Below are 62,116 nucleotides of genomic sequence, written 5' to 3'. Positions count from 1 at the left end.
TGTGTGTTAGGATTGAGACCTAACTCTAAGTTTCCAGGGCCGAAAGATTGCAGTGTGCACTGGAACAAACTCTTCTATCCCTGCTTCACACACGCAGGGACAAGTCCAACCAGAGCTTAAAAGGAGATGAGGGTGGCTGTTGGTAAGTGGGAATCTAATCCCAGAACAGTGTGGTAAGAGCCGTAACAGGAGGGGTACAGGGTGCTCTGAGGGCAGAGAGCAGGGGCATCTAACCTGGCCTTGCAGGATCTGGGAGTGGCAGGTTTCGATGGGAGATCAACTGTGTTCTTTACTCTGGTCGTGTCCTCATGGCTACTTTGGGCCTTCGACCAAAGTAGGCCCATTTCAGCGTAAGATGGGAGGCAAGCGTGGCCAGAGTGGAAAGAGAAATGTTAGATCATGGGGACTGGCAGACTAGGCACGACTCTGTGTCACGTGAGATACTGTGGCTTGAAGCACCTCCTTGGGAACACGGCAATATCTGAGACACTCTGTGGGTGGGTACTGACACCCGATTCCAGGCAGCAACCACATGGGAATGACTGTTGCTTGCTAAGGAGAGGTGCAGGCCACAGTGAGATGCCACTGTGCAGGGGCAGCTGCTATGAATAGGCTCTGGGCACTCCATTGGTAAATACTGCCTGCTTCTGGAAAGGAATCTTCCATGGGGTATGGACCGAGGGGTCTAGGCACTGGTCCTGCTCTTTTTTTTTTTTAATCCTCGTCTGAGGATATTTTTGCATGTATCTTCAGATCAAGCTGGAGGGAGAGAGGGAGGAAGAGAGAGAGAGAAACATCAATGTGAGAGAGAGACATCGAGTGGTTGCCACCCACACGACCCCAACTGGGGCCAGGGACAAACTGCAACTGAGGTACATGCCCTTAGCGGGAACCGACCCCGGGACTTTCCTGTCCATGGGCTGACGCTCTAATCTCTGAGCCAAACCAGCCAGGGCGGTCCTGCTGTTCTTTATTCTAGCCCTTCTTTTGAGCCCCTTTTGCAAGGGTTCCGGGTCCTTCGTAACCCTTCCTTGTCATGTGCCTGTCAAATTCCTGGGGTCCTGTTTCCTGGTCAACAACAGCTGTTGGTGGGGAGTTCCTGGGGTTTTCTGTTGATCTTTTCCCGTGGCCTCTGGCTCAGTGCCTCCTGGGATTCCAGTGGTCCTGCCATGTAGGAGGCATTTGGCCATAGTCTGTGGTCTAGAAATCATTTCAGCCAAAATGTGATGCTGCTTTTTGTTTTAAGACTTGAGGTTAGCACAGAATTATCAAAGCTTCGATTGGGCCCTGGCCAGTTTGGCTCAGCGGTTAGAGCGTCGGCCTGCGGTCCTGAGAGACCCGGGTTCGGTTCCCGCTAAGGGCACGTACTTCGTTTGCAGTTTGTCCCCGGCCCTGGTTGGTCATGCGGGTGGCAGCCACTTGATGTGTCCCTTCACGTCGATGTTTCTCTCTCTCTCTCTCCCTTCCTCTCTCTCCCTCCCACTCTATCTGTACAAAAAATGGAAAAATATCCTCTGGTGAGGATAAAAAAAAAAAGAAGCTTCGATTGGGGTATGCCCATTCTCACCTTAAGGATATTAAGATGCTTACCTCTTCTGTCTTTCAGCCCTTCACATATTTAAAGAAAGGTGAATACTACCCTGGCTTTGGTGCAGGAAAACAATCCACTCTTTTCAACTATAAAGCCCTAAATTGTTGATTACTCACAAGAGCCTTGTATGGCCTTTGACCATTCAGAAAACACCAAGCATTGTGCCAGGCTCTAGGGATAATGACTGCAGCACAGTTCCTGCTTCTTGAGGTATATGGTCCCATTCTCAGGTGAAAAACGTGCCCTTTCAGTGTGCTTCCCTTCTCTTCCCTCATCTCATCAGTGTATCTCCATCGTGGCTGTGCTGGACCCAAGCACCGCGTGGCCCCAAGGTCGACCGCCCCTGTACTGCCCTCCCCTTTGCCCTTGCCGTCTCGATAGTCTTCTCGGGCAGCCGTGCCAGCCACACCCCTAAGCCCCTTAGGGCTGCCACTACCTATGGCTGTGTCTCAGTGCCACCTGGGGTTCCAGGGTCTCCCTGTGGCCCTGTTAGTGGGAGGCACCTGGTGATGTGTGGACTTAAGATCGTTTTGTTTCAACTGAGCTAGGTTTTTTTTTTAATGAGAGGTTAGCATAGGATTATGACAGCTGCTGGGTAGTTACGCGTGTCACGCCATTCTCAGTGAGACTACGCACTCCCTTTGCTGTCTGAAGTCATGCCTCCTTGAATACTGTAATCTTGGGGGACTTGTGGTTCACCTTGGTTCTTGGAACCTCTTGACTCTGGCTTTCATCTGGTCCATACCAGCATGTGAACCCCTCCCCCTCAGTCCCTCCTCCTCACATTTTACACTGGCAGCCACTACAAGTCAGGCTAGTCAGGCAGGGACATCTATTTCCTGTGTCCCTGAGGTGGCAGATTGGAGGGTGTTCTGGAAACTTGAGAGCCTTCAGAGGGGAAAGACAGTGAAGTTGAACTTGGAGAAGAAGGAGACCTGGTGAGCTTGGCTACCCTACAGCCCAGGACTCCTAGCAGGTCAGGGTGATTCCATGGTGCCTGATCTTGGCCTTTGTGTCCTCTTCAGACCAATCCCACAAGTCTCCTGGCCTCGGGGCATCGTGTAGCCTGGAGATGACAGGCCTGAAGGGGCCTCAGAAATGTTCTCAAATTGGTGTGGGGTGAAGTTGGAAGTGGAATGTGGCAGCTTGGTGTCACCTGAAAGGTCGATTATGGTTCACCTTAAATTCTTACCTTTACCTGGCTTCCTGGAAGTCACCAGAAGGAAGAGTGAGTCATCTCTGCACCCACCCTTTATCACCCCAGCACGGCAAGTGGGTGGACAATGTCACACCTGAGTGTCCTCCATCAGCCTTCAGGCAGAATGGAGATGATGTAAATGAGTTAGTCCTACCTTTGCCCACTCTGAGTTGGTGGAGAGCCCAGGGGAGTAGGAGGAAGCAAAGGGCTTTACGTGGCGGACATACATGTATAGGAGGGTCTCCGTGGAGCATGCACTTGAAGAAGTCTTTTCACAGCCCTTCCCCCACATATGTTTACACCACTTAGAAACATCAGACAAGAAGCTTTGTGTTGAGAATCAGGACAGTTTATTGTTTGATCAACATGCTGAGTCTTCCACATTTTACACAGTTTTATGTAAAGTCAGTGTGGCCATTTATGCCTGCTGAGCCAGTAAGAGATGGAAATGCCACCCTCCGTGTTTCTCATGGCTAGTCACTTCCTGGGGGTGGCTGAGGGGAAGTGAGGGGAGAAGTTGATGCACACCGCATGATAGGCACTGGCCTTCCATGTTGGAGGCTTCCCGCCGGAAGGACCAACCATGCCCTGCCGGAGCTGGCGTTCAGGGAGCCCAAGGTTTCAGAACACCTAAATAGTCCATTTCAAACACAAATTGAAAGGGTGCCCTGATCTCTGGATGCCCACGACAATCAGAGTAGACCCTAGTGAGTGGCCCTTCTTTGCAGTGGAGGATTCTGAAATGTACGTGGATTCTTTCCTGGCTCGTTCAGATACACTGGCCACTCTCACACCCTAACCAGAGCAGAGCCCGTCTGAGGAGCGCCCGTGCACAGCAGCCCTTCATGTGCAGGTGCACGGTCACATCTTTACACACAGGTGGGTGATGGAAGAAGATGGAAACCTCTTGGTTCTGACCGCATCCGACTTGCTGGGTGACCGTAAGCAAGTCACCATTCTGTCTGGGCTTTCCTGCCTGTGAAACAGGAAGGGTTATGAGATCTCAGCCTCACACTGCTGCCAGGTACAATGCCTCACATTCTTGGGGAAGAGGTAGTTTGGAGACTAGTGAGCATACAACCCTGCTTGATTGATGCAGACAGACAGACTTCTGTTTAGCTGCCCATCACGTGGCTCAGACATGTCTCAGCCCTGGGCCACCTGTTCTCACGTCCTGACATCCTCACCTGCCTTCCGCTGTGTGAAGAAATGAGGCTGCTCTGCCTGCAGGACACCGAAGCCAGCGGTGCCATTGTTGTCAACCTGGTAGTTGATGGCAGGGGCTCCAGCACTGGCTGGCCACCAGGAGGATGGAGACTTTGCACTCCAAGCTGTGTCTGCACCCTCAGCTACCACCACTGCCACCCTCGTTTCTGTTGCCTGAGACACTTTAACAGACCTGGCTGTTGCTCCTCAGACCTGGGAACATTGCAGAATGTTTAAAAACACTGACAGGGCTTGGCCGGTGTGGCTCAGTGGTTGAGCGTTGACCCCATGCACCAAGAGGTCTCCGGTTCGATTCCCGGTCAGGGCACATGCCCAGGTTGTGGGCCAAATCCTTAGTGGGGGGCATGCAGGAGGCAGCCAATCAATGTTCTCTCGCATCATTGTTTCTATCTCTCCCTCTCCCTTCCTCTCTCTAAAATCAATAAAGAAAAAAAATTAAAACAAAAAAATGCTGACAGGAAGAGAGTGGAGACAGGGCAGGGAGGCCTCTGGCAAAAGAAGCTTGCCAACCGGGCTCACCTTGGACTGCTCAACTGTACTCCTAGCACTCAAGATGCTTCCATCAACACTTTAATTCCGGCGTGTGCACATTTAAAATACGCCATCTGCCTTCTCCATCTTAGGCTCAATTTTTCAGTGCTTGTGAAACCACGAGCTTTACCAACCGCTTTTCTTTGACGTCCCCAAAGAAAAAAAGAGGGTCTAAAGAAGATGGCCCCACTCATCCCCCCTCCTGGGCTAGTCTTTGAGGCGAGGGACTGAACTACTGGCTACGTTCAGATCATTTCCTAAAAGCATTCCCCCACTTTGCCTTGTCCTAGCCCCTCTGGGTTTGGCCAAGATGTAATAGTCACTGTGCCGAAGCGATTTCAGGACATCTTCAAGGGAACCTGATCATTTCATCACTGAACCTGCACTCTGCATCCAGATCCGACCTATAAGAAAGGACAGTGATGGCACCTCCTCAGAACGAGAGCCCAAGGACATAGCACTTCTGTGCGAGAGGCCCGGCTGGCTGGATGCGCCAGGAAACCAGGGGTGGAAATCGGGCCTGAGGAGAGGTGGACCAGGAAATGGGAGGGCACCACCAAGATGAGAGGACGAGATGGCGCAATTGCCCTCACCGTCAGAGGCCCACAGGGCTGGGGAGAGCCTGGACTCAAAGGGAGATCTGTGTGCGCTAGGAAAGGCGGGGCTCACGGAGGCCAGGTCAAGCCAAACGGTATCTACTATCTCACTGCTCCTGTAGGCGGTGATGGAATAGCGTCCCTGGTGCCTAGGATACGTGTGCACATGAGAAGGGAACTGAGTTTCTACCTTTTTTTAAATAGGAATGTTTTAAGAAAAGCTACTCTTTAGTACCAAGAAAATAAAACCCCACCGTACATTCATTCACTGAGACCCAGTGCAGATCCCTGCAAATGAGGCTGCCCCAGAGGCCACCGCAATGGCCTCACTGCCGTCCCAGCCACGTGCTGTCACAGGGACGCCTATAAATTCTCACGAGGTAAGTAAGTACTCTTCCAACAAGCACCACTTGGGGGTGTGCCGTGGTGGGGGGGTGCTGGCCCGCGTGGCATGCACACCCGTGCATATAAGTACATAGAAGGAGAAATGGTGCACATATTCCCGTGGGCTATTTTTGCCTGTCGTTTAACACATCTATGTAGTTATTTTATTGATGGCAAGACAATCACAAGTTTTTTGACAATATTAAGTACTTCTTATTTCAACATGTTGCAGTACTTTTGAAATTTTCAAAACTGTTATCACAATGCAAGTTCCGACTCGAGAGCAGGAAAAACAAGAATATACGTTGAGCACATGTACCTCTGTGAGAACGTGAGTGGAAGGTGTATACACAAGTCTATCTCTATATATAATTATGTACACACATATAAAACTAAACACATGACACTGGAATTACGTTCGTACGTTGGTCTTTGCCTCTAGGAAGAGGAGCTCAGCGGGAATTCTGCTTCCTCTTTTCTTCACCTGAAGATACATTTCTCCGTAAAGATCAGCTCTGACACAGTCTCCTTAGCTGGAAGTGTGTCCCGCCCACCCCACCGGACAAGAGTGCTGCCGGGTTTCGCTGCACTCACTCGCTGCCATTTTAGATTAGTTTCTGAGAAGTTCCAGAATTCACTGCAATAACCTGTCTGAGCACTGCTTTGTGGAGGAATTCACCTCCCGTCACCCCCCAGATGGTCATTTGGCTCATCTGTGACGTGCCCAACAGCAGCCTGGAGGAAGAGTCAATGCCAGCTTAGAGGGCGGGGTTAATTGTTTTATGGCCCGAGTTGCTGTCCATGGCCTGGCTTGGTGCAGGCTCAGGGTTGGTGAGTCTGGGTCTACTTGGAATACAGGCCAAAGTGGGTTACATCACTTAGCGAGAAGAGAGCGTTCTCTTCAGAGATGTTAGGTCCTCAGACTTAGCCCTTCTCAGAAATGAGTCAAAAATGGCAAAGATGGTGGAGACCCCACCTCAGCCCTACTCTCAGGCAACCAGCGTGTGGGTACAACACCCACAATGGTATGTGCCCAAAGATTTCCACTGCACCGTGCTGGTGGGGCAAACACAGCCAGAGTCAGCTTTTCCAGAACAGCACTCACAATATTAGCAACCCGAGGACATGCATCTTCAAGGTGGTGGTTCTGCGGACAACCCTCTCTGAGGGCACACAAGGCATCTCTCTTAGCTCTTCCCCTGGATTGAATCCAGATATGTGTGCTGAATGCTGGGCCGGTTGGTTAAAACGTTTTCAGAAGTACACATGGTTCCCCAAGTCTGTGAACCAACCACCCATCGACACTGCCCACAGTTGCCAACACCACCCCGTCCTTCCTTCCAATGACCTCTCCCTCTGGGCAGACCACAGAGAACACAAGGTTGCCCGTGGCAAGTGCCCTGCACCGCCTTCAAGCTGTTCAGGTAGGGAAGGCAGAGGCAGAAGTAATTGCAGTGGGGCCTGCTGCTGGGCTCCCTGCAGTCCACAAGACCTGGTCAGCTCGGGGCCATACCTGATGTCCCCCCCTGGCCACAGAAGAAGGACAGAGGCAGGACTGCCTTCTCAGAGGCTGCTCTGTTCAATCAGTGTTTGGTTTAACCAGGGTGGACCTGGTTGGTGGGGCCTGGTTGGTCAGGGCCAGATGGTCCGGGATTGGAGCCTAATTAAATGGCCCAGTTAATGTTTTGGTTCATCGGGCTGCAGGGTGGGAGGAGGGCAGAGGTCATGAATAGTTCAAAGAGGACAGGAAGGAGGAGGTGTGTGGAAAAGGTTCTCTGTAAGTTTACAAATATACAAAAACAAAAAAAGCACATCTTTCAAATAAAAATGACTACATTTTTATCTGGCAAAAAGTTGTATACACATGATTTAAATTTTTTTTTTAAATTTCAACAGTTTTTGGCAATCTTAATAAAGTACAATATATTACAACCAAACCAAAAAATAGTTGTTTAAGTAACAGCTGTTAAGAGTGACGTGATCCCTGATGCCCAGCCTCCCTCCCCACCCCACCCGACTCCTAGAGACAGAGAGAAAAGAAAAATCCTCCCATCTTGATAAGCTCATTCCCCACCCCCCTTTAGGAAGCTAACCAATAGGAAGCAACACAACAAGCGAGTAGTGTCGGAGGAAGCCGTCAGGTCAGGCTGCATTAGCAGGAGCAGCCGCCTTCACTGGCTGGGGGCTCCTGGGGTTTGTCCAGCTTAATGTCGATCACTGCAGGGCGCTGGGCTAAGGAAGACGACTCTCACCGAGAAGTTGCCACCCTGTCTCACGCCCCTCCCTGTGCACCCCTACGCAGCCCTTGGCAGCCCTTCTGTCCCTCCACAAACACCCAGACTGCTTGGGCTGGGGAGGGAGGATGCAGTTCCCTCCCCTCCCAGCCCAGGCCTCAGCCCCACCCCAAAGAGCCCTGGAGGTGGAGAGCCTGAAGGCCAGGCAAGGATTCCACAGCTCAAAGCACAGGGCTACGTGGGCCTTGCCCTAGTTTGCTGCGGCAACATGGATCTCTCAAGCTCTAGTCATTTCGTTTCACTTAGACTCTGAGGATGCTACTGTGAGAAGCCACATCCCTGGGGAAGGGCCTCAGCCCAGCTCCCTCTCCAGCCTTTCCATTGGTGCCCAGGGGACTGTAGGCCGGAGAAGCACCAATCAGAATGTCCATTGGAATGGGTTCAGACTGCACAGGCAAGCTGTTCCCTCTGCCCTCAACAGGCTGAAACCTTAATGCCAGGCCTGATCCCAGCTGAGGACCAGGCCCTCCACACCACACAGAATAACTTCCTGGGCCAGGCTTGGGCCCTTGTGGGACTGCACTGGGGTCAGGGAGAGGGGGGGGTGGTATAAGGCCTGCTATGGGAGCTGTTGCTGGCATCCTAGGGATGTTTCTGTGGCCCCTATTTAAGGGCTATCGGAGAGATTCTTCTGACTTTAAGCACAGTTGGCCCTACCATGAATTCAACCAATCATGGATCAAAAACGTTTGGAAAAAAAAATGTTATGTTGTTACTGATGTGTGTAGTTAAGCCTACAACAGTGCCATCTGTACTGAACATATACATTATTTTTGTCATTGTTCCCTAAACAATACAGTTAACAACTATTTATACATTTACATTGTATTAGGTTTTATAAGTAATCTAGAGATTATTTAAAGTATATGGGAGGATGGATGTACATAGGTATATGCAAATACTATACCATTTTATTGAAGGGACTTGAGCATTGAGGGGTTTGGTATCCATAGGGGTGTGGGGGGTGGGGGGTGGTCCTAGAACCAATCCCCTGTAGATACAGAGGAACAACTGTACTATAGAAGAACCACGCTTTGCCTGGCTGGTGTGGCTCAGTGGTTGAGCATCAACCCAGGCACCAAGAGGTCACTGATTCCCCATGAGGGCACATGCCCAGGTTGTGGGCCAAATCCCCTGTGGGGGGCATGCAGGAGATGGCCAATTGATGCTCTCTCTCATTGATGTTTCTATCTCTTTCTCCTTCTCCCTTCCTTTCTCTCTAAAATCAATAAAAAAAAATTTTTTTTTAAATCATGCTTCTCCTAAAAATCACATTTTCCCTCCTTGCCACTTTTTGGCCATTCATCCATGGTATATGTTTTGAGTATGATGTTATCTCTTCCTTTTCCTTGTTTTCTTACCTTTATTTTCCCTATGCTCTGATTTTCTTATGTGTGTGTGTATACAAATAACATTTTTTTATAATTTTTTTTTGTTTATTGATTTTAGAGAGAGAGAGGAAGGGAGAGGGAGAGAGAGATGGAAACATCGATGAGAGAGAACATTGACTGGCTGCCTCCTGCATGCTTCCCCCGGGGATTTTGGCCCACAACCTGGGCATGTGCCCCAACTGGGAATTGAACCAGTGACCTCTTGGTGCATGGGTCGATGCTCAACCACTGAGCCACATCAGCGGGGCAAATAACTTTTTTTTTAATCCTCATCCGAGGATATTTTTCCATTGATTTTTAGAGAGTGGGAGGGAAGAAGAGAGAGAGAAACATCAATGTGAGAGAGACATCGATTGGTTACCTTCCTCACGACCCTGATGGGGACCAGGGATTGAACCTGCAACCGAGGTGCGTACCCTTGACCAGGAATCAAACCCAAGACTCTGCGGTCCGCAGGCCGATGCTCTAACCACTGAGCAAAACCAGTCAGGGCTACCATTGTATGTATGTGTGTGTGTATATATATATATATTTTTTTTTATCCTCACCTGAGGACATTTTTCTATTTTTTGTTCAGGTAGAGTGGGAGGGGGAGAGAGGAAGAGAGAGAGAAACATCGATGTGAAAGGGACACATCGAGTGGCTGCCACCCGCACGACCAACCAGGGCTGGGGACAAACTGCAACCGAGGTACATGCCCTTAGCGGGAACCGAACCCGGGTCTCTCAGGACCGCAGGCCGATGCTCTAACCACTGAGCAAAACCATCCAGGGCTACCATTATATTTTTATGTAGGTTTTTGTGTGTATCTACGTGTGCATATATATTATATACATAAACAAACATTTTTCATAACATGGCATAAACAACTGCCTTCTAATTGGGCAAACTAGACTACCTCTCTGAACCCCAATTTCAGCTTCTGGGTGTTGCCTGCGGTTTGGGATGGACCATGTGAGTGGCGTGCTGACCCCGCCCCATAAGTAGTGGGAGCTCCGGCCTGGGGCCCAGGAAGCAGGCAGGACGTGGGAGGAGGCATCTGCTGGGGGGCTGTCTCGTGCCGAGTAGGCTGAGAAAGAAACCGTCCCTGCAGTGGAGAGTCTGCTTGTACCCACGAAACACAGATCGATGTTCACTGTAAATAAGGGTAGCATCGCTATTTCATTCCCCACCCATACTATCACTCCTTACACAGCCCTCTGGCATCCCCACCCTGTTTGAGAAGTAAAAGTTTAGGAGGTTCGAGCTGGACGGGTCTGGAAGACCCTGGAGTCCAGCCTCCTCCCTACACGGAGTCCCCAACACCGTACCGGTTAGCCGGGAAGGCCAGTGTCCGTCCACTGCTCTGAAGCACTACGCGAATGCCTGGATGGGTACGTGGCTTCTCCAACACATCTCTCACTCACTCATCAGAGAAAAAGGATACTCCCTTCTTTGCTTTTCTCCTGGACATTCTCCATTCCAGGTAGAGCCGACGCCACACGTCGGAAGAGCTGCAAAGAGGGGGAGATGCCGCGTGAGCCCCCCGCACCCGTCTCCCCCTCCTGCCTCCACTCACCCTGACCTTGGGCTTTACTATCCTGTCTGTCCCACTGTGTCCTGGAGGGCAGGGACTGCACTGACCTCTCTCCCCCACCCCAGTGCCTGTGTTGGGCCTTGGCAGGCTTCGCGCCCAGCAGGCTGGCCGGGGTGTCACAAGGAGCTGAGCATGCATCATGTGACTGAAAGGGACCCACCCCGGTGCAGGCAATGATCTAGACCTGGGAGACAACCCTTAGGAGGGATTCTGTCCCACTGCCCATGTAGGGACCATGTATGGGGGACCAACTTTGAGACGAATGACTCTCTCTCTCCTCAGGGAGTCCTACAAGTTCACGGACACTGAGGCAGCTGGGTGCTGGGGGCCAGGGCCACACAGTCACAGCAGAGAGAGACTTCTCTGAGAGAACCACACAGGCGTGTGAGCGTGATATTGCGGGGTGTTTTGGATCTGGGTGTGGGGCGTCTGTGTGTGTGTGAATGTGTGTGTGGTGTGTATGTGCACATGTGGGGTTTCTGTGTGTGTGTGTAATGTGCGTGGGGAGAAATGTGTGTGTGGGGGGTGTGCTGGGGCAGGGTGGGCGGGATGTCAGGTGCTGGCAGACAGGGAACCTCGGAGCTGACAGAGCTCAGAGCAGAGTACAAGGCGCCAGAGACTGAACGCTGCCCCTCGCCATGAACACCTGCTGCAGGAGCCCGGTGGCTCTGGGCTCATAACTTCGCGTGAGATCTCTGAGGACAGGGTGAGTCTTCGTCGTGGTTCACCCAGAGCCCAGCCTTATTCAGCAGCCAGGCTCGGTGAGGGCCCTATGGGAGCGCCCAGGGCCAGAGGCAATGAGGGCCCCAATGGCAGTCACTGGTCTGCCTGGCAGGGGGTGGGGCCCTGTGGGAGGGCTGCGGACAGGGCTGGGCATGCAGAGCCCAGCGGGGGTGCAGAGGGCGGGGCCACTCCTCCTGGGCTCTCCATGGCCGGTCCCACGCAGGCCTGCTCTGCCTGTCTGAATGTCAAAATGGTCACAGCTCTGCCAGTGGCCAAACTGACAGAAGGCAGCTCTTGGGGGTCCCATGTGGGTCTCTGAGAGAAGATATGATCACGTTTAGGGTCCAGGTGTCTGAACTGCATGGAGATTCCTTTGAACCACAAGGTTTCAACTGACCACAGTGAACTCCTGCTCAGACCATTATGTGGCTTCCAGAGCATTCTGGGAGGGGGGCATCGGCATCTCCCTGACCCCTGACCCCTGACCCCTGACCCCTGACCTTGACCATTGGCACAGAGGCCACCTGCCCCCTGCTTCCCTCCTCATGACTTTCCATGAGGGTGCGAAGCCCAGCAGCCCAGCGTCTCCTGTGCCCCTGGGGACAGGCAGCTCCCTCCTCCAGGAGATGCCATGGCAGCCCCAGCCTTACACCCAACAAGACCAGAAGGGGATGGGAGTGAATGGAGCCATGTTGCCGTCACTCCAATTGGGGGGACGGTCCTGGAGCTTGGGGCTCCCACTCTGTCTCTTCCCTCTCCTCTGCCACCTTCCACACAGCCACTGGCACTGTCCACGTGGTGTGAATCTTCACCGCATCCAGGCCAAGTGCTCCATGGCCAGCTTGTCTAGTGTTCCCGGGCAGCTGTGGGGGCGGCAGGCAGAAGTGGCACCGAGCCAAGCCATGCTCCTCACTCAGTGTCCCCTCCCCAGGCCACAGGCACCCCTCCTGCCACACCTTTACTCATAGGGTCCCCCTTGCCTGGGACACCTTCCCTCCCCACCACCTCTCCAAGTCCTCTCCTTCCTGACGGCAGGGGCTCCTAACCTTGTGTGAACCACAGACCCCTCCCACCGTCTGGTGACACCTACATGCTCCTTCGAAGTGTGTGGCCTCAGCTACACAGGAGCATGAAGGAAACCATTTGGGACTGAGACACACTTCTAAAATCTTCCAAGGTACAAACTGGTGACAACGCATGAACCTACTCAACAGCAAGAGCTGGCGTGTGTCTAATAACCACCGTGATACTGAAGTAGTGGTGGGTGTCAAGTTCAAGGTACTGCAACACTGTGAGGTGACAAGAACCCAGCTGTGATGTCTATGTGATGAAGACTCAGGGCTGCTGCTCTGACGGTCTCGCTGCCTACGTTCAGCGCTGAAGGCACCACCACCACAGGGCAGTCAGATGTGAGTGCCGATAAAGCTGCAGCTTCTCCAGCCCAAGTCTGCAGACCTGCTGACTTGCATCCACGGACTCCTTGGGGTCTGTGGATCCCCTACGGCTCCTCTGATGATTCTGCTTCACCCAGCCTGTCCCCTCCTGGGAGCTCCGGGGCACCAAAGGTGGGCTCCTTTCTCCGAGCCTGCCTGGCCCTCCAACACCAAAGTTCTCGCCAAGCACAAGGCATGGTCCCCTGCGCCCCCATCCGCAGTCAGGTAAGATGCTAGGGAAACGATGCTTCTTTCAGCCACCTGGAAGTTGGCGACTGGACACTCACAACATGCTACAGGGACCATGGAGCTGGCTGCTGTATGGTGCCTAATGGTGACATTCTCCAGACACCCCCTGAGGGTCAGTGCCCCTTCCTTCTTGTATGTGTTACCACCTCTGGAGGTAAGCTTGTTCCCCTTCAGGTGGGGTGCTCTGGTTGGCTGCCCCAACCCAGTCACTGGCCCACTGGGGAGAGGTAGGGCAGCCTGAGGCTGACAATGCCGGAAGCCACACGGGGGCGCCATGGCCCAGCTGGGCCAGGGATCAGCACCGGGCACATCCTACCTGCTTCACGTTGTAGCCCGTCTTTGCGCTGGTCTCGATGAACATGACGCTCAGCTCTTTGGCGCGCTGCTCCCCCTCCTCGATGGTTATCTGCCTGCACAGGAGGGGAGGGGGACATCAGTTCAGGAGAGAAGCCAGCCTGAGAGAAGAGGGGCCCGCCCGGCAGGGCCGCGGGAGCCCACGGGGATGAAGGGCACAGCAGAACACACCAGCCCTTTCTCTACTCCTGTAGAATCTTCCCGTCGGTGGGTGGGGCTGTCCCATACCTGCCTTTCTCAATAGTCACCACTGCCAGAGACTACATTTGTAAAGCGCTTCAAGCCACATACGGCCTCTCTGGGTGGTGTCATCAGTCCCATTTCCCAAATGAGAACCCTGAGGTTAAAAGTGACTGCCCCAAGGTCACCTACTTAGCAAAGGAGCTAGGCTTTGGGTCCCATTTTCTTCACTTCCAGAACAGGATGCTAATAAAGTATGCTGTAATTCAGATGGTCAGAGTATATTTCAGGAAGCCCACAGTCCATGACCTGTCGCTTTATCTAACCAAGTTGGGTCCCCTGAAATAAGTGGACAAATGTATTAAGTGGCCTCTAAGTCAGCCCTGCACCCTGAAGCACCCTCTTCATACGAAGTGTCACATCTAGACACAGTGCCAGACCAGAAATTCTGAGGTTACCATGGGAGACCAGGACCTTCACAGTCACACCCACACTGGCGTGGGCCTTTCACAGGGGCAGAGACACAAAGCACAGGCAGAAGTCGGCGGGAGCCCGAGGGACCGCTGTGTCTGCAGCTGTGTTGTTGGTTGTGGCCAGTTCCCAGACCACACACTGCTGGGCGGGGCCAGGTGCCCGGGGCTCCCTGCAGACGATGCAGAGGAGCACCCCTGCCTTGCCCCTGCCAGCAGTACAGGTGGGGCCTCAGAGATGACATGGGCAGGGGTTTACCAGGGGCTTTCAAAGCCTCCAGCAACCTGACGGGGCCTTTCCCAGATGCCTGGGGCAGGACAGACAGGGTGCTTGCTACCCATGCATCCCAGAACTCCCTGTCCAGGAGGAGGCGCTGAGGTGTGGAGAGTGAGCTCAACCTGCATTTACCTCTTGTCAGCCAGGTCCGTCTTGTTGCCCACCAGCATGATGATGACATCACTGCCCCTCTCCGTCCTGACATCATCGATCCACTTAGAGGTCTGCTGGAAGGAGTTGAGGTCTGGAGGTGGAAAGTGGGGATAGAACAGGGCGTGAGATCCCGCTGCCCGGGGAGAGGGAAAAGGTGGAAGGGAGCAGGAGGGACAGGCAGCATGTACCCCAGACACCCGGGAGGGGCTGGGGCACAGGCCACACAGGCCAGGGGTCCAGGCCCACGTGTGTTTGTGGAGCTGTGCCCGAGGGTCCCAGAGAGGGCTTTGCATTGCTGAGCCACCCCTGGGGGAGAGAAGTCACCCAGTCTGGAAGGTCACAGTGTCATGATTTGCTATGTGGACTAGTGGTTCCAGGGGCCCATCTGAAGGTCACACCTGTCTCTGAAGGCTCAGAGCAGAGTGAAAAATGGGTGCAATGGACTTGGCTGTGCTTGGAAACCGTGGAGGGGCTTGGGGACACTGCAGCTTCTAGGAGAGGAGGGCCCTACAGAGTGGACTGGACTCTCACGGGGGGGCTCGGGAAGGCCACGGGGGATTCCGAAAAGAACCCTCAGGTCTCTAAGTAAGAGGAGGGGGAAGGAAGCCCCAGGAGCAGAAGATGCCAGGAGAGGCAAGGCCGTTTCAGGGCAGCTGTCCTCAGTCAGAGATGTGACAGACCTCGAAGAGGAGCAGTCATAGGGCGATGCCCCCACTCAGCAGCCGGCACACCCAAGGGGAGGGGAAGCAGCCTGTTTCCCACAGCCTGGTCCCTCCCCTGCTCCATGTCAGGCTGCACGAGCCCAGCTCCACTGCACTCAGATGAGCAGGGAGCCTATGGTCAGGGGGCGGGGGGTGGGCGGGCGGCAGGGACAGCAGGCTGGGGCAGTGCCCTGGGTGTCTTCCCACCTTAGGCATGGCCGCAGCCCAAGGGCTTCCCAGGTGGGCTCTATCACACCCGCCTGGGCGGTGGGGCCCTGCACCAGGCCCCACCCCGACCCCCAGCCCCACGAGCCTCCCTCAGGGCTGTGCAGGCACCCTCAAGGACAGCTGCTGGGCTAGGAGAGCCACCGTGTGGGAGAAGTGAAGCCACCCGCAGCTCTCCAGACCTGCTCAGCCTCCCCTCGAGGGGCCTGCGGAGCTGGGATGCAGCTGACAAAGCCACGGCTGCTGGGTCAAGCTGGCCCAGGGACCAGCGTCTTCTCCCACCTCGACAGGTACACAGAGAAGATGCTCTGTAGGGGTCTTTCCTGCAGCCAGGGCCAGTGAGGGAGCCGAGGGCTGGAAGCAGGGCCAGCCTTGCGGGCATCTCTGCTCACCTCCGCACACAGGCCCCTGTTCTGAGCAGGCCAACCTGTACACCCATGACTGTCGCAGGAGGGTGGGGGAAGGTGGAAAACACGCCGGTGTTCAGGTGTTCAAAGGCAACTGATCCTCGACCTGTGAGCACCTGCCTTCCTGCATTCAGAGGGTAGGAGTGCGTGCGCACACACTCACACACACACTCACACATACACACACACACTCACACACACACACACACTCACACACACACTCACACTCACACACACACACACACACACACACACTGCAGTCTGGCCCAGGCTCCACTTGGGCCCTGGAGCCCTTGTGAGCTACTCTCCCCTGGCACCCAGGCCCCACACTCACTTGTGATGTCGTACACCACTACGGCCACCGTGGAGTCCCGGATGTAGCTGGGGATCAGGCTGCGGAACCGCTCCTGGCCCGCTGTGTCCCAGAGCTGCAGTCGCACCTGTCGCAGGGAGGGCAGGGGATCAGCAGGGGCAGCGAGGCCCTCAGGGTGAGGGTGGGGGCTGCAGTGAGGTCCTGGTTCTGTGATGTTGGCGCTGCCAGCACTAGGGCAGGCGCGGGCTCTCAGTGGTGCCCAGCTAAGGGTCCAGGTGATAAGCCCAAAGGAGCCCTCCCCATCCTCCCAGCTCTGAGGCCAGGCACTCACCGTACGATCCTCCAAGTACATGGTTTTGGACAAGAAGTCAATTCCGATGGTTGCCTATTAGAGAAAAGCACAGAAAGATCAAAACTGAAACATCTCAGGCAACGGGGCAAAAGCTCAGTGATCCAGGCAGAAAAATGGGGCCACCCATGCCAAGTCCAGGATGGGTCCTGCTCTGTTGCCCCCTGGTCCCACCCTCTCAACAGTGAACCTTCTTGTCACTCTCACAGGAAGTGAGTTTGAGCTAAGTAAGCACGAGGACAGGGTTTCTAGGGAGTGATACAGAAGGGAGGGGGAGGAGAAAGCTGGGTGAGAAGGCTTCCCCAGGAACAAGACCCGAAGGGCCAGCTTTGGAAAAATGAAGTCATTTCAGATGACTAAGGGGAAAACCAGAGACCTACCTTAAAGTTTAAATATGGTAAGTAACCCTTCCAACAGAAGTCAGCTGCCCAGTCCTGGCCAGTTTGGCTCAGCAGTTAGAGTGCTGGCCCGCGGACCAGAGAGTCTGCTAAGGGCACATGCCTCGGCTGCAGTTTGTCCTTGGCCCTGGCTGGCGTTATGTGGGTGGCAACTAGTCAGTGTGTCTCTCTCACATCGGTGTTTTTCTCTCTCTCTTCCCCCCTCTCTCCCTCCCACTCTGCCTGAAGATAAAATGCAGAAATGTCCTCAGGTGAGGATTTGAAAAAGAAAAGTCAGTTGCCCATATTTATTTTATTTTATTTTATTTATTTATTTATTGTTAATCCTCACCGAAGGACACTTTTTCCCCCATTTATCATCAGATAGAGTGGGAGGGAGGGAGAGAGAGAGAAAGAAACATCGATGTGAGAGAGATACATTGACTGGTTGCCTCCTGCACAACCCGACCAGGGCCAGGAATAAACTGCAACCGACGTACGTGTCCTTGACTGGAATCGAACCCACAACTCATGGGTCCACGGCCCGATGCTCCAAACTGGCCAGGGCAGCTGCCCATATTTTAATTGCCTTTTAAAATAAAACTCAACATCCATCAGAGGAAGGTAAGAGAATCCAAGAAACTCTACAACTTATTATTCACAATATCCCCTACACAATAAAAAAAAAAAAAGCATTAGACAAGTGAAGAAGCAGGAAATTCAAGCTATAATCAAAAGAACAACTTAACAGAAACAGAACCCAGATGACCCAGGTATTGGATTAGCAGACAGGCCTTTACAATAACTGATATAAATGTTAAAATATAAAGGAAAAGATGGACATGGCGGGTGAATTTCAAGAGATATAAGAAAATGTTACAAGAAAAAATGAAAATCCTAACACTAAAAAATACAATACCTAAAATAAAAATACACGGAATTTAAATAATGGCAACTAGGACACCGTCGAGGAAAGGTCAGTGAACTTGACGAAATTTGACAAAAGGCCAAAAGAAATGTTCAAACTGACGCACAGAAAGAAAAAAGATGCAATAAAAGTGAACACAGGATCAAGCCACAGGAACAAGGACGATATCAAGCACTCTGATATACATGCAATTAGATTCTCATAAAAAGAATAGAAACAAAATCAACAAAAATTTTTTTGAAAAAATAACGATAAAAATGTGTCCCAATTTGAGTAGACACACCAACCCACAATTCCGAGAAGCTTAGTGAACCTAAAACAGGATAAATACAAAGCACACCACACCCAAGCATGTCATAGTCAAATTGTTAAAAACCAAAGAGAAGGAGAAAGCCTTACCAGCAGCAGGAAATAAAACACACATTAAACACAAGGAAACAATGACAAGAACGATCATTGATTTCTCATCAGAACAATGTGGGACAGAAGACAGTGGAACAAATCTTTAAAGTTCCAAAAGAAACAACCACCATCAGGTCAACCTAGAATTCTATAGCCAGTGAAAACTTCCTTTAACAATGAGGGCAAAACAAAAACATTTTCAGATAAGGGGAAGCTGTGATCATTTGTAACCAGTGGGCCCTCATTATAGGACATGCTTTAGACTGAAGGGGAATTTTACAGATGGAAATTTGAATCTTTTAAGAAGGAATATAAGAGTACCTGAAATCTAAATATAAAAGTATGTCTTGTCCTTGTTTACCTCCTGCTTCCATCCATATCAGCACTAGTTAATAACATTCTCCCCTTTGTTTTACCCCCGTTACATCCTCAGCATAAATACTCTCAGAAGATGACATAAAACTCTACAATAGGAGGTATAAACACTTCAATTCCTTGGTTTTACACTCTAATATAGCAACAATGATAACCACTGCAGCAATGACTAAAGCATCTGAGTACTTATCATTTGCCAGCTATTGTGCTAACTGCTTTACGTGCATTATTTAATCCTGATAACCTATGTCAGGGATTATGTTCATTGGTATTTGTATGTCACTGGTAAGAAACAGAGTATAAGAGGTGTTAAGTTACTTTCCTAGTATCAAGTGCTGGAAGTGGCAGAGCCAGATTTAAAGGGTATTTGCAAAGTTGTTTACATGTGTCCAGCCTTATCCCCGCATCCCTCCGGGCTCTGAGTATTTCCTCATTCTCCTGTGCAAAGCAAGCCTCTCCTCGGGGTCCTCTTGGTCCTGGTTCTCTTTCCCTGGCTGATGCTGTCTCAGCTGTCTCCTTGTCTTCTGTATCTTCCACCTCTCATCCTCTACTGATTCTTTCCTTTCGTCCAAGAAACATTCTCAAAATTCTCACATCCTTAAAAAAAATCCTCCCTGTCACTAAGTAGCTCTCTAGCTATCTGCTGATCTCTCACCTCTCTTCAAATGATATGCTTCTTGGAAAAGGACCCTAAATCCATAGTCTCCACTTCCTCCCCTCCCACGCATTGCTTAAGTTGAGTGGTCTGGTTTATACCATCTCTGCCCATTGAAGCTACTCTTGCTATAGTTGCCAGTAGGTATTTCATCTCCAAATTGTAAGGACACTATAGGCCAGACTCTACTTGATGTACTTGACCCTGCTGACCACTCCTCTTCCTTGACATTCTTTTTTCTTCCTTTGATTTTCAGGACACTACTTGTTTCTGGCTTCCTTGCCTCTTTAACTGCTGTTCCTTATTGGTCCCTTGTAGGATGCCCTTTCTTTCTCTGCCCCTAAAATGTTGGTGTTCCCTACTGTTTTGTGACAGGGGACCACATTTACTCTCACACCTTCAAAGAGGAGGTGGTGATGGCTTCCCAATCTACACCCAGGCCTACCTCAGTCCTGAGCTCTGGTTCCAGGTATCCAACTCCTTACTCGACACTTCCCTAAACACATACACCCCACACAGAGCCCAGTATGTCCCTCCAAACTTGCTGCTTCTACGTCTTCTATATCAATGAATGGCTCCAGCACCCTAGGTGCCCAAGTCCCTGGAAACCCTCCCAAGTCCCTCCTCTTCACTTGCTCTCTCGTCCACTCCCTCACATCGAATGAATCACTGAGCTGATGACTTTTCACCTGCCCACCTCTCCCCACCCCCAGCACCACTGCCCCATTCAGACCTCCAACCTCTCTTCCCTGGATAACCTAAACAGCCTCCTGACTGCCCTCTCTGCCCTCAGGCTCTCCTCTTAGAGTTAATCTTTCATGTCTGACCCCAGCGCTCCCTCCTGCCCCTAGGAAACAGTCCAAACACTCCAGCTCGGCCTCCAGAGCTGTTCAGGGCCTGCCCCTCGCTTCCTAGTGTCCCACATCCCCCTTGTCGAGCTTGTAGTTTATACATGAACAGTAATGCTCTGGTCAGGAATCCACCCACATGTCACTTCATGTATCTGTGCCTCTTCCAATGCTGTTCCCTCCCTGGATGCTCTTTCATATGCTTAATGCCCATTCAGAGTCCAAGATTCAGCTCCTCTGCAAGTAATTTTCTGAGCTCTCAGGTTCGCTTCAGGGCCCCTCTTTTTTTTTTTTTTAATGGTTTCTCTACTAAATTGTTAAGATCTGATACTGGCCAGTCTCTCCCACTGGCCAGTGATTTTCAGTATGTAGTGCATGGACCACTTGCTTCAGAATCACATCAGGAACTTATAAAAAAAATGCAAATTCCTGAGCCCCATCCAGACAGACAGAATCACAATCTCTCGGTGTCAGTCTGGGAATCAGAATTGTAGACAAACCCATAGAGAACTCATGTGTTCAGTCAAGTTTCCAACAGCTGCCTAGACATTGAGAAGGCCTTGGCATCCGGGAGGAAGGGCAGACTCCCTGCCCAGGGGGAGAGACAGAGGGAGATGCCCATGCATGCAGACGATGTTATTCATAGATGAAGAAACCAACGCTCACACAGGACCAAAGTCACACAGGTAGTGGTGGCAAAGGCAGGATTTGAACCCAGGTCTCCCTGATGGCAAAGCCCCTGCTCTTGACTCTTCAGCCTCCTCAAATCCTTTCATTTCTGAAGCTGTCACTGAGTTTGCATGGGGGTTACATCTTGTCTGGCTCCCTTGCGTCAGAATCTTAGGTCATTAGCCATAATAGCTCAACAGAGTCCACTTAACAGAGTTCATTTGCATTTTAACAACAACAACAAAAGAAATCAGCTCTCTATGGACAGAACAGAAACAAGAACTTTTATGACAGCCTTGGCTGGGCCTTGGTTACCAGAAAATGTCTAGCTCCGTGGCATCATCTATTTTTCCAGACACAAGGCACAAACAGTTGGCTCCACGCTGCTGCCAGCGGAAGCCACTTCTCCCAGACAGGCCAGGTCTGCAGGGAGAAGGTGGTCACGGTTTTCCCTGGGCAGCTCCTTTCCAGCAAACTGTAATACCCATTAGACACAGAACAGAACAAGCCCAGGTCCCTGCCCATAAGGAGATGTTCTCTCCCCTGGAATGCTCTTCCTAGTGGTTGATACCATTCAGAGTTCAAGGATTCCGCCTAGTATAGTACAGGCTCTGAGAGGAGCAGGGCCTTGCTTCTGCTTAGTCTCTTGAGGAAAGACTGGGCACCTGTGCAAATCCTTGGGTGAATAGTAACTTTCCAGCAAGTGAGGGTGGGGGAGTAGAGGAAGATGCGAAGCATGGGGAATGAATCCCAGATAGGGGGATTTGGGTAATGGCAGAATTCCTATCAGGCCAACCCTCTTGCAGACTATTACTAGTATAAACTCTGAACAAAATATAACAAACAACTATTTGACGGCTACTGGAAGTGACCAAAAGTGGGTAGAGTCTTGAGGGGAGTCAACACTTAAAAGAAGATAACAGCCCTGGGTGAGGTTCCTGTTTTCATGACTGTTCACTTGCCTGAGGGCAGCTCCCGCTGGAGCTGGGGGTGGCTAGAACTTGGCAGGTAATCCACAGTCTCACTGGCTGAGAACTGAGAGGGCAGATTGCAAAGATACCGCAGAAGCCAGAAAGTGTGGAAAATCCTGCAAATAAGAAAGCCATGCCGAGGGCACCCCAAACTCTGCATCTAAATGCTGCCCAAATCTCTGATTGACCCAAACGGCCTACATAAGACTGAAAACAAAACAGACAAAAGAATAAGTCTGAACAGAACTTTAGGTTGCTCCTACTGCAGCGGAAGAGAATTGAGAACTGGGGCCAACCAATACTCTTCCAAAGGAACAAACAGAAATCCACAGTCTTAATCACAATGTGTAGGATATAACTCAAAATTACTAGACATAGGAAGTAAAAGCCATATTCAAGAAAAAAGAATAATTGGAGACCAACCCTGAGGTAGCCCAGATGTTGAAAGTAGCAAACAAGTATTTTTAAACAGCTAATATAATTATGATCAAATATATAAAGAAAAATGAAAAGAAAGTAGAAAGAAACAAATACAAATTTAAAACTAAAAAATACAATATCTGAAATTTTAAAATTAATGATGGGCTCAACAGCAGATAGGTGATGATAAATAGATCAATAGACATTATCCAAAGAGGCAATATGGGAACACCAGACAAAAAACAACTAGGTACTCAGGTAGGCCACACACTCCTGTAAAAGGCCCTAGAAACCTTGGTGATTCTCTGTGACCTGCCATGACCGACACTCTCTCTCACAGGTCAGCACAGGTCACCTAGGTATGTGAGTGTGTATTGATGGGAAGGTACGTATGAGTGTGTTGAGTAGATACAGGGATGAGTGGAGATACACCCATGTGCATGCAACTATGTATTTATTTGCATGTTGAAGTATGTGTATGTGGATAGGACTGGGTGCATTATGCTTACGTGGGTATGAGTGTGGGGTGGGTAGGGAGTCACTTCGGCTTTGAAGGTCAGACCCGGATCAATGATATTCATAAAGCCTTGGTGATGCCAGGAGCCTGAGCGCCTGAGGTGACTAGGAGCCTTCATAGGCCTTGGGGGGAAAAGAGGAACAGATTTCTGCCAGCAGCAAACCTAGGCTCCCTGTCAATGCCTCCCAGTGCAGACCACAGCCACCCCAGAGGATATGGCTGCAGTCAGCTGAGTGCTCCACCCAAAGGGACCAGGGTGGGGTCCTGAGCCCAGAGGGCCCCAGGTATGTTTACAGGGATCTCTACCAGTACTTGGCAGGGTCTGAATGCTGTGTGGTGAGCTCAGAACAGTAGATTGGGAGTGTTCTTGGCAGCCTCTCTGCCCTAAGCCTCTCATCTCTAAAATTAGGATAATCATAGCTTCCTTCAAGGACTGGTGGATCACATGAATTAGACAACCTGAAGGTATTCTGTATAAAAATATACAGAACCCTGGCCGGTTTGGCTCAGCAGTTAGAGTGTTGGCCCACAGACCAAAGAGTTGTGGGTTCGATTCCGGTCAAGGGCACGTACCTGGGTTGCAGTTCAGTCCCCAATCCTGCTCGGGTCGTGCAGGAGGCAACCAGTCGGTGTGTCTCTCTCACGTTGATGTTTCTCTCTCCTTCTCTCTCCCTACCACTCTGTCTGAAGATAAATGGGGAAAAATATATATATAAGAACTGACTGAAGGATTTCCTAGAGAAGTTGTAGAAACCCACCCTCTAACAGTGTTTTCTCAGCCTCGTTAAGTGAAACACTGCCCAGCCCCACGAGGTGATCTACATGATAAAAATGAACTGTGATCAAGTGTTTCTGGGGAAAGTTGCATATTCTAGCCCATAGTGGAGAGCCATAAAATGTACTAGCATAGTAAAGGCTCTGAGAAGTCCTGCACTGAAGAAACATGAACAATTTCATGTAACCCAATGTTTCCCAAGTTTTGTCCTGAAAATCTTTGTGCTTATAATTCCTGTTAACATCCTAATGTTCCCAGAGCTTCAGGAAAGGCCAACCCTCAAAGAGATGAGTTCTAAAGGAGACAACATCCCTCCTCTCGCTTGCCTTGGAGCCTTGGTCAAGCATTCATTCTTTGTACCTCATTTCCACTTAGGAGGTATGGAGTACATTTTTCTTGCTGGTAACTATGCCACAGGGATGTAAAAGAGGCTATCAAGATAAATGAGCAGCAGGCTTGACTTTGGGGACTCTCCTGCCAGTCCATGATCCCCACGACCCTCCCCTCCCTGCCTCGGCGGCTCTGCACGAGCCTCCTGTATTGCTGGATACCCCCTGGGAGGAGGCTGGGCTGCAAATGCTGTGATTAGATGGCCCCAAACCTGGCAGTGCTTATTTATTCCTTTAATATCATCTTGCTTGTAAACTGTACTGCTTATGAAAAATGGAAGGCACTTTATTTTATACAAAACACGAGGAACTTAAGAAGCACAGATTTCATAGCCACATCCACATTTATCTTCTGAAGGTGGTATTAAACAGTGTCAACAGGGGCTCAGACACAGTGCAGACAGTACATTACACGCCTTCCTCTGCACAAAAGCTTCCATTGGCCTAGCAGATCCCTGCGGAAAGATGTTCCCCGAGGCACTTGTTGAAATCTTCTTTGCTACGTGCATTTATTATGATATACTTTGCATCCGCGTTCTGACAAGACACAGTAATAAAGTCTGCAGTGGAAATTTGCATGGTAATTTGCATAAATTGACTCAAGACTCTCTTCTCAGGGAGACACATCTTGAAAAGGAGTGTGTGTCTTTTTGTAGCTTTGGCTAGCCCTTGGCCCATGGCTGGGGAAGCATCCCTGACTGGGCCTGACAAGCTGCTGTTTGGGCTCCATACCACCAACCATCAGATGAGAGTGTCAGGGTAAAGTCATGCAAATTAGCATGCAAATGAGGTTGGCAAAACTTAAGGATTTGGGATTGGCAAGTGGGTGCTGTGGGGATGGAGACAGCGGCCTCTGAAAAGCATGCTGGGTAGGGTCTGTCCCTGCCAGCAGCTAGTGCTCTGGGGGAGAGGAGGGACGAGGCCACAGCGCAGGTACCTAGGTTCTTTCAGATACCTCAGCTTCAAAGTCTACACAATCCCGGTGGCCACCTTCTTAGAGGAGAGTGGCGTGTGCTAGTCAACATCCAATGAAATATTTATTGATTGCTCTTTTATCTCCTGACTGTGGTCTGAAGCACCAACCAAACAATGCACACCTTCTGACTTTTTTGTTTGTTTTTATTTTTTGAACTATGTTTTTATTAACTTTTTAGGGAGAAAGAGATAGACACACTGATGTGAGAAAGAAACATCAAGATCGGCTGCCTCCTGCATGCCCTCTACTGGGGATCAAGCCACAACCAGGGCACATGCCCTGACTGGGAATCGAACCTGTGGCCTCTTGGTACCTGGGACGATGCTCAATCCACTGAGCCACACCAGCTGGGCGCACCTTCCGACTTTAAATAAGGGGTTGAATTTCATCAAAATCAGTCAATCCCTTCAAAAGCCACAGATACCCACGGATGTGTGGCCTGAAGCTCCCTGAGAGGTCTCCTGAAGGGTCACATGTGGATCCAAGGGCACAAGCCCTGTCCTTAATAATTAGGGCAAAAGGTGCTCCAGGTGGTAGACTTTTGAGGTTGTTTAAACTACGAAGTGAATTAGGAATAAATTGTATCATGGGTCCATTTAACTTATGAAATGCAGCACGTGCTACGGGGGGATGCACCCATTATCCATTGGCAACCTCTTACTCCCTTGCTTGCCTAGAGACCGTAAAAGCAAAACTCTCTCTAGAGGCTAAGGGTGATGGTGTGACCCGATTCTGGTCAATAAGACATAAGCTGCAGTCTGCTGGAGGGAGAGGGCATTCTCGGGAAGCTCTTGCTGTCTTTTCCTGCCTTGAATGCAGAGGTGATGTCTGGAGCAGCAGCAGCCAGCCTGCATGAAGACGAGAACCCACACAGCAAGAAGGCGGAACAGGATGAGAGCAAGGGCCTGGGGTCTGACGGCGTCACCGCACAGCTGTGCCACCTCAGGTCTCACTGCAGCTTCTCGCACCTGGGAAACCCAGACCTGTCTTTGTTTAAGCCACTGTCCGTCAGCTTTCTGTACGAGGCGACCATATTCCTAATTTGTATCCGCTCATCAAAAGAGAGGGAGAAAGGGCAAAGGAGAGGAGGAAAAGAAAAGATGTCAGAGCAAGGGCAAGTCTGCCCTCCATCCCGGACCAGGTAAATGTCTGGAGGGAGCCCCTGGATGACTGGGAGTGCCCCAGTGGATCTGAGGGTGGGGGATCTTGCCACGTTGACCAGCATTCAGTGGCATTCCACCCTGGACCTTGTACACTGACCCGTTGCCTCTAGTCTAACTGCGCCTGTTCTTCAAGGTGAAGCACTAGGCACCTCCCTGCACCCATCAGAGGGACCCCTCTCTCCTGGCTGTCTCCCCACTGCTGTGAGCTCTGTGGAGGCTCATGCATCTCCTCACAGTGGCCTGCCAACAGAAAGATGCTCAGCATCTTGTCTCCGGAGGCCCCACGCCTCTCCTGCTCCCTGGCACCAGCAGGGGAGGGGACCAGAGGCCAGGGGGGCATGAGTGGGTGTGTGTGTGATCAAGAAGGATGTTCAGGCTTGACCCATACCCAGTCCCTTTTCCTCACTGAACCCCTCTTCAGGCCCACCAGCAAAGGTGATGTGGGAGCATTTTAAGTGTGGGGCTTGGCTGTCCAATCCTGGCAACCCCTAGACTAGCTGCCTGAGTCTGGCTGGACAAGTATTAGAATTTGCTGCCCCAGAAAGAGTTTAGAGCATCAAACCCCACACAAGACAAAGCACCGCTCTCCACACACCATGACCCTCACAAGTGGGGGTGCTGCTGTGGCCCAGCGGGGCCCAGCTCCTCCGAAAGGCAACTCCCACTGCAGGGCTGAATCGTCAGGGTGGAGACAGACCCGGGTCTGAGGCCTGCAGAGCAGAGGGAGAGGCTGCAGAGTCAATGACCAGGCCTCAGTAAACCTATTTACTTTATTAAATCAACTTACAGTGTTACACAAAGAAACACCTGATCATTCTATAAAACCCTGTGAAAACAAAAAGTCATGCTGCTGAGATACGGTCCGTGGGCAATGGCTTCCCCAGGTCAGAGCCAGCAAGTGAAGGGCCGCAGGGCCTGGGAGCCTGGAGGGGTCCGTGCTGGGAGCTGAGGTGGGAGCAGGCCATTCTGAGGCCTCGGCCAGAGAGTCTGGTCCTCAGTGGGATCAACCTGGGTGGTGCCAGGGCCCGGTAGTGGGTTGCAGAGTGTCCCCCAAAAGTCTGTCCATCTGGAACCTCAGAATGTGACTTTTCTGGAAAAAGGATCTTTGTGGATGTAACTAGTTAAGGGTCTTACGATGAAAAATCATCCTGGATTTAGGATGGGCCCCGAAATCCAATGACTAGTGTCCTCACGAACGGCGAAGAGGACGCACGGACGCGAAGGGAAGGCCGTGTGAAGGGGAGGCCGGCGCTGGAGCTGGGCAGCCCCACACCGAGGACACCTGCAGCCCCGGGAGCGGCAGGAAGACTCTCCTGGAGCCTTCACACAGAACGTGGCTCCTGACTGCACTTCTGGTCTCCAGAATCACTTCTGGGTTTTTTGTTATTGTTTTTTTGGTCCTTACCCGAGGACATTTCTATCTTCAGATAGAGTGGGAGGGAGAGAGGGAGGAAGAGAGAGAGAGAGAGAGAAACATTGATGCAAGAGAGACACATTGACTGGTTGCTACCCACAGGACCCCAACCAGGGCCGGGGGACAAACTGCAACCGAGGTACGTGCCCTTAGCGGGAACCGAACCCGGGTCTCTCCGGACCGCAGGCCGATGCTCTAACCGCTGAGCCAAACCGGCCAGGGCAGTTTTATGCCACCTGGTGTGTGGTCATTTGTTACGGCAGCCCCAGGAAACTCACACAGCCCCGGGTTAGCGAGGGAAGCCTCGGGGCAGAGCAGGCAGACTGCCAGGGGGAGGCTCAAGGGACTTCCATTCTGTTCCTTCCCAAAGACTCCAGGGGACCCTGTAAGTGCAGGCAAAGCTCCATGGTCCCCCAGAACCGCTCCTCCACTCTGGGGAACAGGTGGGTAAGTTCTAACAGGCCGGGACCCACTCTGGGGGGCAGCCCATTACAGGCTGGTTTCCTGACTTGTGCCGGCCTTCAGCCTTGGCTAGAAGTTCATCTCAATCGCCTCTGATATTTTTAAAATGCTTATGCTTGAGCTGGCCTGGGAGTCTCCAGGCCACACCTCCAGTAGGTAATAGTAACATGCAGCCAAGATAGAGGACCCATGAGGGACCCCAGAAGTGTGCTGCTTCCAAGACCTCCCTTCCACTCCCAGCAGCCACCTGCAGAGGCCTGAGACCACCCCTTATGGCTCCGGTGCAGGTTTCAAGCAGGTGGCCCAAGAGCCAGGCCTGCAGGTGTTTCACTGGCCTATGGGAGGGGAGGGGCCTGGCCCACACAGAGGGTCAAGTCTCATCACAGTGCCCACACCAGGTTTCTACTGGAGAAAATTTTGAAAGCAACTTCTTAGCTGAGGGTTTATACAAGAGAATTGTGGAGACATAACTCTCACCAGGATGTTGGTCAATCTTAATGTTTGACTCTTCTAGTGAGTGGATTTAGATGGGGTGATGGGCAGTGTGGCAGAGTCTGGGAAATGCATGTGTCAAGAGGAGAACAGGTGCATATGTGTCGAAGGGAGAGCCAGGCAGGAGGCAGTAGAAGACCTGCTCCCAGCCACCCCTACGAGCATTCTGGGGCCCACGGGCTGACAAGGTGGCCTCTCCCCAAGGTCTGTCAGGTGGACAGGAGCCCCGAGACACCCAACAGGGAAACCCGGCTCTGCGTGGCCAGGTCACCCTCGGTCCTCATGCCAGCCCCTCAGGGCCTCAGGCAAGTTCAGCCCCAGGCAGAGGGAGGACTCACTGACTGCCACCCAGATGAAGCTGAACCCCCTCTGCCATCCACGCAAGAGTGAGGGTGGGGCCAGATTCTGTGGCAGGTCATTTTCTCCGACTATCTCTCAAAACCAGTAAGCTCTTGACCAACATCTGTGGTCAGAACGAGTGAAGGGGGGAGGGGGCAGGGGGCAGAGCCAGAGGCGCACAGAAAGGAGGGCGGGAGGGAGGGGTGACCATCCTGGGAACTGTCTGGGCACCTCGGCTCATTGAGACAGGGTGGCAGTGGACTCTGCAGGGCTGTGCTGGCTAATGGGCAGGATGCTCGGAGGGGTGGCTGGGAGTAGTCACCATGCTGGGGGGCAACTAGGGACATCCCCTAGAGCCCTTGGGGATCTTGTCTACTTCCCAAATGTCTCTGCCGCCATGTTAAGAAAAACAAACAAAATAACACTTCCCCCTTTCCATCTCCAGAGGATTCATTAAGATGAGCCTGTGTATGTACAGAATTGGAGCCGGGCCTCCCAGCCTATTTACCATTTTAAAGGGCACTGGGAAAGAAACGCTACCTGCTGTTTAAAAAAAAAAAAGTCAGCAAAGCCCGCAGTGGGGAGGGCACCTGCTTCCCTCTGGGCTTTCTCTGGTTCTCAGCACACTGACTCAGGGCCTCTGTGGCCTCAGTCTGGTGGGGTCTAAAACCAAGGCAGACAGCGCCTCTCCGAGCCACTCGGGGACCAACACGCACTTGGCAGCAGCTGTGGCCAGGCCCTGCGCTGGGCCCACGAAGGCAGGGGTGGATCCGAGGGGTCATGGCCTCGGCCAAGCCCAGAGCCCAGCCTGGAGCCAGAGCACACAGGGGTTCCTGTGGAGTCAGGAGGCTAAATGAGCCCCTAGGACAGCGTGCTAGGGGAGAGGAAGCCACGCAGGGGGCGGAACACAGGCAAACATGTGCTCTGAGCCCTGACGAGGCAGAAGGACATTTCACCGCAGAGAAGGAAGGGCATTCCAGCAGAGGCGACACCGGGAGCCAAGGTGTGGCGCTGTGAGGCGTCACTGTGTGGGGAGCAGCAAGCAGGCAGGGGACCAGGGGATAAGGGACCCAGCAGTGGGCAATGGGAGATGACTGGAGATGGAGGTGGGCTAAGATTTTGAGGGACTCAAACAACATGGAGAGCAGCTGATTCACACCAATGAGGACACTGCAAAACCTTAAGGTCACCGTTACCATCCACCACTGGGAAGAACACTGATCAGCCAAGAGTCTCACTGTTCAATGGGACACCAACTAGAGGCATTCTAAGTATTTTGATATTTGAAAACATCAAATAATTGGAATAATATCTGTGAGATATCTCTTTCTCTCTCTTACACACACACACACACACACACACACACACGAATACTAAGTCAGAGTCCAGAACTGAAGTCTGTTAGGCTGGAGTCCCAAATGCAGACGAATGCGGTAGAACTCCCCTTTTGGGGAGGCGAGGCCTCTGGTATGGCTGTCGCAGTTCAAAGCCCCGGCCTGGAGAGCACACCACGAAGACAGTGTGGCTGAGATCAGCACCCCAAAGCCGGTGCCCAGGGCTGTGCACCTCACCCAGGCCCCTCTCACAGAGCCTCATGTTCTGACTCTTCCATCAATTCTATCAAGTCCACTAGTTACCTGACATTTCAGGCGACTGCAGAGGAAAAGCAGAAAATTAGAGAGAGGCGGAGAGAGGGGCTGTCTATGGGGCAAAGACGATGCTGACTGGTCCGGAGGAAGACACAGACTGAAGAGAAGACGCGGAACTGAAATCGGCAGTAGCTGTGCTCCAGGTCCTTGGTCAGTCCGGGAAGGCAGAGGGACCCCTTAGCACAGCTGTCCCCAGTGTGTTCTATAAATACTTCTCCTCTGAGGACTCAGTGACAAAAAGATTCCATGACCAGATACATCTGAGAGATCCTGCACACTACACCCCTCTTTCAGCACAAACCATACATTGATGCAGTAAAGGCCCTGAGAAGTCCTGCAGTAGAAAAGTTGATTTAATCTTGTTCACCAGTGGTCCTTAAATCTATACAAGTAAACCTTCCTGCTTGCCTTTTTTTTCTCAAGTAACACCTACTACATTCCTTGGAATGTAGTACCCAGTGGCTTAGAAAAATGCATTATTATTTGTCTCTGTTTTAAGGAAGAATATATCTTTTTTCTCAAACATAGCTAAAATGATTACATTTGGTGCCTTTTGCAAAAAGCTATAGTTGCAGGGAAAAATCACTTCATTTGCACAAACCTCCCACTCACCAATGGTGCCAGGAAAGTGAAATGTTACTGACCCTCAAGAGCTCAGTCTTTGGGACACCTTTGGGCCACTTGTTGACCCCAGACCACACCGAGAGCAAGGAGCCAGAGGTCACTCCATCCAGCCTCCTGCCCGTCACATCAACCTCTCCAGGGAAGAAAGTGCCTCAGCAACCGTGTGTGTGTGCGCGCGTGTGTGTACGTGCACATGCATGAGGTCCAGAAAATGTAACCATGCCCAAGGAGCAAGTTCTCCTACGGCTCTTTCATCTTCGTTATTTTGCATCTTGTCCATCTTCCTCCCTGTGATCACCCAGCCACTGCAATGGTTAGACTGCCCATGGGCAGCAAGACGGCACAGACTGAAAAGTGTCCTTTCTCTCCTTTGCCCAGGTTTGGATCTCCAGAAGGGCTCAGGGTCATTACTGGGCTGGGGCCAGTGTACAGATGGGAAGCTCCTTCAAGGCAAAACAAAGGGCCCGTCCCCAGGAACATCCTATTCTCATCGCAGGATTAGCAAGCCTCAGAGAGAGCAGCACAGTCTCCAGGCAACTATCATGGCTGCAGACACCATGGGTGGGGGTGGGGGGGACAGGGCACCGAAGACCTCACCTGGTACGTGTTGTCGAAGCTGTCATACATGAACCTCGTGATCAGAGACGTCTTCCCGACTGTAAAAGAACAAGAAGACAGGGGTTTAGCCATGGCGTCCGAGCGAGTTTCTCCTAAACACATTTCACATGAAGAAAACAGGTAACAAAATGCCCAAAGGAAAAGATGAGATGCGGAGACAGAAGTGAAAGGCAGACCCGGAGAGAGAGACCCAGAGCGAGGCAGCTGAGTCTGCAGGGGCTGGGCTGCAGAGGAATTCTTTGCAGGCACCAAGGAGGAGGCTCTTCCTGCCCCGTGAACGCTCTCCACCCAGTTCCAGGTCTTTCTTGACCCACAAGAGTCTAACTGACCTCTGCAAGAGCCATTTACGAAGAAGCAGAGCAAGTGGGTGCAAGACAGGTGCTCCTCTCATCCTGGCCCATGTTCACCTGGACCCACGGCCTTGTCGCGGGTCACAGGCTGGGACGGAGACATGCTGTTTTGTTCCCATTTACTCAGTCCGGAGGCTGCTGAGGAAGATGGCTTTCTAAGGAACCAGAGGGCAGGAGAAGTAAATGGGACACTCCCCAGTGTCTCTCATGGGCAGGACTGTCCAGCTCCTCTCGGGACATTTAGCATCCCTGGACCTCGCCGGGTAAGTTCCAGCAGGATCCTGTCATTGGACCTGCCCCTCACCCACCCCCCATATTTGCAAATGGTTTCCAAGTGGCAGTAACACCCCAACTGAAAACCACTGCTATGGCTAAGGGAACGAGGAAGTCTCTTGGGAATCCCACAAATGCTGCTAATTTCCCTAACTGCAGGGTTTGGCTTGTTTGGCTTCTGACCTAACCCTGCGCAGGCCCCGTGGGGCCTGACAGTGGCAGAAATGCCTACTGGAGCATTTCTATCACCAGGGAGGGGAGGAAGGGTAATAAAGGAACATCTGTTAGGTCAGGCCCAGCACGGAGAGCTTCCCTAAACTGAGTCTGCCACGGCCCTAGGAGACTCAGAAAGCCAGCTGAGTTTGGCTCACAGTCACTTCTGCTCCGGGCTGCCAGAAACAGACACCCCTGGTGGGAACGTAGGAGAGCCAGCGCCTGAGAGTTCTCCATTCCGCTTCTGCCCGAGGCCCGGACGGGACGGCCACAGGCTCGGCCTGGCTGATCGCTGTGACCAGCTGGGGCTCCTCTGGGAAAGATGCTTCTCCAGTGCTGAGGCCTCAGTAGGGCAACATTTAACAGACAAGTGCAGCCATCTCCTGACAGCCAACATTTGTAACTGTATTCCAGCCTGTGTTTGGGGCAAACTGAGGTGGCTTCATCTTTGACCCAGAATTGGTTAGCTGAATTCAGATCCTAGCTGGGGTACTGCTTAGCTGCGTCATTCTGTGGTCCCTGCCCCTCTGGACTTCAATGCCTCATTTAAAAAATGGATGAAGCATCGAAGACGTCAAGGGCAGCAGGAAGACTGAAGCATGATGATAAAAGTGCCAGGGACACGGGAAATGCTTCAAACTGGCGGAGGGAGGCGGCAGGTAACAGAGAGCTGAGACCACCACCACCACCGCCACCACCGCATCACCTTGCCCATCATGCTGTAGCCTTCATCATAAAACTGGAATTTTAAGCAGAGCACTTTCCTGAGTTTTGTGAGTTGTTGTGGTGAATTATGGGACCTGAAGAGGGTCATGGGAACCTTCAGACTTGTAGCCAATTGGTCAGAAGTGTGTTGTCGTTGGAGACCCCACTGTGGCTGGCATCAGAGGTGGGGGGCAGTCTTGTGGGGGGCTGTGCCCTTAAACCTGGGGAGTCTCACGCCAACTCTGGGTGGGCAGTGCCGGGAAGGACTGCAGTGCACCAGACGGTGTCAGAACAGCCACATTTCTAGAACTTCTCTGGGGTGAGCACTCATGCACCCAAGGCCTCTTCTCATTTTACCTGAAAACTGTCCTTAGCGCTCTTGATGGGCATTTAATCTGTAAAGTGCTTTCCAACGGCTTTACATCTTCCCTTAAATTTCATACGAAGGTGGGAGGTGGGAGCTTCCCACACAGAAAAGCCTGACTAGAAATCGCGAAGGGGACCCCAGAGTGAAAAAGTGGAGCAACGCTGAGCCAGCAAGAGGCAGAAGAAATCGAAGGGAACACAGCTTCTTCCTTGTCCAAGAGGCAGTGGAAAGTTACAGCCTCCTCCTTGGGAAGGAGGCACGACAGGGCCCCCGGGTAACTTCCCTGGGTAGTGACACTCCCATCTCACTCCTGGGGGGCAGGCACACACATCAGGGAGCAGGGTGAGAACAAGGAGGGGAGACACCGGGTTCTTCCCCGGGGCAGCAGACAGGCAGGAGAGACGGTGGAAGCACAAAGAGGAGGTTCGTGGAGTAGCTGAGAACTTAGAAATCCCTACAGGGGTTTCCAATGCCGAGTCACCCCTCTGGGGACACCAGCCACTGGCAGTGGATTGGTACTGGCTCGAAGAGTAGAAGGAGAAAATCCCAAGAAAACAAGTTGCTTATTGGGACTGTGCAGGAGGAACAGGGGGCCTGGCCATCGCCCACATTTTCTGAACATTCCCACAACAACCATCACAGGCATCGCGTGTGTGTACAGCGCGTGTTCCAGGCGCACGCCAGGGGCTGTGCCAGGCAGACGTCCATGGCAGGAGTGAACGGGACGGGACTCCTGCTGCCTGAAGCCGGCAGGATTCCATGCTCACGGCAACGCTGTGCTGAGCCCTAGGCACCAACCCGTCTGGGCCTCGACTCTGACGCGGATATTCATGTCACCCCCATTTTGTACAAGGGGGAACGAGCTGACAGCTATCTGTCCAGGGCCAGGGCTGAGTGGGGCCAGGATGAGGCGGCCTGACCAGGAATTGAGCTCCTATTCCTGACCCTTCTTGGCATCTCTGAGTCAAACTGGGTTTCAGGATCCTGCCAGGTCATTATTGTCATCACTGTGGAGTTATGGAGTTCCCGGGAACAGCCTCTGCCAAGACAAGGCCCTTCTCCTTGGGTCCGGCTGCAGGTGAGGGCCTCGGCCCACTCGGGTGGTGCCTGAGCCAATCTGGAAGGTGAGAACCTGGAACCTGAGGTGCCCTGTGGGGCACAAGGAGGACTTGCAAAGCGAGGGTGGCAGGTTTGAACGCCTGGGGCCCAGCACCCCAGCATCCTGGACTGGATCATCATTGATTGGCTGCAAAAGGGCAATTCTTACTATTCCTCCTGGCCAGTTTTTCTCATTTCTCAGAGAAATCCTCCTCTCCCCTGCCTCAGAGCCTCCCCAAGACTACCCGATCCTCCCCCCAAGGCTGCCAGGATAACGTGGCTCAGACCCTTTCTGAACTTGTCAGCTCAGCCTCCCTGTTTAGACCCCTCGATGGCTGTCCCTCCGGTGGCAGACAGCTGCACTCTTCACTGCAGGCAACAGGCTGTGTCCTGCTCCAGCCCCCAACTGGACAAGCCGAATGCGGGCCGCCACCCTGGCCCTCGACCCAGGGCTCCAGGCCAGAGCGCACGAGTATGCAGGGACCAGCCAGCTCTCGGAGGAAAGCCTGGCAGCACCCTGACATGACTGCAGAAAAGGCGTCCTCCACACTGTCTCTGAGGCTTCCTAAGGCCCTGAGACGGAACTGATGCAAAGGAGCCCCTTCCACACGGCTGCCCAGGCTCTACCCCGGCATCACAGAAAGGAACTGAGCTGGTAAAAGGGCTGCCCTGTGCCAACCTCCTGTCCCCTTCTGCCCCTTCTTCACCCCACACCTGAACAGGAGGTACCGGAAATGGTGAGTATGCACAGCCCATCTACAGGCCGCTTCCAGTCTCACCTGACAGGGCACTACCACTGACCCGGAGCCACGGGGAGACCCAGCGGGGCAGAGGCGTCAAACCAGTGCAGACAGGGGTAGCACATCGGAGGAGCAGGAGACACTCCTGAGGTCCCTCCTGCCCTCCCACCAGCCCCTGCAGCCTCTGAGAGAGTGGTCATTCCACCCAGCTTCTTCTCAAGGTCACACTGTCCTTAATCCTGTCTAACAACAGTCTGAGACACCAGTACGGCAAAGTGGAGCTTTTTTATGAAGCAGTCAAATCATTATTGAGCCTTTTGTTGTTGTTGTTGTTGTTAATCCTCACAAGAGGATTTTTTTTCCATTGAATTTTAGAGTGAAAGAGAGGGAGGGGGAGAGAGAGAGAGAGAGAGAAACATCAATATGAGAGAGACACATCCATTGATTACCCCCTGAACCCAGGTAGGTGCCCTTGACTGGGATTTGAACCCTCGACCCTTCGGTGCTTGGGCCAACGCTCTAACCACTGAACTATACCGGCCAGGGCTCATTATTGAACCTTTTCATCTCAGCTCATGGCTCAGCAATATTCCTGTAATCTTTTGGTGGTTTAGTCCCACATAATTAAGCAGAGAGATGTATTTTCCTTTCAACTGAACAAGAGTGAGAATATTCATTACTGAGTATTTACCAGGAAGCTCCAGAAAGCAGGAATGGAAACTCTAACTCTCTCGGGGCTGCTTCTTCGTGCCAGACAAGAATTCAGTGCTTTACTTAGGGTACCTATTTGATCCTCGTCACGATCCAATGAGTGAGTTATCCTCCCCTCTGTCCCAGAGCTGGTAAGCACTGGAGCTGGCGTACAAACCCAGATCTGACGCCAAAATCGTGCCTCATGCATGACTGTGCGGGAAGCCAAACCCACCAGGGCTCCTGGGCTTGGCCTGGGCCCAGGCCATGGGGTGACAGCTGAGTGGTCTGTGAACCTCCAGATTCCCACACTGACACTGTCTCTCTCCATGAATGACCCCTCTCCACCCTGTCATCTCCATGTGCGTGTGGGTGTGGGTGGAGACATGGCCATGACGGCCAGAAATGGAGAAGAATGTGAGGCTGAGCACAGGAAATCAGCTGGAGACTTCGTGGAGGGTCTGCCAAGGCCTGGCAGAGCATGCACCACGCACGAGGTGGCCCCCTTGCCAAGCCCACCCAGAACTGGGCCCATAACCTGCTCTCAGCCACACGTTCCCATTTACCACCCACACAGCTCTGGGGCACTGCTGGACAGACAGTGGGGTCCCACCTGGTCCTCCTCGGGGTCACAGAACTGGCTCAGAGTGAGAGGCAGACAAGACCTGGCAGAACTCACTGCCGTTTCCAGGCCACGCTGGTGGGCTGCCCCTCTCTTAGATGCCTGGGAAAGGGTCTCTGAATCCTTGGCCGACAACCCTTAAGCCAGAAAGTGTCTGCAGTTGTCAGAAGGTGGCCTAAGACTTGAAAAGGCAAATCTGCTCTCTCAGGCCAGCAACCCGTTCCTAGGATGGGCCTTACCAAGGGGTGCACAGCCCCAGGCTCTGCGGTAACAAGAACAGGTGGAGACACCAGCTACACCTACCTGATCCCTGTTTTCTTTTGTTCTGTTTTCACAAAACAGATAATTCAGCCTCAACCTTCCTGCAGGGTGAACAGCCTGGGGGCTGGGAGCCGGGCCCCCCCAACACACCCACCCTGCCTCCCAGTGTGCAGAAAGGCAGCTCCAGACTGGGGCTCTGCCAGCTCCTACCTGAGTCCTGAGGGGCCGACTGGCTCACCGTAGGCTAAATGAGGAAACATGAAAAATCCCATTTCAAACTGTTCCCCGAAAGACTCAGACGGTAATTAAGAAGTATGCAAAGCTCTTCATCGGACACTTTAATTAAGTGTGTTAATTCCCTCTGCCAGAGGATGCTCAGCCACCTGGGCCTCACGGAGAGACTCAGAGAAACAGAACAGAGGAGGGAGGATGGGAGGAGGGAGCAGCAGGGGTGGAGAGGACAGCATGGGCTGGGCTAACTCAGGCCCTTTCTCCTACTCCGGTTGGAAGGTTGACACATTGCTGACCCTCACACTTCCCCATTGTTCTCCACCTGTCCCACTTCCTCTTTCCAAGCCCAGTGACCCCCGAAAACCCTGCCCTGAGTCAAGGCTGTGGGGTATCATCTAATACCCACCCTCCACCTGCTGGAAAAGAGAAAGCCTGGGGTGCAGGAGGAAGTACGGGCCTTATATGTGCCCCTGGCTGGCTGTGGGCCTTGGACCTGTCACAGACCCCCATCAGGGGCTCAGCTTCCCATCAGAATAAGAAGGAGCAGGAAGCATGACCCTGAAGAATCCCATCAGCATAACAGTCCATGCTTCAGCCGTGTAGAAAGGAGGAGGACAGAAAAAGTAAAGGCAAAATAAAGCAAAGGTCCCTAGTGACCCAGGAAAGCTAGGACTCCAGGTGGATTTTCCTAGTGTCTGCCAATCCGCAGGGTACTCCCAGGATTGTCAGACCTCCACTCCATTCATTTCTCCCGAACACCTTAACTCAGCTCTGTGGTTTCCATGGACACGATGCCTGCCAGGGCTCCACGTGGTAACTGGGACTGGGGCCTTCGAGGCTCAGCCTCAGTCTCTCTTCCTGCACTGATGCCCTGACCCCACTCCTGCTTCTTTCCCCAGAGGTTTCACCTTTGGCAGGAAGAGGTGAATTCCAAGGAAACAGGTGGCCAGAGGGGCTGAGCTGACAGGGGCCCAGCCTCAGATGGCCACACTAGCACCTCTGGTTGCCACAGGGGAGGTCCGGTTATGTCTCCTTCTGCCTGATGAAGGGCTCCCATCTGTGCTTCCCCCTTCACTTTCCAAAGCTGCCAGGCCCAGCTTGTCATCTGGTCTTAGCCTCAGCCCCTCCTTCCCCCAGAACCCCATCCTAACCAGGAGCTTCTAACTAAGAGAGTCTACACCTGACCTGAGGTTTCCTCTTCACCTCCAGCCCAGAGCAGACCCTCCCTAATCATTACTTTATATATTAATTATCTATACAAATCAGCTGGACAGAGAGTCGATTTCCCTTTTACAATTAAGAATTTTGAGATAGTCTGGCCCGTGTGGCTCAGAGGACTGAATATCATCCCGTGGTCAGGGCACATGCCCAGGTTGCAGGCTAGATTCCCAGTAGGGAGCGTGCAGGAGGCAGCTGATCTATGTTTCTCTCTTGCTTCCTCACTCTCTCAAATAGCAATAAAAGCATATTAAAAAAAAATGTTTTGAGGTAGATATAAGGCAAAGGAGAAGTAAGCTAAAAAGAGAAGGCTAGAGCAAAAACTTTATTTACAGAAATACATCTTGTAACACCTTACTCAAGTCACTGAAGTCAGGCCTAAGAAACTGCCTGATTCCCCTGGCAGTCAAAACAAAAAATAAAATTAAAAGTACAAATACAAATACAGCCCTGGCCGGTTTGGTTGCAGTGTCAGCCCACAGACCAAAGGGTCGAGGGTTCCATTCCTGGTTAAGGGCACATACCTGAGCTGCAGGTTCGATCCCTGGCCCCAGCCTGGGTCGTGTGGGAGGCAACCAATCAATGTGTCTCTCTCACATCAATGTCTCTCTCCCTCTCTCTCTCTCTCTCTCTCTCTCTCTCTCTCTCTCTCTCTCTCTCTCTCCCTCCCCCCCCTCCCTTCCTAACCCTCTCTCCCCTTCACTAAAAAAAGAGAAAGAGAAAAGGGCACATCTGCATGTTTATAAAATCAACTGGATGAATATCACTGATGAAAATCAAGGATGCTCTTAAGAAACCAACACTGATGACATCTTGATCTTGGAATTCCAGCCTCCAGAACTGTGAGAAAAAAAATTCCTGTTGTCACCCAGTCTGGGGTCCTTTCCTGTGACACTCTAGCAAATCAATCCATTCCATAAGAAGCACACAATTTAAGACTAACCCTAAATGACAAGAACAGTGAATTTAGGAGCTCACTGTGACTAGTTTGTTATGTTACACGTGTGTCCCTGACGTGTTTCCTGGGTGCAAACACCCTCTCCCACATCCAGTGGACATGGGCATCTCACGACATGACTGCCTTTGCTTTGCTGTCAGTGCGGCAGGTCGTGTGGCAGCTGGTTTTGTTAACCCTTCCACTCACTCCGGACATGATCTAGAAAAGGACATTTACCGCATCTGATATTTAGCCTGCCATTATTAGAGATGTCCAGCTCAAGGACTGCATTTCAGAAGAGAAACATGCTGACCACAACACAAAATTAATGTTTCTCAGGTAAAATGAAAAACCACATGCATGAGAATGAGCAGAATTGCTCTGAGGAGAAACCATGGGTCACAACAACTTGATATGCAAATCTAAACTTCTGCTAGTTTTTCTGAGAGTCATGGCTATTTCTAATGGGGGAGTCTGGGTTCCCAAAGCATTCGCCTCAGGCTTCCCTCAAAACTAAGTTGTTATAACTATGTATAGTGCCAGATGGGTATTAGACTATGGTGGTGATTACTTCGTAAGGTATATAAATGTTTAATCACTATATTGTACAAAGTAATATAATATTGTGTATCACCTGTAATTGAAATAAATTTTGAAAAAAATCAAGAATGCAAACATCCCCTGCCTAAGTCAATGTCCACAGTCATGGGCCCAGACCCATGTGTCCTACAAATTAATGATTAGATGAAAAAAACCAAGGGCCCAAGATTTCAGCTTCTGATCAAGATGGAATAATAAGGGCCAGATTTATCCTCTCATCCAAAAGAACCAAAAGACAGACAAAGTACAAGAAATAATTATTTTTAAGACACTGGACAACAGGCATTAAAGGATAATGACCCCTTGAGAGGCATAAAACAAATGAGATGAGCCCTATGACTGCACACAAATTATCACCTTGAGAAACTGTCAGATCACAGTACAGGGAGGGGGAGGCAGGTAGAACCTGGTGGACTCCCTGAACTGAGGAGATAGAGTTGAGAGTCTGAGCTCACAAGACAAAGTACCAGAGAGGAGGGGAGATGCACTGAGAGAGAGCTCCAGAGGTCTGTCTGCAAAGGGGCTCCTTCAAGTTTTCAGCTGAGGACTGATTAGTAAATGTTTGTAATGAAACTATTCAAGACTGGGAAAAGAACCACTCAAATGGGTTAAAGGAAACAGTGCCTGGCATCCACAAAGGGCCTGGGAGAGTACCTGTTCCCACCTGCTTCTAAAGTGAAAAGCCTCATCAATCTCAAGACACTGGGGAGAGGAGTCAAAAGGGCTATGCCTCCATAGTGAGTAATAATTAGTCCCAGACTGATCACCACCCTGGTCTCAGCTAATAAATCTTAAGAATATTTATAAGAATACAAAGACTATCCAGTATACAACATGGCAAAAGTCACAATGTCTAGCATCCAGTAAGAAAATTACCAGGTATATCAAGAAACAATAAAATATACCCCCAGAAAAGGGAAAAACAAAATCAATCGAAACCAACCCAAAACTGACATAAATGTTAGAATTAGCAATGACATTAAAAAAAACACCACACAGTTAATTGGGGGGTGGTAACAAAAAATATATATATTTGAAGAAATAATTACTGAAAATATTCTAAATTTGAGAAAAACTGTATACCCGTAGACCCAAAAAGTTCAATGATCCCCAAGCAAAGGAAACATAAAAGAAACCAAACCAAGGCACATCATAAACAAATTGTACAGAATCAACAATAAGGACAAAAATCACAAAATAGCCAGGGGAAAAAAGATACCTTATGTACAGGGAAACAAAGATAAAGAGGACAGTAATTTCTCCTCAGAAACAATGCAAGCAAGAAGACAATGGAACACATCTACAAGGTACTGAAAGAAAAACCTATTAATTTAGAATCCAATGACTTTCAAATATATAACATATAACATCTTTCTAAAAAAAAAAAAAAAGCTTTTCAAACACACAATGCTGACAGTATTTTCACAAGAAATGTTACAAGATGTCCTTTAGGAAACTGAAATCACACCAGATGAAAATGCGGATCTATACAAAGGAATAAGGAACACAGGAAATGGTAACTACATGGGTAAATATGTAAGACTTATTTCATATTATTAAATCTCTTTATAACTGACTATTTAAACAAAAATTACTACAATATATTGGATCACAGACCTAAGAAAACATAGGAGAAAAATCCTGTTACTTGGCAGAAATTATACAAACCAGATGAAAATGAAGTGACATCTTTGAAGGAGTAAAAGAAAAATACTGTCAACATGGAATTCAATACCCAGCAAAAATCTTTCAAAATGAGGGTAAAATAAAGGAAAACAAATGCCAAGAAAATTCATTCTAGCAGACCTACCACACGAGGAAGGAAGTTGTTTGGGCAGAAGGAGCAGGACACTTGCACACTCACCCACATCCGATACAGTCAGGACACACACGTACAGTCTGACAGACCTGGATTTTAATCCTGCCTCTGCCACTTATGTCCTGAATGATCTTGGATTAGTTACTATCCTCTAAGGCTCAGCTTCCTCATATTTACAACGGGGACAGAAATGCCTACCTCACAGAAGTGTTATGAATCCTCTGAAAATAGTAAAAAGTTAACATTCTGGGTGAAAATCATATGGAAAGTCTTGGTATTGTTCTTGTAATTTTTATAAGCCTAAAGTTATGTCAAAATAATGCTGATTTTAAAAATTATGCCACATACATGCACACATGCACACATCCACTTCTCTCAGATTTCTGGCAAATGCAGGAAATATTGTGCTGATTAGTTAAACATTCTGGTCAACATGACATTTTCCTAAGGAACTAGAATACAACTGTACTTGGCATTAACTTAGTCTTCACAGTGAGCCAGAACCTAGCTGAAGAACCTACTGAGGAACTGCTGTGAGCTCTTCTAACCACAGGCCAGGAGATGAAGCAAGTCTGGATAGATAGCTCAGTGGGCAGAACACATGTGTAACCACCATGTGTGCATGTGCACTGAGATGCATAAACACACACACACACACACACACACACACACACACACTCAATGAAGCAGGCCCCAGAGACCTTGGTGTGTGGGAACTCTCTAGTTCTGTGGGAACTCTCTAGTTCCCCTGGTGCCTTAGCTGTGAAACTGAGAACCTTACAAAGACAACATCTTCAGGGCTTCTTGAAAACCACGTGAGATCTGACCGCGCAGCTTGTGTGGGCTGCAGATCTCCTCCCAGTCAATCCATTCACTGTCTGGACTCTCTCTGTTTCCCTGAGTCACCTCAAACACTCCTGTCAGCTTCAAGTAGGTGCAGGGCCTCTCCTTCAGGTTCCACAGCAGCACCATCACCGGCACCCACTAACTTTGAGGGCCAGCAACCTTTCAACACCAGCTCAGAAAAGGAGCTCCTGCCCACAGCACTCAGCTACCCTCCAGCCTGACTCTCCCGGATACTCGGATAGGTGGGCAAAATACAATAAATTTCTATTATTTTGGAGCTCAGCCCAGCTCTAGCCAGACCCTACATATGTCAATCATGTCCATGAGTCTGAGTAGCTGCCTGCGTGCTGTGAAGAATTAATTGATAGTGAATCTATGTATGTTTGAGAGAAGTGAATGTATGCTTAATTCCCACCACCAGCTGATCTTTTGATAAGACTAGTATTAATGCAATTTGATATTTATCTAACTGATAGGAACTCTTGGCTCATCCATAGCACAGAGTCTGGTAAAGTAATATACATGCTCACGTTTATCCTTTTCTTGCCAAGCAAACTGCTGGTGGCACTGATGTTAAAAGCCTCACTTACAGGGAGCGAAGAGATGGGCGGTGAGAAAGAGGAGAATGTGGAGAGGCGTGGCTTGTATTTCCTAGATTGTCAATTGAGGCCTTGTAACAATGGACCCACGGCTTCCAACCATGGGGCACAGCTGTGGCCTGGCCATTAGACCAAGTTCACTCGCAGGTGGACGGTGGCCTCCGCACTGTAGTGTAGGCAGGGTGTCTTCCCAGAGGAGCCCCTCGGCGGGACAGTAATGGGTGCTGTCTTTGAGGTCTCCATGAGTCTAGGGAGCTGTTCCTGCCACTTTTGCTGGCCCAGCTTCTCTTTCTGTCTTCACACAGCCTGCTTGTCCTGCTTGCTGTGTTGACAAGGAGGAAGTGGGTGCAATCCCAGGCCCTGCACCTCCAGAGCTAGCTGATGAGCGAAGAATGGACGTGCAGACCTCCCCATTCAGTCAACAGAAAGAAGCCTCCTCCTCAGGACAGACTCCAAGTCACCTGCTGAGGATTCACTCAGAGTAGGGACAGTCTTCCAGGTGATGTTTAGTGTTCTGGGATAGAAAAGGCACTTAGATCCCAAGGACCCTGGGCCTAGAAGTGTGCACAGGACCACCCAGCAGGCAGGGAGGAGCACTGTGTCTCTACTCCTGTTGGATGAGAAATGACTGCAGGTTGGGCCAGAGGGCTGGGCTAGGGGAAGGGACAAAGGGGAACTGGGTCAATACCCAAGTCTGCCCCCTGGGTTTGAATGCCTGGGTAACCAGGACAAGGAGATGATAGCCAGGCCCACCTATTCCTAGCCCACGCTCCGGGTCCCTAGGGAGCCCGTCTCAAAAGCAGCACCACAGTTGGCATGAGCCATCAAGAACTCTGGAGCTGATCTGGTTCAAGCTGCTCACTGAGCTGAGGAGTTGGGAAGGCAGAGAAGAGGAGCCACTTGCCCAAGATCACACAGCAGCTGGGTCACGGCCAGACCGTATCTCTCCCAGTGCATACCCAAGAGGGCCACCTCAGAGGTTTCTCTGAGTCCAAGTGCCCCCAGGACAGGAAGATCCTGTCTCTTGAGGTCCCAGTGGAAACACACAACATGGGAGGGGCCAAGGAGCAGCAAAGATTAAACCGTATCAAGTGCAGAAGCCTGGCTTCTAGAAAGATCACAGATCAGAGTGGCTTCAGAATACCAAGTCATGGCAAGAAGGCACCGAGAGAATGTCTGATCAGGTGACAGGAAAGAACAGAGGAACAGGGAGCAGGAGGGTTTGCTCAAGGCCACATGAAGGAAGAGCAGGAGCAGAGTGAGAACCAGGATCCAGCTCCCAGGGGCCTCCCTCGTGCCTGCTGTGGGTGGCCCGAGCCAGCTGCTTAACTGGAAGCAGGTCACAGCCCCTCCTGAATGCTCCAACTCCTTGTCTGCAAAATGAGGGCATCTCTAAGGCATCTCCTCCCTCGAAAACAAACACCACGAATTTAGTAACTTAAAACAACATACATGATTATGTCACAGTTTCTAGGGGGCAGGAGTCTGAGCGCAGCTTATCTGGGTCCTCTGCTCAGGGTCCCACGAGGCTGCAACCATGCTATTAGCTGGGCTAGGTTTCTTCCTGGAGCTCAGGGTCCACTTCTAAACTCCTGCGGTTGCTGACAGAATTCAGTTCCTTGTGGCTGGAGGACTGAGGTCCCCCTTTTCTTGGGGGCTGTGGGCCAGGGGCTGTTCTTATTTCCTAGAGGCCATCCACAGTTCCTTGCCACACGACCCCTCCCAGACCCTCTCACAATATGGCAGCTCACTTCTTCAAGGCCATCAAGAGAAGTCTTCTAAAGAAACAATCATGGCAGAAACATCCCATCAACTTTGCCATTGCATATTGCCTAGAAGCATGTCTCAGGTTCCATGTGCATTCCAGGGGAAGGGACCATGCAAAGGAGTGACGCATTGAGGGTCACCTTAGGTCATGTCCACCACACCATCACACATTCACAGGTTCCTAAGTAATGCTGCCTCTACTCTTCACTCAACCTCCGCCTCCTTTCCTACCATGGCAAAGTAGCTAATCACCTGCAAGAGAACCTCACGGGCCTCTCTGCCTTAAGGCTGAAGCTACCAGCTGGCCTGGATGAAGCATGTGGGTGGGCAGGGGCTGACCCCTGTTGTGCCTACTTCGCCATGCATTTTTGCACACTGCCAGCCAGTTCTCACACATCATACCTAGTCCTCTACCAAGCTGAGGAGGATGGATGAGCCAATACTGCTGTCCACACCAGGACCCTGGCTTAGAGTGGTCCTTTGCTGCATGATGGAGACAGGAGAGGAGCCAAGTTCTTCTAGCCCAACATCTGGGGTTCTGCCCTCTTCTGATGTAGGCGGGAGAGAAGCAGGATGGGTAGGCTAGCTGGGTACCTTTTCAGACCTGCATTTCATATTCTGATCTGGACAGAAGCCTGCAGTGTTTGGGTTGGATGTGGGGGAGTGGAAGAGGGGACTTAATGAGTTAGAGTCAGGGGAGAATTTCTGGATCTTGGTGGTACAAGTAGGATCTGCTCATATCCTAAAAATATGTGGCTAATTTGGGAGAAGTGTTTATTCTCCCTAAAAAGAAACCCTTCCCAGAGGTGCTCTCTACCCAGAGAACAGAAGCAAACAAAGGTCTCCTAGCCCCAACATCAGACTGTACTCACAGCAGCCCATCCTGGTAACGCTGGGTCCCAGTAGGGCAGAGCCAACTGGTCTTGGGGAGGGAGAGACAAAGGGCGGTCTGCTCACGGAGGCCCAGCGTTGGCAGCACTGGGGCAGTGAAGCTGATGAACATCTCCCTTCACCCCCAGGACAAGGTAAGGGCCCTTCTCTCCACTCTTCCTGCTCTGCCTGGCTGCAGGCTAGTCGTTATAACAGCAGCTCCGCTCCTCCGCACAAACACAGAGCTGGTCCTGTGCTCCAACACGCAGTAATGCCTCCGTGGGAAACTTCAGCCTTCAGTTCTATTTGGTCAGAACCCCGTGATGGACAGCGCCACTGCCTAGAGAGGCAAACCACCCAGGCTTTTTCAAAGACCCGGCGCATGGCCAGTCACGCCCTGTGACTATGGCTCCCCTAGGTCTGTCTGTGTGGGGTGGCAGTGCCTCCCTCCTCCGGCTCAGTACCTCCACAGCTCTCTTCCCCGTTTTTCTCTCCTAGCCCACTCCCTTCAATGGAGGGGGAAATCAACAAGAAACGTATTCTAAGTGCTTCTTTGCCCTCTCAGTCTGTGTGGTGTTTACTCCCTGCTCAGCAACAGGGTCAAAACATAGCATTTTCTCCACCGCTCTCAGAATTAGCCACCTCCAGAGGGACCTGTCTCTGGTGCAGAGGCCACAAGTGCAGCTCTCCAGTCCTGAGCCGGGAATGGCTCTTTGGGTCCTGCCTCTGCCCCAGGGGTGGGGGCAATGGGAGACCAGAAGGGATTCACACAGGTGAAAGCTGAACTGAGCTGCCTGTGGCCAGCTCCTGGGCCGGTTCTCCTCCAGGCCAGCAGTCCTGGCCGGGGAGACACCCCTGCCGAGCACCGAGCCAGTGGGACACATCTCCTTACCCGCCCTGACCTCAAGACAATTAACCTGGCACTGCTCAAAGGGGCGGTGGGTGCTGTGATCACTGATGATGCATGATTGGCTCTTCTCCACCCACAGCCACTGTCAAAGGACAGGTGCTGCTCAGCACTGCCTGGACAGAAGACAGGAGGAGCAAGGAGCGGAAGCCACCGTGGCTTTGGAGGCTGGGGTTTCAGGCCTTGAGAACAGACCGTGAGCTGGGCTGTGAGCAGGGAACTGTACCGACGGACCTGAACAGGCTGCCTGCTCTGGACCAGGGCTGGGTTCAGGATGGCAGCCCCTGCCTCCACGTTGGCTCCCTGGTTCTTGCCCTTCATTTTTTATGCAGCCAGCTTAAGATTGGGTTTCTGTCACCAAGGCAGGGGGGAGGCTCTCCCCTTCACATAACTGCCTCCTTCAAGTCTTGAGGGATCCCTGAGCTTGTTGGGGAGCTGGAGTCTGGCAGAGACGAGCAAGGAAATCCAAGGGAGAAAGCAAATCAAACGTCCGTGGACGAGGAGCCCAACAAGGGAGGGAGTGATAGGAAGCTGTACAGAGGGCCAAGGGAACTCACACCTGATGACCAGAGGGCGAAGGGAATTCTCACACTCAATAGCCAGAGGGAGCTCCCGCACCCGGTGAGCATGGGGCAGAGGGAGCTCCCGCACCCGGTGAGCATGGGGCAGAGGGAGCTCCCGCACCCGGTGAGCATGGGGCAGAGGGAGCTCACACACCCAATGACCAGAGGGTCGGGGTGCTCACATACCTAATAACCAGCTCCTCACCAGGTAGTTAGTATATTCTGCCCTGAGCAGGTGGCAGAGGAGAAGAGTCTGGAAAGGCTGCCAGCAGTCCTAGAGCACCCCCTTAGCACCCCCTTGGCAGAAATCTGAGAAGCAGTCAGGGAACCCAAGGCATTGTGGAAACAGGACAGACAGAGAAGCTCACGGTAGCCAACTCTGGTACATCTGAGTATGATGTGACCGTGTAGAGAAGAATAAAAGCTCCTCCTCTGCAGCCCCTCGTTGTTCCTGAGTTCTCACTCTACATAGAAGAATCATGAAAATACACATCCCCAGTGGGGCTGAACTTCAGAGCCCGAGGAAACTCTGGCTCACCCTTCTCACAACCTCTCCTCTGATTTTATCCTCAGAATGTTCCCAGCCTTGTCTGGTTCTGCTGCAAGGTGGCTGGACTGTGGCCTAGGATCTCCTGCCTCCAATCAGACCATACGCCACCTTCACCTTCTAATCCGTGAGCATGGCCCTCCTTAATCAAAACCCCCAGTGGGTCCCACTGCCTGGAGGGAAGACCCAGACTCCTACATGTGAACGCGAGTCCCTCTGGGGCTTCTCGCTGCCTATCTGTCCAGGTTCAACTGCTCCTGCCATCAGGCTACACCCGCCTAGGCCACGGTCCAGCCGCCTTGCAGCACGCCCGAGTCCCTGGAAGCCCCAAGCCCTTCACAACCTTGGGCCTTGACACAGCCCGGCACTCTGCTTACCATGTGCCCCCTTGTCGGCCAGTGAATTCCTGCTCACTGTGCACAACCTCCTCTGGGAAGCCTTCCCTGACACCCCTAGCGGACCACGCCCGCAGACTTGCTCTGTTCTGCATTCACACTGGCTGAGAAGTATTACCTGCTTACCTCGCCAAGTCCTGTTCTCATCACAATGCCTCAAGGCCTTGCAGTCCCTGGGCTGTGCTCCTGGGGGAAGTACCAGAGCTGTGAGAATGAGGTGCTCTTCCGTGAATAGCTGTGGGGGTCCCACCATACAGGGCAGGGTGAGTCTGTCCCACTTCCTGCCTGATGGGCAGCAGGGAGAACATGCACCAGGGAGTCGGAGACCTGGGTGCTCCTCTCAGCTCTGCAGTAACCTCTCAGAATCCCGCACTCCACATGAAAACCTTTGCTCAGAGCCTCGCACTCTTCGTTTATAAAGAGGGGTACGCAGCTCTCGCTGTCAGATCACACAGATGTGTGCCTTGCAGCTCACGACACAAAACTGACAGATCAATGATCCTCAGAGCCTCACACCCCTACCTATCTCTCCCTCACGCATCTGCACAGGGGGGATTGCTGTCACTATTTCATTAACAAAATTACCTGTCACCTGAGCATTTACCACGTGCCATGCAGTGAAGTATTCGGTCTCTGTGAAACCCCAACAAGGCAATAGTCACCCTAGTGTCTGGTGAGGAAAAAGAGCACAGGGTGGTCCTGTTATATCCTGACACCGTCCAGACAGCGAGGGCGGGGCTGGGCAGGAAGCCAGGTCTGGGGAGAACACAGTGAGGGGGGCTTGGAGTAGGAGCCCATGCAGGGTCAGTAAATCGGCTTGGCCTGTTTGGGACACTGCATACCCCTGTGGGTACTGGCCCTTTCCCAGCCCTCCCTGTTGACCACCCACTGCCCGACTGCAGAAGGAAGTGTCCTCGAGTTGGGTACCTGGGAACTGTCACATGTTCTGTTGTCCTCATCACAGGTCCTCTCTGTACAGAATAAATGCCTGCCAGCAGGAAGGGCAGGCCAACCCCATCCCTGTTGCCTGGCAACCTGAGCCAAACACATCCTCAGACTGATGAGCCAGAGTACCTTGGGGACACACGAGGGACGGCTGGGCCCAGGGAGGTGGGCCAAGACTGCCTCCCAGTAGAAGAGGGAGCAGGCCGGAGAGGATGCTGCGCTGGGGCCTGCTGGCAGAAGTTGTGGGATCACAGCGGATGGACCCCCTGATCCCACACGCTTATCCCTGCAGCCCCTCTGACTCCTCCGGCCAGCAGTGCCGTCTCCAGGACTGGAGAGCTACTGGCTTGGCATCCTGTTCTGAGCTGGCACTGAATTACAGAACCAGAGTTACAGCTCCATTGACTGGAATGGTCACTCAGTCCAGTAGCCTCCAGGGACACATCGAGAGAGCAAGAGATGGGCTGGGACTTATCCAACCACACAACTGGCTGGCGGCTGACCCGGGACAGAACCAGGGTCTCCAGGGCCCTGACCACTCCAGACCTGGGGGAGGATGAGGCCAGCACTTACTTTAGTTGGTTCTTCCCCTCTTGGTAATTTGTTCTCAGCTGAAACCTGGGAAGCGTCCTTCCTCCACGCAGTGGGCCGAGGGCTGAGTTGAGGGTTTTAGCTACCCCCATACTCTCTACCAACTCCCTTTGAACCACCCCAAATGAGCAGTTTGCTGGGTGTAAGGATGGAGTGCCTGATATGAAATCCACAATTCCAGCTCCATCAGACTTCCACATGGAGACCCCACTTCCCCTCATCCTCCCTGCTCAGGACTCCAGTGCCCCTCACCAGCCTAGGGGGATCCAAGGACTTCCCACCCACGCGCATGCTGGGACCTGCTGGCTCGCCCCTGGCAAAGAGCTTGACACACTCCCTAAGAGGCATTTATAACTGACCTCATGTCCATAGGTCACAGCAGTCCTCTGTCCCGTCCTCCCCACTCCCTGGCCTGGGCCTGCCTCAGAGGCACCAGGCCCGACAGATCACTGTGTTTCTCCTAGGGACCTGAGTTCGAATCTTAAGACTGCCACAACAGCAGTGAGTCCTTGGGCATGACCAGCTCTCACTGGTCCTCTGCCTTCCGACCTGCAAAATGGGTGAATCCCGCGTCTATCGCAGGGTGCCTCATGCAGAGCCTCGGGCAGGGCGGGTGTTCCTAATGCCATCTGAGGTTAACTGGAGGAAGGGTATGGAACCCAGGAGGGTTGCTCCATTTTGCCAGGAAGGGCAGATGGACTCAGTCTGGACTGCTCCCCATTCATCCTCCTTCCAAGGCTCTAGATCTGCCACTGGCTCCCCATTTCCCTCAGGACTAAGTGCCAGCTCATGGCCGAGCCAACTCTGTGACTCCCTCTCACCACTTCTCCAGCCACAGGGAATGCTGGGTGAGCTGGTTACCTCAATACTGGAAGCCCCTTTCTCTGGGGAAACCCCACGAAGGCAACATGCCCACGGCTGACTGTCCAGGCGCTGGATGGACTCTGTGGTCTCCAGCACCGAAGGCACACAGCTGAGACCGCCCTCTCCATCTCCCTCACCTCACTGCCCCCCTCCCCAGCCCACTGTCCAGGCACCTGCCGGGGCTCCAGGCTGCCACGCTTTCAACGCGTTTCCTGGAAGTAGCCTTTGCTTTAAAGGCTCTTTCCACTCATGTGCGAGGTACAATCTGCTCTCCCCTGGACCCCAGCCTGTCCCTTGGGTATGTCACCACCTGGGACATACCCCGGTGCTGCCTGTCCCAGAACACGTGGTTGAGTCACCACTGGTCTTGTAACCGAGAGACGGGGATGAATGTGCTTTTCTACTAAAAATAATTCATTTTACTAAATTGATAAAATATTCATAGCATTGAACATTTATTTTTAAAAATATCCCACTTAGTTTAAGGCAAAGCTATAAAAATAATAAAGGAAATTAGACATTTCAGGCCCCAAGAAACAGTAAAGAAGCTCTCTTAGGAGTTGTAAATCTCCATCCTTCCCTTCCCTGTTCCAGGAAGCAGACTGGCCTTCCGTCTCCTCTCTCAGGACTTAAGTCCCCAGCCCTGCCCAGGGCCCCAACATTTCCCAGCAGCCTGTCTTTCAGCTCTAACAAAATCTGCCTGTATCAGGGTGTGTCTGGCACTGCTCCCTGGTGACCTCTCCCGTCTTCTCTTCCCTGTGGTGAGAAACAGAAAGGGGTGACAGCAAACGGACAGCGGAGAAACGCCCGCGGTGTGTCAGGAGTCCACAATGATGCTTACGAATGTTGCTGTTCTACCTAACCTGTCCTCATCTTCATCAGTGGTTCTATCCAACAATTTTTCTAAGTTATTTACACGGAGCCCAACAGCCCTGCACATTCAATGGTTCTTTCGTTCAGCATCAGTGGAAGACATGGAGTGGGGAGGACAGGGACACAGAGGACACCACCCCTAGGCCTGGCCCAGGTGTGTTTGCAATGCCAGGGCAACACCTGTAACAATAAATATTCACGGGCTGATTTTAGGGATGTGGTAAGTAACAAATGAGGTTATTTTGTTATATTTCAATGGATTCATTCTAATTTGGGGGCTGCAAATGGTAATGATAATCGGATCATGCCAAAGATGTAATTACTATAATCTCTGCACAATCAGAACACGGTCTAACCGTTTCTTTTTTCTCTTCCAGTTAGCTCTTTTGTCTGTCATCAGCACTGAGGGTGCAACTTTTCTCTTCCACCAGCTACAGGTGAATTCTCAGCTTGGTGTCTGACTCTCTCACCTCACATACCTCTATAAGCAAAGGAAGCAAAGGTAGCAAAGCTTCTGGATCTTCCTCGACATCTAGAGTTCCCTCTCTCCTCCCAGACACTGAGGCCGGGAGAGAACTCGTGAGGAGGGAAGGCAGGGCCAAGAGGCTGAGGCGCGGACGTTTGGGGATGACCCCAGACCGCACGGTGAGCTCTGCTGGCATCGGATTAGGATGTGTCCCTTCCTTCCCGCCTCTGGTGACCTTATTGCTTTCTCACGGGTCTTCAGAGATGGTGGTGGGGCTGGGGGTGCCCTGAGAAAGAGATGAACTGTGAGCTGGGCATGACCAAGACTAAATGATCTAATTGTCCGTGAAAGATTCTTAAGTGTCGCTGGTAAAAATCTGGTTTGTGAAAGCAGCAAGTGTTAGCATGAAGAGACTCCCTTCACTTTTAATCTGTCGATGGGCTGACAGCCAATCTCACACTGCAGGATAATCTCATCATTTCCCAACTGAGATAAGTAACATCCTGAAGATGGGGCCGGGGGGATGGTGACTAAGCCCCAGTCCTCCTAAGGTCCTGACCTTTGCCCTTAGGGTCTTCAAATTTAGTTAGGGATTTTTACTTAGAAAAAAAGTTAATAAACATAAAAAAAAAAAAAAACATCCCAAGTAACAGAGAAAACAGAGGGGTCACAGAGTAGCATGTGATTGTTTTTAAAAAATGCTGGGGGTGGGGGGGAGACAAACACTGTGAGTGCCCAAGGGAGCCGGGCACAGCAGAGCCTGCCAGTCTGGGAGTCGGTCGGGGGAGGAGAAAACTCTGGTGTGGGCTTCAGGCACAACCCCCAGGCCAGAAAGTTTCCTTGTGTGGTTCGGGTGGTGTGGGTGGTGGGAGGGCAGGGGTCAGGCTGCGCTGGGGAGGGCGAGCCCTCCAGACAGTGGTGGGCCAATGAACGTGCACCTTACCCTGGAGGACTGGGACAAAGTGAAGGAAAAGCCTCTTCTGGGCATTAACAAGCCAGACACCTGAGAGTCACCCTGTCCTCCTGCTTCCCCACCCCACACATTTTCTCCAGAGCAGGAAGAACAAAGCTCCTTGGAGAGGGTGGACCCTGGAGGACCCACTCCCTGCACCCCCTCCTCCGCCGTGTGCTCCCAGGGCAGCTGGCACTGGCTCTCACAGGCCTCTGCAGTAATCAGACCCACACATGTCCACGCTCCCTGGGGCACTGTAAGTTCCATGAGGCAGAGAGACACTCAAAGATCTGATTTAAAAAAGAAACGGATGATGGAAGGAGGAAGGGAGAGAGGGTGGTGTGGGGGAGAGGGAGGGAACAAATGACTAAAGGACTAAGGGGCGGCTGCACACAGGGTCACTGTGCTGCGCAACCGCAGGGCACCGCTCACACTGCTCACGTGGACAGCACCTGTGGCAGCACGGGGACAGGGGCAGGACAGGGAGGCTGGTCAGAGGGAGAAGCTGGCCTGCTGGCCTCAGCCTGGGAAAGTGGCCTGAATTTGTCCATCAATCTTCCTGCTTCAGCTGGAGGAGTCTCGGGAAAGGAGGCACAGAAGAGGCCAGAGCGCAGCCGATACATCCACATCCACATCCACATCCCTCCTCCCCACACACACCGAGACGAACCTCACCCCCTCAGAATGCCTCAGAACTCAGGAGGAAGATGTGTGTCCCACAGACCCGCTCCCCTTCCTGAGACACCTGCTTGTGCCTGTCTTCTCTGGCTGCCACCCAGTGCCCCGTAGGGACTGGTGAGCATCACCCTCTCTATCCCCCACCACTGCCAGCAGCACAGGGCATGACCAGCAGGCCGAGGGAGCCCTCTAAGTACCAGCAGGATCACACAGACTTCCTACTTCAAGGAAACCCCTCATCCTGGGTCCACAGCACCCTCCCCACAATCCTCCCCACTGCCAGGCTGACACTGACAGCCAGCCCACATTCTGTGGTCCAGGGGACAGCAGCCATTCTGGGGCCAGGAGTGGAGGCTCTCTCGTGGGCTGGAGGGGTTCTCTCCTGAGTGGCTCCGCAAGGGCTTTCCACTCAAACCAGGCCCCTGGCATCTTTGAAAGCCTGATGTTTCTCCTCATCGCCAGGCTCCAGGCTGGGTACTCCTTTTGGAACTCAGCTGTCCTCACTCACTTGCCAGGCACAGGAAACAAGAGAAGGCCATATCCCTCCAGCCCCTTCCCGTGGCCCCATTCCAGTGGACTCAGCTCATATAGAGAAGCCCAGCTGTTCTAGAAAGCTCCGTCAAGCTCAGCTAGCCCAAGTCTCCTATGTGCAGAGGGTGTGGGAACCTATGAGGTCACGTGGGGAAGGAGAGCCAGGGTAGGGGTGAGGGCCAGAGCTCAGGGTCTCCCTCCACTGCAGAGGCTGCACAGGATGCTGGCACAAAGGACCAACACATGCAAACCTGTGTGCAGGTGAGATGGAAGCAGTGGCTGCGGTGGCAGTTTGCCCAGTCCCCCAGACTCCGAGATGCACATGGGCCCTGCCTAACTCAGGGTCCCTGGGAGCGCTGTAAAATCTAGGGTAATCCAGTGATGACACACCCAAGTAAAAGGAGGCTTTTCAGAGTCTAGGGCTCCCTGCTAGGAAGGGCCAGAGTGGTCAATAGCCAATCTCACTGATGGCAGATCCTTACATCCCTAATGATCATGTTCCAAGGACCCACAAACTCTACCCCCAATCAACTAGCCCTGCATTCCCACCAGGTCACCCAACCCAGCCCCAATCTTGACCAGATAGTGGGAACCCTCACCTTCTCTTAGGAAGGCTCTCCAAACCTGGGCTTCCCAAATTCAAGATCATCTTATTTCCCAATGACATGTTAGTGACCGGGAACAGGAGATGTGGGTTTCAGCCCCAAAAGTGTTAACAACTCGCAATGGGACTTTGGGCAAGCCCTCCCCTTTCCTGGGGCTCAGATGTCCCACCTAAACATGCCAGGGAGGTGGGAGCTCCATTCCTGAGGCCTAAGCACTAATTTCTGTGATTTCAGGAGCAAAGGGGATTTGTAGGACTCATCAGGAGACTCACCCCATCAGGGATTCTGAGGGAGCCCTGAGTTTTCGCTCGAACTCACCAGAGACATTCTCCTCATCAAAGCCCTGACCCTTTACTAAAACATGTTCAGACTTGGAATAAACAAGTGTTTGTTGAGAACCTACCAGGGTCCAGGCCCTTTGAGAGGCAACTAGGAAAACATGAAGGAGTAAGAGGATTGCCCTCAAGTAATCATTTCACAGAGACAGAAACTGAGGTTCAGTGAGGTCTCAAAATCTGCTTTTGAGGTTGAAGCTAGGAACTCAAATCCCAGGCTGTCTTATCCCTGCAGAGTTCTCTCCCAGGGCTCCAGGCCCAGCAAAGCTAGCACTGGGGTGTGAAGACCCTGCAATCCCTTGGGGGGCTGCTGGGGTGGGAGTGTGGGGGTTGTGGGAAGTGAGCTCTGAAACTGGAATCTATTAAGATTAGAAACTCAAGAGTCCAGGACACGCAGCTAGCTGGCTGACTGAGTTGACCTTGTTCTAAAATGCTCCATCCCCATGCTAGGGCCTGACCACCTTCTGATACCTTTTCCCCTTACCATCCCTCCCAGGTAATGGGCAGCAGCAGACAGGAGATTGCCATGTGACCTCCACAACCCACAAGTACACACACAGTAAGTGTGCTCTGAGCCTACCAGTTTCTCCCACGGATGCCTGCATCTTGGACCTTTGTACAGAAAGGCACCAAACCCAGAGAACTGGACTGGTCTGTAGAGCTAGACCTGGGAGTCCTGCCCCCAGGGACTGCCTTCTCCCTGAGCAGAGCTGGGCAGGGCCTGCGGCTCCAGGGTGAGAGGCCTTTGGAAGGATGTTCTCAGAACCACTCCTTCCTACAGGTGTCACAGGGGTCCATGCTCTTCGATCTGGTCTTCCCACCTTGGGACCAACCTGGGTTTCAAAGATGCTTTCCCAGGGGAGGCTGCTAGCAGCAGGGAAGCGTATCTCTCCCCCTCTCCCCGCCCCTGGCCGGCTGCCACGGTGACCTCCCCTCCCCCAAGAAGGGCGGTGAGCTAGGAGGTGGGGGTGGGAAGAATCCGCTGGCAACGCTCTTGCTCTGAGGAGGGGTGCGGGGAAGCTAGGCAGGGCGTGTCGCCTGATCCTTTCTCTGTCCAGCGCCAGGCTTCATCGCGGCCTCTTGGTGCGAGGCACCCCTGTACCATTCCCCAAAACCTGTTTCGTATTGTGGAATCTTCGCTGTCATCGCCCAGACCCCGGGAGCTCTAAAGAGGCTAATACATGCCGGTGAAGGGCAGCGGGTCTAGAACCTTCTGTGTCCAGGGGAGTAGCCAGGGCACATTAGCCAGGGAAAGTAGGCTCCTCCAAGGCCCAGACTCGCTCCTTGGAGAGGAAGCAGGTGTAGGTCTTTTACCGGAGGCCCTTTGCCCCAGGGCCTGGATGCCCGAAATTATGCAGGGTTGTGGGCAGCGTCTGCAGGAAACTCCTCCGGTGCATTGGGGTGGGAGGCGGCAAACGCCTGACCCACCTTGTTCCCCGAAGAGAAGCGTCTGTCCTCCTCCCGACCCCCGCCAGCGCCCCGCCACCTGTCCGGCCGCCCGCAGCCGCTGCCGCAATGCGAGCAAGCCAGCGAGCCCGACGCCTTCACGCCTCGGCCAGCGCCGCCGAGCGAGCCGCCGCCCTCCGGCCTCCCGCCCCATCGCACCGCACCTGCACCTGCACCCCAAGCCCCCCCGCCCCGCCCCAGATCCCACTGTCACCCCCACCTCTGGCCCCAGCATTTTCTTGGTCTCTATCCTTGGCCCCTCCCCTGCCCGGCCCCGCCCGAGCCGGCCCCGACCTCCATATGCCCATCCCTCCCCTCTGCACCAGCTTGGAGGGGCCTTTCCGAGCCGGGGCCGGGTGTCCCAAAGGGGTGGATGATTTGGCGGCGGGGGACGACTCGGCACCAAGCCAAGAAGACTAAGCGGGGTACTTACCGCTCTGCTCCCCCAGGAACACCAACTTGAATTTTCTCAGTGGGTTCCCAAAATCTCCCCCTGCGGACATGGTGCTGGCAGCCGGGTCCGGGAAAGGAGGAGGAGAAGAAGCGAAGGAGCAGGGAGGGGAGAGGAGGAGGGCGAGGGGAGGCGGCCGGCGGTGCGGGAGCCGGAGGGGGAAGGGCTAGCTGCGCTCGTCCCTGCCTCCCCAGCTGCGTCCGGGCCCCAGCCTGCGGCTGCGTGTCCGGCGGTGGCGGAGGAGAAGGAGGAGGAGGAGGAGGAGGTGGAGGAGGAGGAAGGCTGGGCTGGGCTGGGCTGCCGCGGGCGGCGCTCGCTGCGGTGCGAGGGGCGCGCTCTGGCTGCCCGAGGCGCGGCGCGGACAGTGAGGCGCGAGCGGAGAGGGGCGCAGGGGCAGCGCGCGGGGCGGAGGAGCGCTCTCCCGAGCCGCGCGACTCGGTCCCCTCCCGCCTCCCTCCTCCGCCGGCGCCTGCGCTCTGTGCGCTCCCCAGCCTCTGATGTCATGCGGGGCCCGCGGCTCTGCGGGGTTGCGGGGCGTCGGTCCGCCCACCCTGAGTCCGCACCCGGGTGGCAGAGAACTGTCTCGCCATGCCTCCGTCAGACCTCGAATCGGACCGTCTCTCGTTGCCCCTCCACGTCTGTCTTCACCACTCTACTCCTGCTTTGAATCCAGAAAAATGACATGAAATTGTCAGGGGACATTTGTTTCTGGTCTTTCAACCTAGATGCCTGTCCCTTCCTCCCCCTTGCGGGACACCGATGCACAGCGCAGCCACCCGAGAGGGCGGAAAAGAAAAGAGTGAGCCAGGGTGCGGTGGACTGTGTATGCAGAGGGGTCTACTGTCACCCGGTGTGGTCTCTGGCCCTCCCTCCACTCTCTGGGCCCAGATCCCTCCTCTGGGCGCCTCTGTGGGGCCATAGGTGTCCCCGCGGACCTGGCCCGCCTGAGAGGAGGCACCGGTAATGGGCGCACCTACCTCAAAGCAACTGCTCTTACTGATCATTTTATCCTAAATCAGCTGCCCCATGGGAGAGAAAGGGCAACGATGCCCTGAATGTCAGCATGGCTATCGCTAGACAGTACCCTGGGTTTCCTGACCCGGGGGCTGCCGGGCTGACAACACTACTTCTTGCCTTAACAGTTAGGTGTATCTGGACAATAAGCTCCCAGAGGATAGGGCTTCAACCTCCCATTCACCTCTGTATTTGCCTGACTCATTAAGGCACACAGAATAGTCCTGAGCCATTGAGAACAAGGAGCAGATGCTAAGCAGCAGCAGTACTCCCTGGTAGTCTGATTAATGAAGGTTTTACAAAACTGCCTCTTACCGTCCTGCCACCACTTGGTCTAGTATTTTGTTTGTTTTTTTAAAAAGGGCTGTTCATTTTCACTACTGTATAGTGTTCCACTGTGTGAATATATGAGTCTATTTATCCATCTATAGTAGAGGGGCATTTCAGTTGTCTCCAATGCTTGATTATTATAGATATTGCTGCTACAAAAATTCTTGTATATGTTTTGTTGGTGAATATATGTACTAAATATAGGTATATACTATGTGTGGGTTTGCTAAATCATACAGTGTGTGTATTTTTAGATTTAGTAGATATTTCCAGCTTCCTAAAGTAGTTGTACTGAGCACCAGTGGAATATGAGAGTTTGAGTGTTTCACATCCTTGCCCACATTTAATATTGTAAGTCTTTTCATTTTAGATATTCTCGTGGATTTGTAGTGATTTCTCACAGTAGTTTTAATTTTGCATATTTGAAACCTAGAACTTAGAGAACGTGTTATCTTTTTATAAGAAGGGTTTGCACCCTGGCTGGTTTGGCTCAGTGGTTAGACCGTCAGCCTGCGGTCCAGAGAGACCCGGGTTCCTTTCCCGCTAAGGGCGCGTACCTCAGTTGCAGTTTGTCCCCTGCCCTGGTTGGTCATGTGGGTGGCAGCCACTCGATGTGTCCCTTTCACATCGATGTTTCTCTTTCTCTCTCCCTCCCACTCTATCTGAACAAAAAATGGAAAAAAAAAATGTCCTCGAGTGAGGATAAAGAAAAGGGGGGGGGGGGGCTTGCATTTGTTTATGCCAGGCTCTAGGAAATTCTAGCAAACTGGTATTTTTTAAAATCCAGTTTCAGAGACTGAGATGATTTATGGCTGGACTGTAAGAGCAGGTGTGCTTGCAGTCCAAACTTACTCATGCCAACTTGAGTCCTAGACTCTAACTTTTTACCCCATTCCTTAAGATGGACTAAAACACTGCTCAGGCGCTCAGCTGACTTGTCCAGAACTAGTAAATGCCCCCAGGGCGGAAGTCATCCAAATGTGCCGCACATTTTTCTGGATTCCCATTTTCTCCAAGATCCAGGTCCACTACTTCTTCACAACTTTGTTTTCTTTTCAATATCTTCAAGTGTCTTTTTAAAAACTGTGCCTAGTTTTCCTTGGTATCCTGATGAACTACTTATCCTTCCATCTAAAGAAGCACGGGTTCTTTTATTAATATAATAATAATATTATTGCTTCTTGTTCCTTCTTCATTTTATCAATATTCTCTTTTAAATCTTTCAATATCTGTTTTATATATATTATACTTACTTATTTTTTTACGTTTTTAAAAAATCCTCACCCAAGGATACACTTTACCATCTATCTTCAGATAAAGTGGGAGAGAGAGAGAGAGGGAGAGAGGGGGAGAGAGAGAGAGAGAGAGAGAGAGAGAGAGAGAGAGAGAGAGAAACATGAGCATGGCAACACATCAACTGGTTGCCTCCTGAACGACCCTGGCCAGGACCGGGGATGAATTGCAACCGAGGTACAGTGCCCTTGACTGGAATCGAACCTGAGACTCCTTGGTCCATGGGCTGATGCTCTACCGCTGAGCCAAACCAGCCAAGGCTGTTATACTTACTTTTACACTCTTGATCTGTCTGTGCATTGCGTTCTGTTGATTCCATATATTTTATGGTGGTTTTGCTCCTCAGGTCTCTACTGATTTTGGTTTGTAAGTTCATTTCCCTTGCTGTTATTAGCTGTCAAATCTGATAATGTATAAGGGATACAATGAAGGTCTGTTTTTGTCCCTTCTGGTGATTGTGAAGGAAGGGGTGGGGATGAGCCCCAGGATGGAGAGCCCCAGGTACTCCAGAACTGCTATTCAACATCCCTTTTGCTTTTGTTTCCCAGAAAAATTGCTCTGGTCTGGGATTCTTCTTTAAATTCTTTGGGGGAGAAAGCAGCACTAAAGAAAAGATTTTTTCGAATGGACAGCCACCATTCATGAGATCACCTACTGTCCTTGAAATGGTCTTCTGCCATCCTTGAGGGATTGGAGGAGAACTGGATGGAAAAGTAGATGCCTGGGCAACTGGTCAGCCTCTGTGTTTTTATCAGAATCGCAGCTCAGCATGGCTGATATTACTCGGCATTCCTGAGCAGCCAAGCTTTTGCCTGATTTCTTTCTTCCAGTGGCAGAGGCCACCAGTCATCTTCCCTGGGATAGGTGGGAGAGGAGAATGAACAGAAGTTAAAATCTCTCCATTGCCCTTTCTTCCCACCTCTGTACCTGCCTCCTCCACCTCAGTCTGCTACGAACGTGGCCTTAGTTCACCCCAGCTTTAGTCTCCTCAAGGGTTCGTCATAGTTTTTTATATTAGTTCTCCCATCTCATTTTTTTGTGGTTTCTCTATTGTTGGTTTTTTGGGGAGACAACCAGAGACAGGGCTAGTTCACTGTCTTGTCAGGCACTAGTATCTCTCTTTCTCCCCCTTTCACTCCTTATCATTATTGTCAATGTTCTCTTCTTCTCCCTCCTTCTTCTTTCTCCCTTTCTTTTTTAATCCTCACGCAAGGACTGTTTTTTGTTTTGTTTTTTTTTTGCATTTGTCTTCAGATAGAACACAGGGGAAAGAGGAAGAGAGAGTCACATCACCTGGTTGCCACTCATACAACCCCGACTGGGGCTGGGGACAAACTGCAACCGAGGTACATGCCCTTCGTAGGAACTGAACCCGGGTCTCTCTGGTCCATGGGCAAACACTCTAACGGCTGAACGAAACTGGCCAGGGCTCTTCCTTTCTTTTTAAACTCTGGGTTTGATTATAGTTTCCTTATTTCTATTTTGCATATTACTCTGCCAGAAAGTCTTTAAATTTTATTTGTATTTCTATCCTCTTCCCTCTTGGTTTGCTTGGATGTGTATTTTTTTGTGAATAGCTTTGCTCCAGTCATTCCAACTGCGAATCACTCACCTGAGTGAGAAATAGCTTCTCTTAACTCCTTGCTGAGGTCCATTGAAGTGGAGCTCCCAGGCTGTTTAACCTGTAACAGGGGTGGGGGAAGTAGATATGAAACTGCTGTACGTGTAAATTGACAAGTCACATTCGGTGTTGGCTGGATGGCCAGAGAGCTAAGTGGTGGGTGAATTGATGGAAGATTGTACCCGCATAAAAATATCAGCCCAATGATGGAGGAGGTCTGAAGGAGTCCAAATATGAGCAAAATTTCTGCCTTCTGGTCTGAGGTGGTAATCTTTGCTGGTGGTTCTTCAACAAAGAGAGCACTGGTTACTGTAAGAGTAAAAGTTTCAATAATTGGGGAGATTTTTAAGAGAGGGCTTTATGTTAATAGGCTGCCATAAGATCCACAGTCTCTGTTGCAAGAATTTTTATATGAGTGAGGAGACAATTAGGGAGTGAGCTCACAGACCTTCTTATTGTGATCATGGACTGCTGTGGTCTTCTCTTGATGACTGAGAAGTGGAATGAGATTGGAAGAGAAACTTAGAAGAAGACCACTCTACTCTATGGGAAGTCTGGGTTTCAGAGTTATCAGTGTGATTGGGTACATTGGTAAACTGGTTGGATGAGTAGGTGAATTAATAGAAAGCATAAAAGGATCCATGGCAGATGTAATGGAATGATTTGTGAATGGGTGGCTTTGTGGGTGAGTAGAGGGTAGATGAATGTCTGGATGAATGGATGTATCTATGTATGTATCTATATACAGGTGGATAGATGAGTGTTGGAGTAAGTGAATGTGGATAAGTGGACAGATAGGTGAGTGGAAGGATGATGGG

General features: G+C 51.8%; 1 protein-coding gene across 1 annotated transcript; it reads right to left on the bottom strand.

Annotated features, from left to right (window-relative positions):
* Positions 1 to 5,358: 5,358 nt before the first annotated feature.
* RAB6B (RAB6B, member RAS oncogene family) lies at positions 5,359 to 57,454 on the bottom strand. The gene is made up of 8 exons (XM_036267495.1): positions 57,023 to 57,454; positions 31,665 to 31,723; positions 16,605 to 16,658; positions 16,295 to 16,400; positions 14,607 to 14,718; positions 13,510 to 13,603; positions 10,639 to 10,705; positions 5,359 to 7,744 (listed from the first exon to the last, which is right to left on the bottom strand). The coding sequence occupies exons 1-8, from the start codon at positions 57,090 to 57,092 to the stop codon at positions 7,680 to 7,682; spliced, it is 627 nt and encodes a 208-aa protein (XP_036123388.1). The 5' UTR covers positions 57,093 to 57,454; the 3' UTR covers positions 5,359 to 7,679.
* Between the last annotated feature and the right edge of the window lie 4,662 nt (positions 57,455 to 62,116).

This window comes from Molossus molossus, unplaced genomic scaffold (genome assembly GCF_014108415.1).
Source record: "Molossus molossus isolate mMolMol1 unplaced genomic scaffold, mMolMol1.p scaffold_m16_p_18, whole genome shotgun sequence".
In the NCBI taxonomy this organism is placed as follows: Eukaryota; Metazoa; Chordata; class Mammalia; order Chiroptera; family Molossidae; genus Molossus; species Molossus molossus.
This window is presented reverse-complemented; position numbering and strand designations above follow the sequence as displayed.

Excerpts from the sequence above, each read along its gene's own strand:
- RAB6B (XM_036267495.1), bottom strand. The coding sequence starts at position 57,092 with ATGTCCGCAGGGGGAGATTTTGGGAACCCACTGAGAAAATTCAAGTTG. Across the intron at positions 16,401-16,604 it reads TGTACTTGGAGGATCGTACG|GTGCGACTGCAGCTCTGGGA; the intron begins GTGAGTGCCTGG and ends TCCCTGCGACAG. Across the intron at positions 7,745-10,638 it reads GGAGAAAAGCAAAGAAGGGA|TGATCGACATTAAGCTGGAC; the intron begins GTATCCTTTTTC and ends AGCGCCCTGCAG.